The 61,439-nt window shown below is 64.7% G+C and overlaps 1 protein-coding gene across 5 annotated transcripts; it reads left to right on the plus strand.

The window, feature by feature from the left end:
• Positions 1-17,489: 17,489 nt before the first annotated feature.
• Positions 17,490-58,037, plus strand: SLC12A7 (solute carrier family 12 member 7). 5 transcript variants are annotated; one of them, XR_003507147.1, is made up of 26 exons: positions 19,682-19,877; positions 32,834-32,928; positions 33,245-33,367; positions 35,521-35,667; positions 36,815-36,869; positions 38,125-38,255; positions 38,512-38,753; positions 39,262-39,473; positions 40,371-40,538; positions 41,857-41,955; positions 42,513-42,570; positions 42,871-43,045; positions 43,502-43,620; positions 43,930-44,028; positions 44,656-44,775; positions 45,434-45,538; positions 46,249-46,417; positions 49,681-49,876; positions 50,105-50,274; positions 50,537-50,668; positions 51,179-51,286; positions 51,582-51,760; positions 52,309-52,323; positions 56,218-56,351; positions 56,639-56,954; positions 56,997-58,037. XR_003507147.1 is itself a non-coding variant. In XM_027519922.1 (25 exons), the coding sequence occupies exons 1-25, from the start codon at positions 17,505-17,507 to the stop codon at positions 56,728-56,730; spliced, it is 3,228 nt and encodes a 1,075-aa protein (XP_027375723.1). In that variant the 5' UTR covers positions 17,490-17,504; the 3' UTR covers positions 56,731-58,037. The 5 variants fall into 5 exon arrangements, 4 of the variants coding, with proteins under 4 accessions (XP_027375723.1, XP_027375721.1, XP_027375722.1 ...); XM_027519922.1 differs by lacking the exon at positions 19,682-19,877 and adding an exon at positions 17,490-17,589 and having other exon boundaries at positions 56,639-58,037; XM_027519920.1 differs by having other exon boundaries at positions 19,658-19,877; positions 56,639-58,037.
• Positions 58,038-61,439: the final 3,402 nt, after the last annotated feature.

Consider the following 61,439-nt stretch of genomic DNA (forward strand, 5'->3'; position numbering starts at 1 on the left):
AAGCCTCCTGCCCCCTCTTCCCCGCCACCTGACCCCTCCCCAGGGCCGGCTCCTGTCCTCGTTGCCTGGAGACGCAGGCACTCCCGTCCCCCTGGACTCACGAGCAGAGCAGGCGGCACTGCGACGCTGAGCAAGACTGTGCCGGGCGCACGGGGCCCGCGTCCCGTTTACAGAAGGACGCCTCCCAGGGGTGCGGGGCCGTGGAGCCTGCAGGTAATGCCAGCCACCCGCCTCCAGCCTGAACGCCTGTGCCCACCCGCCCAGGGCTGTTAGTGAGCTGAGGGCGACCACCCACAGATGTGGCCACTACCCAGACGGTGGTCAAGAGGACCCCAGTGCTGGGTGGAGCCAGCCAATGCCAGGGCCACCTTCCTCAGGAGGTACCCATCCGAGCCCATGCAGGTCGGGGGCTGCAGGGTCCTAGGGGCCTGGGTCCTGCCCTGCAGCCTGCACGAGAGACCCCGCCCTCCTGTGGACTAGGGCGTTCCGTTGGCCCGCAGGGAGGGGTCCCCAGGCCCCGGATGCTGCTCTACCGCACGCCCTCCTTGGAGTCCTGACCTGTGAACACAGGCTGGGGCTCGTGGCCCTGCAGGGTTTCCCAGTCTGACGGGCGTGGGGGCCCCTTGGGTCTTGGGGGGTTGCTGAGCACTGCAGGGGAGCCGTGAGGCTCTCAGCCTGAACCAGCCTGGCTCGGGAGGGGGGTCTGTGCCCACCGACCTCGATGTGCTGAGGCGAGGACATTCCCAGCCACGGTGCAGTGTCTGGAGGCCTGGAGTGTGTACCCAGGTACCCCTGGAAATGCTGTTTTAGGGCAGGCTGCGAAGGTGTCAGAACGTGGGGGGCTAGGACGGCGGGGTGGGGGGCTCACAGATGTTCGTAAGACACGCAGGCCTGGAGTTGGGTCGCAGATGTGGAGCCTGGCTGCCCACATCTGTCTGGCACGGCCACGCGGCCCATCTGGAAGGCAGACCACCTCACAGAGCAGCCTTGTCTGCTGGACGGGCCAGGCCTCGCTGTGCAATCTCCACGGGCTGTGCGCCCTTGGTGGGGGCTGGGGGCTCTGGGCACCGCGTCCTGCACTGCCCGCCCCACGTGTGTGGCCCACAGCCCCTGTTATAGGCACGTGGTGGGGTGGGGGGCCCAGGTTTGATGCCACTCATGGGCTGAATGGTGATCCCTAAAGACACATCCTTGCCCTGACCCCTGGTATCTTCCTGGAAAAAGGCTCTCTGCAGACGTGATTCAGGGTCTGGAGATGACGAGGTCATCCTGGCTTCGCTGAGGGCCCTGGCTCCAAGATGAGTGTCCTGAAGAGACATGGAGGGGAGGAGATGGGCATGCAGAAGACGGGGACAGAGGCTGACCACCTGCAGCCTCAGACGCTGGTCGAGGCAGGACGCATACTGCCCCCAGCCCAGGCCCCACGCGAGCCTCCAGCCCCAGAGCCGAGCGGATGTTTCTGAGTCAGGCCACCCGCTGTGGTTACAGGTCTCAGCACCCACAAGACCCCGCTCTCGAGGGGCGCCCGTGGGGCTGGGCGGGTTTGTCTGAGGTGCACCCTGGCCCTGGCGGGGAGGGTGCAGAGGAGCCTGGGCGTGCCCGACGCCGCCTCGCTGGACCTGCCAGGGCCTCCCCCTGGGCGGCATCGGCATGGCTGCCCTCCAGGAGGCCTCACGTGCTCCGCTGCTCGGGACGCGTGGCTGGGCGCGGGGGCACGACCGCAAGCACAGGGCTGGAGGAGCCCAGGGGCAGCAGGCCCAGCCCAGACCGCCTCCCTCCCGAGCACCCGCCCTGCCGCCCAGGAGCCCGCGTGGCCCCCCAGACCCACCGTCCTGAGGGCCTCACGGGCGGTCCCGCTGTCACCCCAAAGCCGGGGGTGCCTTGGGGTTCAGCCAGTTCAGTTCAGTCGCTCCCTAGTGTCCGACTCTGCGACCCCATGAACCGCAGCATGCCAGGCCTCCCTGTCCATCACCAACTCCTGGAGCTTGCTCAGACTCACGTCCATCAAGTCAGTGATGCCATCCAGCCATCTCATCCTCTGTCGTCCCCTTCTCCTCCTGCCCTCAATCTTTCCCAGCATCAGAGTCTTTTCCAATGAGTCAACTCTTTGCATGAGGTGGCCCAACTATTGGAGTTTCAGCTTCAGCATCAGTCCTTCCAATGAACATCCAGACCTGATGTCCTTTAGGAGGGACTGGGTGGATCTCCTTGCAGTCCAAGGGACTCTCAAGAGGCTTCTCCAACACCACAGTTCAAAAGCATCAATTCTTCAGTGCTCAGCTTTCTTAATAGTCCTACTCTCACATCCATGCATGACCACTGGAAAAACCATAGCCTTGACTAGACGGACCTTTGTTGGCAAAGTAATGTCTCTGCTTTTCATTATACTGTCTAGGCTGGTCATAGCTTTTCTACCAAGGAGCAAGCATCTTTTAATTTCATGGCTGCAATCACCATCTGCTGTGATTTTCAGTTCAGTCACTCAGTCGTGTCCAACTCTTTGCGACCCCATGGACTGCAGCACACCAGGCCTCCCATCACCAACTCCCAGGGCTTACTCAAACTCACGTCCATCGAGTTGGTGATGCCATCCAGCCATCTCATCCTCTGTCGTCCCCTTCTCCTCCTGCCCCCAATCCCTCCCAGCATCAGAGTCTTTTCCAATGAGTCAACTCTTCGCACGAGGTGGCCAAAGTACTGGAGTTTCAGCTTTAGCATCATTCCTTCCAAAGAAATCCCAGGGCTGATCTCCTTTAGGATGGACTGGTTGGATCTCCTTGCAGTCCAAGGGACTCTCAAGAGTCTTCTCCAACACCACAGTTCAAAAGCGTCAATTCTTCAGCACTCAGCTTTCTTCACAGTCCAACTCACATCCATACATGACCACAGGAAAAACCATAGCCTTGACTAGACGGACCTTTGTTGGCAAAGTAATGTCTCTGCTTTTGAATATGCTATCTGGGTTGGTCATAACTTTCCTTCCAAGGAGTAAGCGTCTTTTAATTTCATGGCTACAGTCACCATCTGCAGTGATTTTGGAGCCTGAAAAAATAAAGTCTGACACTGTTTCCACTGTTTCCCCATCTATTTCCCATGAAGTGATGGGACCAGATGCCACAACCTTCATTTTCTGAATGTTGAGCTTTAAGCCAACTTTTTCACTCTCCACTTTCACCTTCATCAAGAGGCTTTTGAGTTCCTCTTCACTTTCTGCCATAAGGGTGGTGTCATCTGCATATCTGAGGTGATTGATATTTCTCCTGGCAATCTTGATTCCAGCTTATGCTTCTTCCAGCCCAGTGTTTCTCATGATGTACTCTGCATATAAGTTAAATAAGCAGGGTAACAATATGCAGCCTTGACGTACTCCTTTTCCTATTTGGAACCAGTCTGTTGTTCCATGTCCAGTTCTAACTGTTGCTTCCTGACCTGCATATAGGTTTCTCAAGAGGCAGGTCAGGTGGTCTGGTATTCCCATCTCTTTCAGAATTTTCCATAGTTTATTGTGATCCACACAGTCAAAGGCTTTGGCATAGTCAATAAAGCAGAAATAGATGCTTTTCTGGAACTCTCTTGCTTTTTCCATGATCCAGCAGATGTTGGCAATTTGATCTCTGGTTCCTCTGCCTTTCCTAAAACCAGCTTGAACATCAGGAAGTTCATGGTTCACGTATTGCTGAAGCCTGGCTTGGAGAATTTTGAGCATTACTTTGCTAGTGTGTGAGATGAGTGCAATTGTGCGGTAGTTTGAGCATTCTTTGGCATTGCCTTTCTTTGGGATTGAAATGAAAACTGACCTTTTCCAGTGCTGTGGCCACTGCTGAGTTTTCCAAATTTTGGAGCCCCCCAAAATAAAGTCTGTCACTGTTTCCATTGTTTCCCCATCTATTTGCCATGAAGTGATGCTACCGGATGCCATGATCTTAGTTTTCTGAATGTTGAGCTTTAAGCCAACTTTTTCACTCTCCTCTTTCACTTTAATCAAGAGGCTTTTTAGTTCCTCTTCACTTTCTGCCATAAGGGTGGTGTCATCTGCATATCTGAGGTTACTGATACAGCCCGGCATTTCGCATGATGTACTCTGCATATAAGCTAAGCAAGCAGGGTTACAATATACAGCCTGATGTACTCCTTTCCCTATTTAGAACCAGTCTGTTGTTCCATGTCCAGTTCTAACTGTTGCTTCTTGACCTGCATACAGATTTCTCAGGAGACAGGTAAGGTGGTCTGGTATTCCCATCTCTTGAAGAAGTTTCCACAGTTTGGTGTGATCCACACAGTCAAAGGCTTTGGCACAGTCAATAAAACAGAAGTAGATGTTTTTTCTGGAACTCTCTTGCTTTTTCTGTGATCCAGTGGATGTTGGCAATTTGGTCTCCGGTTTCTCTGCCTTTTCTAAATCCAGCTTGAACATCTGGAACCTCTTGGTGGGTGTGAGCAAAAAGTCACAGGGTGGGAGAGGAAGGTTATAGTGTTACAGCAAGTGAGGAGGACCCCAGGGGTCTCCCCCAAACAACGAGACTGGGGGTGCTTTAAACTAAGGGCACAGGCACATTCATGAAGGGGCCTGAGCAAAGAACTCAGCCTAGAACTGGGGCAGAGTCCACAGACACCAGGCCTGAGCTGATGGAAGTCACCCCTGTCAACACCATCCTTCCCTGCCCCAGGGTGGGCCCTCGGGAGGGGCTCAGACTGCTTTATGCTGAACCATTGTTTCTTCCCTTTGTTCCTGTTCTCTCCCTTCCCTGAAGATCACTGATCACTGAGACCCGTCCCAGGGCAAGCCTGCCTTCAGGCTTCAATGACAAAGCAGTTCAGTCGCTCAGTCGTGTCAGACTCTTTGCGACCCCATGAATCGCAGCATGCCAGGCCTCCCTGTCCATCACCAACTCCCGGAGTTCACCCAGACTCATGTCCATCGAGTCAGTGATGCCATCCAGCCATCTCATCCTCTGTCGTCCCTTTCTCCTCCTGCCCCCAATCCCTCCCAGCATCAGAGTCTTTTCCAATGAGTCAACTCTTCGCGTGAGGTGGCCAAAGTACTGGAGTTTCAGCTTTAGCATCATTCCTTCCAAAGAAATCCCAGGGCTGATCTCCTTTAGGATGGACTGGTTGGATCTCCTTGCAGTCCAAGGGACTCTCAAGAGTCTTCTCCAACACCACAGTTCAAAAGCGTCAATTCTTCAGCACTCAGCTTTCTTCACAGTCCAACTCACATCCATACATGACCACAGGAAAAACCATAGCCTTGACTAGACGGAACTTTATTGGCAAAGTAATGTCTCTGCTTTTGAATATGCTATCTGGGTTGGTCATAACTTTCCTTCCAAGGAGTAAGCGTCTTTTAATTTCATGGCTACAGTCACCATCTGCAGTGATTTTGGAGCCCGAAAAAATAAAGTCTGACACTGTTTCCACTGTTTCCCCATCTATTTCCCATGAAGTGATGGGACCAGATGCCACAACCTTCATTTTCTGAATGTTGAGCTTTAAGCCAACTTTTTCACTCTCCTCTTTCACTTTCATCAAGAGGCTCTTGAGTTCCTCTTCACTTTCTGCCATAAGGGTGGTGTCATCTGCATATCTGAGGTGATTGATATTTCTCCTGGCAATCTTGATTCCAGCTTGTGTTTCTTCCAGTCCAGCGTTTCTCATGATGTACTCTGCATAGAAGTTAAATAAACAGGGTGAAAATATACAGCCTTGACGTACACCTTTTCCTATTTGGAACCAGTCTGTTGTTCCATGTCCAGTTCTAACTGTTGCTTCCTGACCTGCATACAAATTTCTCAAGAGGCAGGTCAGGTGTTCTGGTATTCCCATCTCTTTCAGAATTTTCCACAGTTTATTGTGATCCACACAGTCAAAAGCTTTGGCATAGTCAATAAAGCAGAAATGCATGTTTTTCTGGAACTCTCTTGCTTTTTCCATGATCCAGCGGATGTTGGCAATTTGATCTCTGGTTCCTCTGCCTTTCCTAAAACCAGCTTGAACATCAGGAAGTTCACGGTTCACGTATTGCTGAAGCCTGGCTTGGAGAATTTTGAGCATTACTTTACTAGCATGTGAGATGAGTGCAATTGTGCGGAAGTTTGAGCATTCTTTGGCATTGCCTTTCTTTGGGATTGAAATGAAAACTGACCTTTTCCAGTGCTGTGGCCACTGCTGAGTTTTCCAAATTTGCTGGCCTATTGAGTGCGGCACTTTCACAGCATCATCTTTCAGGACAAAGCAGCTCAGGCCCCAAATGGCTTGTCTTCTGTCCCCAGAGCCTTGTTCTCTCTCCGGGGACCCTCCCCTCACCCTGTCTGCTTACCCCAGGAGGAGGAGGAAGTGGCTCTGGACACCTGCGGAGGGGATGGCCGTGTCCTGTAGTGGACTGAGGGGTGACCGAGGAGCCCGCAGAAACGGGGACCTGAGTTGGGGCCCACTGCCCGGAGCAGACTTGACCGCAGTGTGCGGCCCGCCAGCGGCTGGGCTCCCCCCCACCCCTGCTCCCGTGTGGCCGGGGCTGCTGGCAGGAGAGTCCCCCTTGAAGGCCCTCGAATCAAGAGAAGCCCCCCACAAGGGAGTGGCCCCACTGCAGCTTGCAGTCCTTGAGGGGCCCCCACACGTTCAGGAGCTGGTGATGGACAGGGAGGCCCGGCACGCTGCAGCCCGTGGGGTCACAAAAAGGCGGACATGACTCATGGACAGAACTGAACTGAACTGGTTGACCCTGGGGGCAACTTCACTGGCCCCAGAGGCTGGGAGTGGTCACCGAAGGTCCAAACGGGTCAGGCAGGGCCATGGGGACATGAGCAAGGTGGGCGAGGGTGGCAGGAGGGCCTCGGACTGCCCGAGGTAGCAGAGGTGCCCAGCGCCACGGGGCCACCACGTGGAGAATGGTGCCCCGGCTTCTCCCCAGAGCAGTGTCTACCTGGACTTCACAAGCCTCAACCTGGGGATCATCCCAACCTAAAGGCAGGGTGGGTGATGTGCGGGGTGGGAAATGCTGCTGGTCTCAGAAATGCCGCTGGGGGTGGGCTGCCTGCTGTGTGCGGGGTCCTGGTTCAGGCACGGGAGCCACAACTCAGATCTCAGGGCCCGGCCTCCTCTCCCTGCCCCTGACCTGGGGTCCTAAGGATGCTCTCGAACGGAAGAGGGCGGGAGGCGGGGCTTGGCTGCAAGGGCCGCTGGCAGGAAGAGGGCCTCGGCCGCCGCTGTCCACCAAGCACAGCAGCACAGAGGCTTTGCTGTGCACAGGAGTGAGGAGCTCCCTGGGCGAGGGAGTTGGCCCCGCTGTGGCACTCGTTTGGGAGGGAGGGAAGGGGAGAGGGCATCCCAGCTGAGGGGGGCTCAGGTGTCCTGACCCGGCTACAGCCGGGGAAACCGATGGGGCTGGGAGGGGGCGTCCCCCCAGGTTGGTGAGAGGAGCCCTGGGCCCCCTGTGGTTGGTCCTGAGCTGGAAGGCGCGTCAGTGACTACCAGGGCCCGTCGCTGCTGAGGCTGTGGTTTGGCTTCTGGGCTGGCGGTGGCAGAGGCCGTGGGCCAAGCACCGTGGTCGCCTGTGAGCTGGCCGCCCTGCCCTTGGAGTCTCTGCACCAGTGATGGGGCTCCACGCGGAGCGGGACTGAAATGCTTCTGTCGTTGGCTTGTTTTTAGGTTTCCGGAGGGGAGCACGTAGCCCCCACGGCTGTGGGGTAGACAGCCCTGCGGTAGAAGCAGAGTGAGCTCCAGGGGGCCCAGGAGGGTGGAAATGTAGGGACAGTGCTGGCCCTGCTGAGTGGCACTTAGTCCAGAGCAAAGTCCCTGCCGCTGCAGGCACCAGCACACAACCTGCGGGGTGTTGCCTGGGCCTGGGGCGTCACCCCTGTGGGAGACCTGCCTAACAGACAGCAGGGGAGCCAGGGTGACCGCCAGCCTGGAGGACCCGCCTGCCCGTGGGCTTGCTGGATGGCCCACGCCAGCCTCTCTCTCTTTCACTCTGAGCTGATGTCGCCCAGGTCCCGGGCCTCCTCGTGACTGGGGCTGCGGTTCTGTTCCTGGGAAACCCCTGCAGATACAGAGTCAGAAGCCACCGCCGCCATCAGCTCAGCCACCAGACAGGCCCCAGAGGGGCATGAGAGGCTGCCTTCACCAGCCAGTCGGGGTCACAGTCACGGCCACGGCTCCGGCCACGACCCTACGGTCCCAGGGGAGGCCTGTGGGCCTGGGGAGGGATTCTTCTTTTGCCTGGAGGTTCACAAAGTGGAGGAAACACCCCTCAGATGCAAGTGCCCTTTGCTTTCGCCCTCCCGCCGGCCCCTATGCCAGGGTGGGGTGGGGGCTCTGCTGCTGGGCCTCCCATCATCCTGCTCCCCCCAGGCTCCTTCCCGGCTGCCCCAGGCCCCCACCTGCCCCAAGGGCACAGCCCTGCCCTGGCGTCCCCTGATGCTTGGCCTGCCCAGCCCGCCCTGCCCCACCGTCTCCCTGCCCTGGGCAGCAGAGGCCTGGGGAGGACGTCTGCGGTGAGTGCAGACCAGGCTGGCGCTGGGCACCCCCGCAGGGATACAAGAGCGAGGCCCGGGTCACTGTGCGTGCACCTGTGGGTCCATATGGGAGACCAGTGTGTGTCTCTGTGTGTCTCTGTGTGTCTGCATGTCTGTGTGTCCATGTGTATGTCTGTCTGGGTCTGCATGTCTATGTGTGCGTTCATGAGTGTGTCCGTGTGTCTGTCTGTATCTGCATGTCTGTGTGTCCGTGTGTGTGTCTGCACGTCTGTCTCTCTGTCCGTGTGTGTCTGTCTGTGTGTGTCTTTGTCCATGTGTCTGCATGTCTGTGTTCATGCATGTGTCCTTGTGTCTGTATTTGCATGTCTGTGTGTGCATCTGCGTATCTGTCTCTGCATGTCAGTGTCCGTGTGTGTCCATGTGTCTGTATTTATGTGCACGTCTGTGTGTGTGTGTGTGTCTCTGTGTGTCTGTGTTCATGTGTGTGTGTGTCCATATATCTGTAGGGGCTGCGCTGGTCCTGGTCTGACAGGCAGGGCCTCAGGAAGGGTTGAACGGGAATGTCCTGAGCGGAGGAGGCCAGCCTCCCACAGGACCGGCCGCGTCAGCAGTGAGACGACCGTCTGGGGGAGACCGGGCACCCTGGGGGCGGCCAGCTGGGGGTCAGGAGCCTGGGTACAGCTCCTCCCACCACTGTGCAGCCAGCCTGGGGTCAGGGACCCTCTGGGGAGGCCGCCAGGAGCAGACTGAGGGCTGGGATGGCCAGCTGGCCCTGCGCTAAGCCATCTGGGCCTGGGGGCTCACCTGTGGCCTGGCTCCAAGTTGGGGGCTGCAGAGGCCCCCCCCACTGGCAGCGGGAGCTGTGGCCTCTCTTCTCTGCCTGCCTGCCTGCCAGGCACACCTGATGCCCCTTGCAGTGGCTCCCGTGGCCGTTCCAGACGTGGCTCGCACCCTGCCTGGCTTGACCAGGGTCCCCGGGGCCCCACCGGCCCCTTCTCTTGACCACCTGTGCACCCTGTCCTGTCCTCCGGGCAGCAGGGACCTCCCCACGTTGTGAGCTAAGATTCTCGCAGCCCCTCGGCTGAGTTAACGGGCCCTGCTTGGCCTGCCGCCCCGCCCCGGGGCAGGTCCAGGGGTGTGTGTGTGGGGGGGGCAGTTTCTGGCCGCTCAAGCTGGAACCTGGACTCTGGCGACCCCCCTCAGGGGGACTGAGGTTTGCGCTCACAGGGCCTGCTGGTAACACACGTGTGCACACACCTTTGTCTGTGCGCCGGGTTCCCGTGGCCTCTGTGGCCACACGTGGGCTCCTCACCCAGCAGACCCGAGCCCTTCCTGCCGCTGTGTACGAGCCTTGCTTCCTGTTTGTGCTGAGACGCACGCGACCCGGCGTTTACCACCCGAAACTTCTCAGCGCACAGCCCCGTCACACCACCTCCCTGTGACCCCTCGTCCTGTGCGGCTGCAGAGCCGTCCCCGTGAACACTGACTCCCCACCCCCGCCCGCCACCCCCCGCCCCCCAGGAGCCCGACTCCTCCGGGCCCCGGTGTGAGCGAGCCCTGCAGGGTCTGTCCTCCCGGGACGCGTGCACCTCGCTGAGCACCGGGTCCTCAGAGCTCACCCGTGCTGGAGCCTGGTGAGAGGGGAGGGGAGGGGAGATTCCAGAACCTTCCCCGAGTGGAGCCAACACTGGCCTCCTCTTCAGTCCTTCAGTGGGGCCACGGCGCTGGAGGGCAGGGTGCAGGCCCCTGGGCCTCCCGGTGACTGTCGGGCGAGTAACAGAAGGCCAGCAGGGGCGCGGAGGACACCGAGGGGGCCCCGGGCTGTACCTGGGCCTGCTGCCCCAGCTCTGCCTCCGGCCCATGTCCCGTGGGGGAGCTGCCTTGTCCGTGGGCCTCCTGGGCCTCTGCCGCTCATCCTGGCTCCTCTCAGATCCTGCCAGGAGGCCAGGAGGCAGAGGCGTTCCAGCAGCTTCCAAGCCCGCCGCACACCCTCACGCCCAGACCCTCTCCCATCCGGCTGCCCCCACTCAGCTCGGGCTGTCTCCCCACTTCCACCTTAGTCCCTGCCCAGACCACCCTCCCTGGACAGATTCCTGCCAGCTCCGTGGTGCCCATCCTCAGGCCCCCTCGGCTGCCTGGGGGTCCCCCTTTGTTCAGGGTCCTTCTGAGCTCCGCCCCCCCGAGGCTGGGCCGTATGCCCCCTCCTGTCCCCCTCGTCACCCTGGTGGCCCTTGTCCTCCGCCTCCCTGGCCTCCTCCCTGGGAGCCTCTCCTGGCTGAGGTCCACGTGTGTCCGAGGCTGCAGCTTCGGGGCGAGTGGAAGTTCTCCCCGTCCTCTCACCTGACTTGGGGGCACCAGGCAGAAAGCTGGGCAGGTTTGGGCCTGGCGTGTCCGCTCCTGGGCGTGGGAGCCCTGAGCTGAGCCCTCCCGACCTCCCTTGCCCCCTGCCTGCTCTCCTACCCCGTGAAGCTCCCCCGGCGCCCACCTTGGTGCTCGGCGAGGGGGCACCTCCCCGCAGTCAGCCTCACCCGGGACCCTGCCGGACCTGGCTGAAGCCAGCGCTGGGGCCTCTGCAGGGTTCCGGAGCTGCCGAATCAGCCACCTTGGTGGGGCAGCAGAGAGTCATGAGACGAGACTCCTGTAAACCGAACTGGTGCACTTTTGAGTGACTTTCACCCTTTTTTCTCAATCACATCCAGAAAGGAAGTCATCAGGTAACACCAGAGGCTTCTTGGGTTTTCAGGGGAGAGCAGAGTCCCGTGCCCTGGGCTGCCCCAGCGAGCACGTCCCTCCCCTCCCCGCCCTGCCCCCAGTGGGCTGAGCCCCACTCGCAGGCCCACGGCCCAGGGGTCGGATGACAGGGCACAGCCCAGGTCCCCGACCTCTGACGACAGCTGGCGTCTCTGCCTCTGAATCACTTGGTTCCGGGGCAGGGGAATAACGCAGGCCTTGGAAGCAGGCGTCCCTGGCTTCTGTGACGCCAGCCGAGGTCCTTTCTTTTCTTGCGGCTTCATCACGTCAGTTCCACCCCACCCGTCAGGCTGTGACCCTCCCTGAGACAGCGGCTGCGGGCGCCGTGGTGTTTATTCCGCAGAGGGTGTGGGTTCATCCTCAGCCCCCAGTGTGCCCCCGTCTTTCCTCTTTGGGAACCCTCAGTTTTCTTTGTCTGGGATGGGGGGGCGGTGTCTGTTTTGTAAGTAAGTTCATTTGTGGCTTTTTTTAGACTCACATGTAAGCCGTGCGTTTTCTCTGACTCGCTGCGCTGAGTGCGACCGTCTCTAGGTCCGTCCACGTTGCTGCGAACAGCATTGTTCCGTCTGCTTTAACGGCTGAGTGGCATTCCGTTGTCTTACAGGCCACGTCTCTATCCGTTCCTCTGTCCACAGACGCTTGGGCTGTTTCCGTGTCTGGCTGCTGTGAGCAGCGCTGCAGTGAACACTGGGGGTGGGGTGTCTTTCCTTTCGATGCCCGTCCTTGCTGGCGTGGGAACCCGGAGGAGCTGCTCTCCCAGGGAGCCTGAAACTCTCTTCCCCTCCCCTCCGGCCTGGCCCCTCCTGTGACCCCCTCCCCTCCGGCCTGGCCCCTCCTGTGACCCTGGCCCCTCCTGTGACCCCGTCCCCTCTGGCCTGGCCCCTCCTGTGACCCCTCCCAAGCTGCAGTCACGGGGCTTTTCTGGTTCCCCTTCCTGTCCTGCATCCCTTTTCTCCTCAGCAATTAGATGGTCTGGCCCTGGGTTTTGTTTTCCTCCGGGCGTTCCCTCATATCACAGGGTCTGACCCGCCAAGCTTGTCTCTCAAAGGACCTGGATCTTGTGTTGGGGCACAGCCTGAGCTGGTGGATTCTGAGTCTGAGGCCTGTGTGACCTTGGCAAACTTCGGCGGCAATCAGAGCTTATTTTTAAAATGTATTTTTAACTCATTGCTGTGAGAAAATAGAAATTAATGGCTTGCAGCTTTTATACAAAAAGCTGTTCTCTGTAGACAGAGGCGGGATGTACGAGCTAGCACAGCCCTCTCCGCGCTCACGTGACTCGAGCCCAGCGTTTAAGGTTTGAATGAGGTCATTAAGCTGAGAGATAGCTGTCCAACCCAGAGACTGTCCATCAAACGCACTTCCCTTCTCTCTCTCCTCACGGAATCAAAGAAAGCCAAGAAGAGAGGTGGGTTTGGTTCAGTTTGCCAGAGCAGATCTGAAGTTTGAAACTCAGGGTGACGGCTCAGCCCGTGTGGGGAATGGTTAGCAGAATTGGCCACAGCCGGGCCTGTGTGTGTCCCCGCGCCCCCCACCCCCGACACACACAAGCGTCCCTCAGAGGTTGACGTCCGGGAGTCTCGGCTGGAGCCACGTGTGGCCCCCAGCCTGGCTGCAGTCCTCTCCCTGGGCCCACGACGGGTGGCATGACCTTGGGGCAGGTCCCAGTCTCGGTATCTGGGCTGTGGGTAATAATAGGGTAGAAATCACCACCCTGGGCACTCGAGGGTGGCCCGCTTATCTGCGGGCTGCAGCAGCTGTTTCATTTAAAAGATTGTGAGGTATTTTTGTCTCCACTGCATGTCACCAGACACAGCAGGTCCAGAGGAGTGTCCCACGAGAGTCGGTACCCCCGTCTGTGGGTGAGAGTTGGCCACTGAGAGGCCTCCTGTCTCCTTCTGGGGGGCTGTGTGCACGTGTGTGCACCTCTGTGTGACCCCGTACCCGCAGGGAGCATAGTTTAAATGCTCGTGTTTACTCGACACAGACCCTGGAAAGTGTTCCCCACGACCCTGTACAGGGAGCACGGAGTAAAGGGAGTGATCAGGAGGTGGGAGGAACCCAGGTGTCCGTCAACGGCTGACCGATAAACCAGTGAGGCCCATTTAGACGCTGGAATGGGATTCCGCCTCCCAAGGAAAGACATCTGAGACTTCCCTGGTGATCTAGTGACTGAGACTCCGAACTCCCAAAGCAGCGGGCCTGGGTTTGATCCTGGTCAGGGAACCCCGATCCCACATGCTGCGACTGAGACCCAGAGCAGCGAAATAAATAGATAAATATAATTTAAAAAAAACAAAAAACAAAAAAGACCTTCTGATACAGGCCCCAGCGTGGAAGGCCCTCTAGGCTCTGCTGTCAAAGGACAGGCACTGAGCAAGTCCCCGCCTAAGGGCCCGGATAGTCAGACCCCCCAGAGGCAGAGCATAGGGTGGCAGGTCCCTGGGGCGGGGAGGGGGTGGGAGCTGACGTTTAAGGGAGACAAGTTCAGTTTTGCAGTATGAGAAAGTCCCAGATATGGAGACGGTGGTAGTGGCTACTTAACCACGCGTTTATGTGAATGAACACCGCAGAGTATTTGTGGGGCCCTGCCCAGCAGGGGGCTTCCCTGGGGGCTCAGATGGTAAAGGGTCTGATGGTCTTTCTCCTCCGGTGAGGGCTGCTCACCCCAGTCCACGCTGGAGCCCCACCCAGCCCTGTCTAGCTCACTGTCCCGGCAGCGGTCCGTGCCGGCTGCTGGTCCTCCTTCCCGCTGTCACGCGGGCAGGATGGTGCGGCCCCCTCTGCCTCCCCGCCTCACACAGCCCACCACAAGGGCCCGCTCCCTGCTCGCTGGTCGCTGTTGGCAGGGCTCGTCCATTGCTTGCAGTGGACCGACCGGCCTGCTGCTGGGAACACCTGGGGTGTCTGTGGGCCCACACAGTACTGTGGAATCTCTGGGCGGTGACAGAGCGTGGTTTGCACACCTGCCCGTCAGGTAGCCCCGTGCCCCGCCCTCGCCTGCATGGTGCCTGTCCTTCTGCCGGGAGGTCCTTCCAGGGTCCGCCCAGGCCTGGGTTGGCTGCCCAGCCCGCGGCTGCCATGGGCTCCGCACCCACTTTCCCACCCCAGCCGTGTCTGTGGAGCACAGAGGTGGTCACTGTCCCCAGTGACCACTTAGGGTCCTCTCGTGAAAAGTGTCCCAGGTCATGACAGAGTCCCCAGCCTCCACTCCTGTGTGAGCTTCCTAGGAGGCTCAGTGGTAAAGGACCCTCAGGTCAGTGCAGGAGACACAGGAGATGTGGGTTTGAACCCCGAGTCGGGAAGACCCTGGAGGAGGGCATGGCAGCCCACTCCAGTATTCTGGCCTGGGGAATCCCGTGGACAGCCCATGGGGTCACAGAGTCCAATACGACTAAGCATGTCTGTGTTTTCCAGCCTTGAGCTCAGGCTGCAGGCCTGGGGCCTCTCTGATGGTGAGCCCCGGAGCCACCCCACGGGGTGTCCTGGGAGCCTGCTGGGTGGCCAGGCTGCCCGCAGCCCTAAGGGAACCCACGGCGCTCTGAGGGGTGAGACGGGAGCCTGGTCACCGCATCAACAGGAAGGTCCTGAGGGGACCCAGTGCCGCGTGTGGAACCCGACGCCCTTTAGGAGGACTGCTGTTGGGAACCACCTGCAGGCGGGGCTGGGATGGAGGACCGAGCAGCAAAGGGGAGCCGCTGGGCCTGAAGGGAGGTCAGGGGCTCCAGAGTTTGAAGCTGACACTCCTGTCAAGCTCCCCAGCCTCACACCCCATCCTGGCACAGGAGGCTGGTGCCGGCCCACCTGGGAACTCCCCTGAGAGTCCGGCGAGGGTGGCTGTGCCCTGACCTCGCCCCGAGCCCTCCCGGGCCTGGGCTGGGGGTGCGTGGACGTGCAGGGGGCTGGGATCTGCCCGGAGATGGCAGAGGGGGGCAGGGGGCTGAGAGACTGGGCTGAGAGCCCCGAGGCCCTGAGCGTCGCCTCTGCTCCTGGTGGCTGGCCCGAGGGTGAGACGAGACGGGAGCTGCAGACCGGGTTGGATGGGAGGTGGCATCACACATGGGCATGGCCGAGGGCGGGGGCTGCTCCCAGGGTCCCTGCGGGGCTGACGGCCCTCAGGGGGTCGGGGTCCGGGGTGATGAGGGCTCCGGGCTTCCAGGCCCCTCTGGGGCCCCAGGACAGGGTTGGGCGGGGCCTGCAGTGACCACAGGACTGGCCTTTGCAGCCCCGGGTCCCACTGCTTGAAAAGCGCCGTGTTGTCAGAGGTGCGACCCTCAGCGTCGTGGTGAGACTTGGAGCATCCTGTGGATCGGGCAGGACTTCTTCGAGCTTGCCTGGGACCTCTTAGCTCCTGTCTGCAGTCTGAGGTCCAGACGAGCGTCTGTGCTTTCCCAGGGAGGGTCTCACAGGCCAGATATGGTTTCACGAAAGAGTGGCGGGGCCGGCCTGCTGAACCGGGTGTCATGTGCGGCCCCACCCTCCCGGGACCCTCCTGAGGTGGGCAGTGGGCACCCCCTTTGAGAGCACTGTGGCCCCTCTCCTTTTTGGAGAATTACAGCCATGGGGGCTGTGGTCCCTGGGGCTCCGGGCAGCTGAGACCCTCCCTCTCTGCCCCCTGGCAGATCTCAGCCCTGACCCTCTTCCCAATAAACCTGCTGGAACGACCCCCAGAAATGGCCGGCATCTTCGGGGGTTTCAGCTCAGTTCAGCCCCATCCCGGCCTGTTCTGGGCCGTGTCCCACCCAGTCCCATCTCCGCCCAGGCCCACCCTCTCCCGGTGGGGGGATCCCCATCTCAGGGTCCATCACGCCCAGAGTGGCCTTCCGAGGCCCTGGCTGGCAGCTGAGCTTGTCCAGTCGTCCGAATGTCCTGCGGGCGGAGGGCCAAGAATCCCGTGGGGCCCGGCCAGGCCCAGTGTTTCTCTTTGCCGCCCCCATCCCTTCTCTGCAGGGTTTGGAAAGCTCTTTGCAAAGTCCTCAGATTACAGGGCCGAGTTTCTCAGGGTGGGGATGCCGCTCTCTCATCAGGGGCTCTGGGTCCCCTTGGTGGAACGTGGGCAGGAACCGGGAACCCGAGGCTGTGCTCCCCCGACCCCACCTGCGTCCCACCCTGGCCGGAGCCCGTGAGGACTGTTCCCAGAGCTGACGGCGAACGGTTGTTCGAGATTCATTGAAAAGAGGCTACTTGTGGAGTTAGAGGACAGGATGCGTCTCGGGCTTTAAAAGAAGTGGGAAGCCCTCGGTTGTTCTAACTCAGGAGTCCTGGGGGTGAGGTCGCAATAAGGGTGAGGAGGGTACTGCCCGCTGGTGTGAGGGCCCCCCAGCCTTGGGTGTGGGAGGTGAGATGCCCCGCCGGCCCCGTGGGGGTCTCCCGGATGGTCTGCCCTGCGACTGGCTCCCAGCCTCCAGCGCTCAGGCTCTGGGCTTCCTTTCCTCCGCTCCGCCAGGTCTCGGGGGTCTGCTGGTCTTCAGCACCACCCACCAGGGACTTTGCAGGGAGGTGCCGCCCACTGCTGCGTGCGCCCTGTTCCCGGAGGCCGAGGGCAGGGTGGGCGGGCCTGGGACATCCAGGCACCAGGATGAGCTGGCCACTCAGCCAGGAGGCAGCTGACGTCCTCAGCGGGGACAGGGGGGGCGGGCCTCCCCGGGGACACGGAGGGCGTGGAGACAGCGTCCAGGATCCTGCGAGGCCCCTTGGAAACAGGCGCGTCTGTTGTCTGTTCCGTTGTCTCACTGGACATCTAGCTGATTCACAAAGTTGTGTGGTTTCAGGTGCCCAGCAGAGTGGTTCAATTACACACACACATTCTTTCTCAGATTTTTTCCCTTATGGTGTATTACAAGACGCTGAGCAGAGTTCCCTGTGCTATGTAAGTAGGTCCTTGATGTTTGTCTCTTTTACATATACTGAAAAAAGGAAATCTATTTACCGAGAGCTCTAAAGCTATCTTAGTTTGAAAAAATCCCAAACCGACAGGAACGTGCAAGGACCCACATGTGCCCCTGTGCGGTCCTTGCCCGCCACACGCCCCCCCCACCCCCACCGCCACCCCGCTTCAGCCCTTTCACCTGGAAAGAGGGCTGGGTTTTGTTTGCTTCTCAGGTGGCAACAACGTGATTCAGGAGCCAGGCATTGTTCCATGGGACCCAGAGCCAGCTGGGGCCAGGGCGCTGGCCCAGGCTTCGAAATGCAGGGCTCCTGAGTGGGCCGGACTTGGGTCCCCGAGGAGGAGCCCCCAGGTGGGGGGCCTGGACTTGGGGTCACAGTGTGTGGGCGGGCTGGATGCAGGGTCACCGACAAAGGCTTCTGCAGACTCAGCACCGACTGCCACCCCAAGTTACTGCTGCCTGTGGGCACGGGTTGGGGGGTAAGTTTTATTGGCAGGGCCCCGAGGGCAGGAGGCCTGCCAGCCTCCTCACAGCCTGGGCGGGTCTCAGCTCATGGTGGCCTCGGGAGCTTGCCAGGAGGTCCACCCCTCGGTTTTGCAGATGAGGAAACTGAGGCCAGAGGTTGCTGGCAGGGGCTGGGGTCGGCCCTTGGGTTTGCCGCTCTCTCCAGGCGGGGAACTTGCTGTCTGGAGGAGGCCCCGGGCTGGTTTGGTGTGTGTGTTGTTGGGGGGGTGTCCCAGGCATCGGGCAGGGGCGACCCCTCTCTGAACCACGGTTGTGCAGGGTCCTCGTGGGTGGCAGGAGAGGGTCTGTTGCCCCCACCCCTCAGCCCCGCATCCGTGGTGTCATCTTCCCCAGGGAGCTGGCCCTTCCCAGAGAACGTCTGGGGACCCTCCCTGACCTGCAGGGGGGTGGACAGCCGCCTAGCACCATCCGCAGCCCGGAGCTTGAGCCTCGGCTTGGCTTTTTCGTGTTGAGTCCTCTCCTTCTCCTCAATCACTAAATACTTCGAAGGTCACCTCGAGGAGTTACTGCCTTTGTGTTTGGGAGCCTCATTGTAACTGAGCGTTTGCCCAGTTTCAGGGGCACACCGGCTGACAGTATTGTCCCAGTAGGGACTCTGCTCCTAGGGAGCAGAGAGGAACGAGGAAGTGCATTTGGAAGCCTGCTGACACTGAAAAAGGCCGGCCTCTGCCATCTGACACACCGGCCCCTTCCACAGGCCTGCAGAGCCCCTCTGCACAGGCTGGGCTGCGGGGGTGGCTGGGTCAGCTGCACCCCCCCCTCGGAGGGCTGGTGCCGGGTAGGGGTGGGAGACAGGGGAGCCTTCCCAGTGGGCCCAGCGATCCGGGGCCGGGGTGGGACTCTAGACCGCCTCACTGCTTCTCTCGTCTTCCATGGGGATCAGCTTTTCTGGGCCTGGCTCTCTGCGGTTTGGATGTTGACAAGAACCCAAGGCAGGGGAATGCACAGCCAGATGCCTGAACAGAGATCAAGATAAAGCCTCCTGGCTAAGGCCCGTAGCAACCCCAGGCCTCAGTAAACAACCCGCCTGCTGTGCAGGAGACCTGGGTTCAACCCCTGGGTCAGAAGGTCCCCTGGACGAGGGCATGGCAACCCACTCTGGTATTCCTGCCTGGAAAATCCCATAAGGTCCCTAGCAAAGAGTCAGACAAGACTGATCAAGTAACACTTTCACTTTCCTGCTGGAGGCCAGGAGCAACCCCAGGCCTTTTCAAACAGGATCTGGGCCTGCTTGACCCACTACAGTGCCCCGACCTCGCTGCCCACACCACCTACATTTCACCTCATTTTTGTAAAAACGTTTCTGGGGTGACCCGCTGCACCCCGCCGCTGCAACTCTGAACTCCTTTCTCTTCGATGGACTTTCAGCCGTTGCCAGATTTTCTGTGTCTTTAAGAGACTACAGGGTGCTTGGAGGCCACCTGGCAGGTGGCACCCTGGGTCTGGCAGCCCACCTGTGCCCTTCATGCCCTAGCTTCCCTTTCCCAGGGGCCTCCCCAGACCACACCGCCAGGGTCGGGCAGGGCGGGCTCCCTGAGCCGGCAGGGATGGGCCTGGGGCCCCGGTGGGCGGGTGCCCGCGGCGGAGCGCCTGGCGACCTGTGTCCTGCCCGTGTCCCTTGTGGACTGAGCCCTCTGCTCGCGGGAAGTGCTTCCCTAACCCGAGCTCTGGGTGAGTCAGGCAGCGGGGAGGGGAGACGCCCTCTCGGGTGAGGGGGCCGTGAGGCCGGAAGGGGTCCAGCTTCGGGCAGCGGGCTGGCAGCGAGGGCGCTGAGCGGGCAGAGGCCTGCGCCGGACATTGGCAAAGCGGGCAGCTCCGGAACCGAAAGTCAGCCGCTGGGGCGGGGCGGGCCGGGGGTCCGGAGGCGGCGGCGGCCCCCGCGCGCGGGCCGGGGGAGGGTTCTCGGTGGAGGGCGCCCGGCGTGGCTCCGGGCACACAACTTCGCCGGGGCCGGCGGGCCGGCAGGTGCGGTCACGTGGGGCGGGCGGGCCGGGGGCGGGCCGCGCGGACCCCGCCCCTGCGCCCTGGTCCGGCCGCGTCGGCGGGAGCGGGCGGAGCCGCGCCCGGGCGCGCGGAGCCGAGCGGGGAGCGTAGAGTGGCCGGAGCTCCGGGCTCGCCATGCCCACCAACTTCACCGTGGTGCCCGTGGAGGCGCGGGCGGACGGCGCCCAGGAGGAGGCGGCGGAGCCGAACGAGGCGCCAGGCCCGCCCGAGGGCGGCGAGCCCGACTGCCCGAGCCTGGGTGAGCGCGGCCGCACCTGCCCGCGGGACAAAGGCGGAGGCCCGGCTGCGCGGGTCGGCGGGCGCGCGGGGGAGGCCGGGGCCGGAGGAGAGGGCGTCTCGGGAGGAGGGGCGGCCGCGGGGCGGGGAGGCGGACGGCGCGCCTAGAAGGGCCGTGGGGCTGCTCTCCGCCCCGTTCCCGGGCCCCGCCGGTTCCTCTCACTCCTCGCTAGTTCCACCACTTTGCCTGCCCCTGCAGTTCCCCTCTCGCCGCCCCGTCTCCTGCCTGCCGCGGCCCGCTGCCCGAGCTTCGTGGTGGGGGCGCAGGGCGAAGGCTTCAGGGACCGTGGGCTCGCATATGCCGCGCCCCCATGTCCCTCCCCTACGCGGCCCCGGCCCGGGACGCAGAAAGCACCTTTTCCCCCACTTGGGGAGGGGTCGTGAGGAGGTGCGAGACGCCCTAGGTAGCTGTGGAGACGGAGGAGGGTCTCTTCCAGAGCGTCCCCAGGCCCCCCAGGTGACCTGGTGTGACCTCCACCCCCGGAGAGGCCGAGGGGGGCGGAGTGCCTGCCTGCTTCCTTCCCGGCCGCCTCTGCTCCACTGCGCTCCGCTCGCTCTGGGGCAAAGGGCCGCCAGGCAGATAAGCTGCCAGGAGGACCGGCCCACTGCCCTGTGGGGTCCTGCGCTGGAAGGACAGCAGGTCCCTGCCGGGCGGAGAAAGGCCGCCATCGCCCCCCACAGAGCTGCTCAGACCCGGGTCCTCCTGCCCCTGTGTTTCTGGAGCCCGGAGGTCTCTGGCACTTTCACTTTCTCTGTGGGGTGGGGATCCCCAGCCTGCTTCTCCATCACGGGGGCTCCAGGCCCCGACTTCCCTACAGCTGGTGGGTGGATCACCCGAGGGCGCCGCCTCATCTCTGGGCTCAGCCCCTGTCGAAGTTGGGGTTACTGCAGCATCAGGGAGCAGGTGACCAGGCAGGAAAGACGGTGACGCCAGGGCAGGCGAAAGGTCCTTCGAGCCGCCTCCAGGACAAGAGGCCGGGTACCTCCTGGGGCTGTGCGCCATCCCGGCCGGTGAGGGCGGCTCCGCAGGGTCCTGCCCCCTCCCTCAGGGTCTGCCTGCTTTCCTCTGCACACAGGTATGGGACTGGGCAGGGCTCCAGCGGCCTGTCCGGTGGAAAGCAGGCGGGACTTGCAGGTAGAGTCCCTGAGCCCAGCCTCCCCAGCCGCGGCTCCGGCTAGGGGGCCAGCAGCCTTCCCAGGTGAGCCGCACCTCCCTGGCCCCCAGGAGCCATCGGGTCCTCAGGGGACCCTTGCCGCCCCCCAGGAGGGCACCCCCCCACCCGCTGGCCCCTTCTCAGGCAGGCCTCAGTGGCTGTCTGCAGACCTGGGCATGGCTGCAGGGGCCCGCGAGCCCCCTGCCCACCCTGGGTCTGAGGCTCCTGCTTTCTCTGCCAAGCCCACTTCAGCCCCTGCCTTGGGCTTGTCCAGCATCGCGTTTGCTTGCGTGTTCAGAGGCAGGGGCCCTGGCAAACACCACGTGTGGGCATCTCGCGTGCCTGTCGACAAGCCCTCCGGGGTCTGAGCTGACCCTGGCCTTGAACGAGCTGGCACAGGACTGAGCCCGGGGCTTCTCTGTCTTCACTCGCGTTACCTTGGAGGAACGGCAGCAGGGGCCTTGGTTCTCTGGGCAGAGCCCCTGTGGCTCTGCAGGCAGGCGTGCTGTTGCCTTTCAGAGTCTGCTCGAAGCCGCCAGCCCACAGTGGTGCCCAGAGAGGCCTTGTGATGGTGGCCAAGGCATGGCCAGTGTGATGGGGCGGCTGGGAAACAGCTCACGTTCTGCTGTTGAGGGGCCCACCCTGCAGCAGGGAACTGCTGGTGGAGCCCCTCGCAGGCCCATGTGTGGGGTCCTTGCCCCCTTGGCCCAGCCTAGGGCCTCGCCTACTCATCACAGGGTCACTGAAGATCCTTCCCGACTCTGTGACTGGCCCTTGAACCCCTGAGGAGGCGCCTGGCTTTCCGGCTGGGCCTCCTGATGGTGCTGGTGAGACAAGCTCAGGGAGGCCTTCCCGAGCTGGAGCATGCTGGAAATTGAGGGCTGGGGGAGGGCTGCCCCTGGAGGGGCCGGGCTCACTTCTGCGCCTACTTGGCTGACGCGGCCGTGGGACCAGCCCAAGTCTGCCCACCCGAGCCCACGGGCCTGGCGCGTGAGCCCGTGACACGTGGAGGCCGGCCCAGGCTGCCTTTGCTTCCTGCGCTCCCCTGCGCTCCTGGCCAGGCCTGCGTGGGGCCCTGTGGTCAGTGTGTGAAGCCATGGCCCGCTTCTGGCCGTCCGAGGCCCGGGCCTCCACTGGGGCGCGGTGGCCGACACCCAAGTCTTGACCTTGCGCTGCTGCTGCTGTTGTGACCTTGGCTGAGTCGGGTTGGCAGGCCTGGGGTTTAGAGCTGGGGGGGAGGCCTGCGGGCAGTGGTGGGGGGGGCGTCCAATGTTTGGGAGGTGTTGTGTGCGCTCCCGGATATTCGCCGGACCCCGCCAGCCCCCACAGAGGGGGTCCCGCCCGTCTCCCCCCGGACTCTCCCCTCCCCCAGCTCCGCTCTCACTTCCCTTTCCTTCCTGGCTCTTCCTCTTTGGATGCCTTTCCTGTAATTTCTTGCTCTGTGGCTCAAGCCCTGAGGGTCACCTGGGGGCTTCCTTGACCTCTGCGAAGGCAGCCCGAGCTGCCGACCCTGGAAGCCCTGGGGGCGTCATCTGGGGTCCTGCTGGGACTGAGGGGTCCGGGGAGCAGGCTCTGTGCTGCCCGTTTCCCCGTGTGGCCGTAGCCCTCCAGGGGCTGCTCCCACGGGCTGGCTAGGCGAAGGACGTGAGCTCAGCCGCAGGGGCCTGAGATGAGCCTGTGGGTTCTGTCCCGCGGGTCAGGCGTGCAGCCTTGCCCCGTCGCCGGGCTCCAGGAAGGAAGGGCTGCGGACTCTGAGCAGGAAGGGCTGACCCTGGCCCGTGTCCGGCACCCCCGCCGTGGGAATCTCTGTGGGCGGTCTGGGCTCTGGACCTCACTCAGGGAGTCTGTGATGCTGGATGGAGGGGGTGGGAGGGCCAAATTCCATCTTTAAAGGCGCAGGACAGCCCAGGCCTGGATGCTCATGGGGCGGGCGGCCTGCATCCTGGCCTCCCCGTGCCTGTTGAGGCTCTGGGGCCACCTCCAGGCCACGGGTCCTTTTCTTGGAAACCGGGAGAAGCGTTCTGAGTTTCTCTGCCGAGCCCTGCAGACCTGCGTGTGTGCGTGCCTGTGTCTGTGCGTGTCTGTGTGGGTCTTGTGCGTGTCTGTGTGTGTGTGTGTCTGTGTGTGTCTGTCTGTGTGTGTCTGTGTGTGTCTGTGCGTGTCTCTGCGTGCCTGTTTGTGTCTGTGCGTGTCTGTGTGTGTGTCTTGTGCGTGTCTCTGTCTGTGTATGTCTGTGTGTGTTTGTCTGTGTGTGTCTGTGTGTGTCTGTGCGTGTCTGTGCGTGTCTGGGGTGCTGGTTGGAGCACTGCCCTGTGTGTAGGTCCCTGGCAGCCCTGGGCAGAGGGGTGCCTGTGTGCTCCATGGGCTCCATCAGGGAAGAAGGGGCCCCGGAGGCCAGCGGGGTGTGTGCATGGAGGGGCCTCTGTGGCCAGGCTCGCCGCCCCTCTGCCCATCACCTGGGTGGGGCAGTGGGCTGGGCTGAAGGGACCCACTGCTGCTCCAACCCCGGGGGCCTGCTGCTTGGTGGCGCCCCAAGGCCTGTTGGAGAGCGGGGTCCCCTTCTCACCCTGGGACTGGAGGGGACTCAAGTAATTGACTCTAAACGTCTGCTGTTTTGGGCTTCCCAGGCAGAGCTAGCGGGAAGGGAAAGACAGGAAAGAAAGTGAAGTGCTATGTTGTGTCCGACTCTGTGATCCCAGGGACTGCAACCCGCCCAGCTCCTTTGTCCACAGAATTCTCCAGGCAAGAATCCTGGAGTTGGGTGCCATGCCCTCCTCCAGGGGATCTTCCTGACGCAGGGACTGAACCCAGGTCTCCTGCATTGGAGGCGGATTCTTTACCGTCTGAGCCACCAGGGAAGTTCAGTGGTAAAGGACCAGCCTGCGACGCAGGAGACACAAGAGGCTCAGGTTCGATTCCTGAGTCGGGAAGATCCCCTGAAGGAGGAAATGGCAACCCACGCCAGTATTCCTGGCTGGAGAATCCCATGGACAGAGGAGCCTGGCAGGCTACGGTCCACAGGGTCGCAAAGAGTCGGGCACGACTGAGCGACTGAGCACACCACATCCCCTGCGTGGAGGCAGGTGGTGGGCTGGTAAGCTCTGCCTGGAGGAGAGGGAATGGGGGAGACTCACTGCAGCGCTGGAGGCCGGGCGGGGACGGTGATGAGCTTGTGGACCCATCAGGGTCGTGGCACCCCAGGGTCTTGATCTGCTGCAGCTCAGGGTGTCACAGGCTATGCAGCAGCACCTGGGGTGGCCAGAGGTGTCTGCCAGGCCGGACACGGTGGGCGAGGGAGCTGCCCTCCACATCTTGCCTCCCGGAGAACCTGTTTATGGGGATGGGGCTCTGCCCAGCGGCCATAGTCGCGAGCCGACCCTGGCAGGTCCTGGTGCCTGGGCGGGTGACCCCTGGGTCGGCCTGCACTGCTGCGCAGGGGGATTGCGGCCTCATGCGGGGCTATCTTTCCCGGGCCCATGGTCGGGCTCAGGGTGGGAATCGGAGGCACAGGCTGGGGGTGGACGTGTGCCACCGGCCGCCCCCAGGGTCTCCATCCCCAGCCGCACATGCGGGAGGCTTCAGGGCACAGGCTGCTGTCCAGCGGTGAGCATGGGCTGTGGTCTCTGCAGCCACTGCCTTCTGCTCGAGGGGGAAGACCCCCCACCCCGGGGCCCATGAGACGGAGGCCAGGCCAGGTCTGGGGCCTGGCAGGAGTAGACGGCGCCCGGGCATGGCAGCTGGGCCTGGGGCCTTGCGGGCTGCGGCGAGCGGCCGCCGTGGGCTGCCTGCTCGGGGGCCTGGGGCAGCGCTGTCTGCAGAGAGAGCAGAGAATGAAGGGTTAACAGGTCTCTTTCATGAGAAAGCGGGCACCCCCCCGAGAGCCAGGCCTGGTCTGTGCAGATAAGCTGTGCTGCAGTGGGACCAGCCCAGGAATGAGACGCCCTGGCTCCCCCATCCATGGCCGCTCCCCCATCCACGGCGGCCCGCGCTGTGCTGGGCCCGGAGCCCGCTGCAAGGAGCCCCGGTGAGTGCCCTGTCCAGGTGCCCTTGTGGCTGGCGGGGGGTGGGGGTCTGCAGCCGTGCCCCTGGAGGGTGGTTGGGAGCCGTCGGTGCTGGGTCTTGCCTGGGGCCTCAGGCGTCTGTGCGGGCCAGCTGCCCACGTCCCTGCTTGGGCCCAGAGGCGGGGCCCCACTGCGTGTCCGTTTCCTCTTTTTGGGGTGCTTTCTACTGAGGACAGAGTTGGGGGAGGTGTAAGCTCCGTTTCTGAGCTTCACGTGGCCGGGGTGGGACCCGTGACCCTGCGCGAGTTTCCTGGGCTTGGGTTGTCCTCGGGCCGTGTGCTGGGCGGGGAGCCGGACGGGCCTGCGGGCCTGTGGTTGCCCCTCGCAGCCAGGCCGCCCCCTTCTGCCCTGCCTGAGGCTGCTCTGCAGCCAAGCCTGTCTGGGATCTGCATGCGGTTAGCGTACGGCTGTCCCCCAGGGTACCGTCTCTCAGGTGTTCCCCGGAGTGAGCTGTCCCCTGGGGGGTCAGGAGGCCCCTCAGAGACCCCGCATCTTGCTGAGGCTTCTCACCCTGCCTACTCTTCTGCTCTGGAGCTGGCCTGTCCCAGAGGTGGCCCTTGGGTTAGGCCCCGTTCTCAGGAGGCTCGCGGGATGGTACGGTCTCTGGGGAGGGATTGTGTGGAGCCAGCATCAGAGGACAGGAGCCCCAGGTGGTTCTTGGGTTTCCTCCTCTCTCTGAGTGGGGTCTTGACCGCAGCCAGATGGAGCCTGAGCCGGTAACGGGAGCCGCCTCGGGAGGCCGCTGGGGTGCCCAACTCCCGCCTTCGGCTCTGGCTGCGCTGGCCCTGTGCCCCACCTAGGCTGGGATCACAGCCGCGGGTCCCCGAGAAAGGAGTGGCCGGAGAAGGCGTGGCACCCACGTGATGGAGGGGTGGCGGGGAGCCATGCTCCCTGAGTCCACCGGTGGCCCTCACCACCTGGCGCGGGGTCGTGTCCAGATGAGAGGAAAGTCCCTGGAACACACTCTGTTCTGGAGGGCCCAGCTGTGCCCCGTCCCACACGCGTGTGCTGACCATGCGTCTGTGCACACCCCGGGTATCTGGCTGCTCCTCTGTGTTGGCGCCTCTCCGTAGCTGAGACGCCCAGAGCCGCCCCATCTCAGCAGGGGGTGTCTGCAGCCCGACTGTCGGGGTGGCCGTGGCCTCGGTCCTCCCGCCCCGGAGCCTTCCTGAGTCTTTCTCTGAGTCCATCCCGCCCTTCGTGTTTTGAGGAGCACCTTTGTCCCTGGGCTCTGTGGGACAGCGTGGGAGGTGGCGGTGGCGGTGGCGGGGAGGTGGCGGTGGCAGGTTAGAGGGCGGTGAGCAGGACACAGCTGGGCCAGTGGGCCTTGCCCCGTGGCCCTGCTGCCTGCTGTGGGTTTTGGCTCATTCCTGGTCATGCCAGGGTGCTGGTGGCAGGATGCCCCCGGGAATGAGTGTCCTTTCACGAGGGCTCTTTGGAGGTGCATGAGCTGGCCCTGCCCACCTCTCCACGCCGAGCTCCCCCGCCCGCCAGGCGCTGGCTCCAGGCGGCCAGCCAGATGCCAGGCGCACGCCTGTGGAGGGCACTCCCAGGTGGGGGCAGGGTGCCAGGCCCGCTTCCCGCCCTGTACCGTGGTCCGGGGTGGGACGACGCTGCCTGTAGCTCTGGCAGGGGGGCTGTGTCGGTGGTGGGGTCAGCTCGGGGTGGGGCAGAAGGGCTGGGTGCACAGGACAGAGACTGAATCTGCCAACCTGGGGTCACCCGGCCAGGCCCCTGGCAAATGGCGTCTCAGCATCTGGTCCTCCCTGAGATGGCACGGGGGCCTCGCAGGCCAAGAGTGAGGGTCAGGGAGACCCGCGGAGGCTCTGGTGCTCAGGGCCCATCCACCCTGCGGAGGCTCTGGGGGCTCGGGGCTTGTCCCCCCCGCAGAGGCTCTGGGGGGCTTGGAGCCCATCCACCTGCTGCCCCCCTCACGGCTCCCAGCTGTGGGCTGGAGTGTCCATCTCCCACTGGAGCCCCAGGTGGGAAGGCTGGCCGGCCCTCCAGGAGCAGACGCTGGGGGAGATTCCCGTGCCGGAGGCGGTGTCGGCGGGAGGGCTGTGGGTGGCTCTTAGCCTCTGCTTTCCTCTCGGCGTTTCCTCTGTCTTTGCTGCAGAACGAGTTACTGTTTCAGCCCCAGACTTGCTGTGAGAGCAGCGGAGCCCCTGGGCTCGAGCGGTTCTGTTTCTCCGGCCTGATGGCAGGGTGCTCCTTCTCAGCCCGTGCCCCTCGGGCATGCACTGGTGGCCAGGCCCTGGATTTCAGATCCAGCGTCAATCCTGGCCACAGAGCATGGAGGGCAGGGGGCGCTCATTAACTCGGTGTCGGGAGACCTAAAACCCCTGGTTCCAGCCCCGGGTGACGTGGAGGAGAGCCCGCCGTGGGGGCCGTGGCCGTACGGGGAGCCCAGGGAGTGGCCGGTCGGGCTCCACACGAGGTCGGCAGGTGGGGCCACAGTCCTGGAGGTGCCCTGCGCCCCCGGGAGGGCTGAGTGCCCCCTGTGCAGGCCGCCCATGCTTGGTGGCAGGAGGGGGCTGTCGTGGGCCAGCTGACCCTCAGGAGTGCCTCTGGCCCTGAGCCTTGGGGCCTTTCCCGAGACTCATGCTGAACCCCAAACATGGAGATGGAGGAGCTGCTGCCCTCGGGGCCTCGGCGGGCAGGGCTCTGACAGAGGCTCTGCCCCCACCTGGTCCCAGCCACCCCCCACGCCCTGTGGAAGGCCCTGCTGTGTTCATGACAGGGACGCCCAGTCTCCTCCGGGAGCAGGAGCCAGAGTGCCGTGCAGACTTCCCGCCCCGAGTCTGGAGCCCTGCGTTCCACATGTCCCTAGTCCCCACTCACGTTTACTGATTCGCGGTTCAGTTTGCATCTCGTGGAGCCATCAGTGGGGCATCAAAACTGGTGAGGGGAAACCAGATGCAGGGCAAGTGGAAAGGGTGGAGGCCGTGGGGTGGGTCAGCATGCAGGGTGAGCCCCAGCAGTGGCACGCGGGGGGCTTCTGAGGGGGCCCCGCCTGTGAACTGAGGCGGGCTGTTCAGGCGAGGGGGAACGGACAGACGGAGGGGCCAGCTCTGCTGGGGGCGGTGGGGGGTCCGCCCCACAGTCTCCAGGCCATTCTGTGATTAGACGTCTGATGCGAGCCTGGCCTGCCCGTTAGAGCAGGTTAACCCGTGGGGCTGCCTGTCCTGAGCGCCCCGGCCTGGGGATGGCAGGGTGGGGGCTGCCCTCCCAGCCGGCCTGGCCCCAGACACCTGATCTGCATCGGGGGCGCCCTTGTCACATGGCCTGAAGGCCGCTGGACCCTCGGGGGCACCGGGGGACCCGCCCCAGGAGGATGGATGCTTCAGGGCCCCTGGGATTCCCTCTGCTTGGGCTGGTCCTGGGTCCCCGTCATCATGAACAAGCAGAGTGAGCATGGGGCTGCAAGCCTGGAGCGGGGTCCAGGCCCCAGGAGGACCCCCGCCCTTCAGAGTCCCCATGTGAACGGAGGGCTCAGGCTCTAGAGGTCTTCGTGCAGGGACTGCTTTGTGCACACAGGAGTTGTAACCTGCTGCTCCCTTGAGAGATGAAAGTGGACGCTGTCCAGAAGTGAGAGTGATTAACACAGGTGACCCCTCAGGTGGAAACATTGGATTTTTCCTTTAATTACGACCCTGATCTCTGTGCGGGGGTGTTCCGTGTTTTATTTGGGCCGTGCTGGGTCTTTGTTGCTGCCTGGGTCTTCTCTGTCGCAGCGAACAGTGGTTTCTCATTGTGGTGGCTCCTCTTGCTGCGGACCTCAGGCTCCAGGGCCACGCGCTTGGCTGCTCCAGGGCACGTGGGGTCCCCCAGCCCAGGGCTGGACCCCGTGTTTCCTGCTTGGCACGTGGGGCCCCCCAGCCCAGGGCTGGACCCCGTGTCTCCTGCTTGGCAGGTGGCTCCTCACCCCTGGGCCACCAGGGGAGCCAGGAAGCACTCTTTGATCTTTAGTCAGGGGTCTCGGCTGGAGCGGGTTGAGGAGGAGAAGGCTGCCCTCGGCCCGGTCCAGGCCTCCCACCTGTGGCCGCCCCTTGCTTGGGAAGGCGCTCGTCCCCACGTGTGCGTCTCCGTGGTGCTGGGCCTGAGCCCTGGGGAAGCCTCGAGGGCTGACTCCCCGCCCATGTCTCCAGGAGGGGAGGCAGGCAAGTCTTGGTTGAAGGATGAGCTGTGAAGACGGTGGTCCCCCGTGGGAACCGAGGCTTGCGGTGTGCTGGGGGCAGCCTCCAGGCCCGGGGTTTATGGAGACGCTTGAGGGGTGTGCTGCTGTGTCTGTGGTGTGTTTTGTGTGTGTCCCATGTCCTCTGTGCTCGTTGCACGTGACGTCTACAGCGTGCCCAGAAGCCGCAGGTGGGAAGGCAGAGGCCCCCGGGCGCCGGGCTTCCGGTGCGCTCGCCCTGCCTGCAGCGTGCAGCCCATCCTGGCCTGGGGGGTGTCCGCGGCGCTGTCTCCCAGTCTCCACATCGTCCTGTGTAGCTACCGCACCGCCTGACCCGGGTCCGTACACCTAGCGGTGGCCTGTCCCACACCCCAGCCCCTTCTGTTCCCTTCCGGCCTCTGGTCGCAGAGCCCCCTCCGTCTGGGGGACGGGCGGGCTGTCCCAGCTCCCGATCGAGGTCGCTGCTTGCTTTCCCAGCCGTGCCTGGGGCTAACCCCACTGCAGGTGCCCAGCCACCCTGTGCCCAAGGGCGTTCAGGCCGACCCGCCAGAGGCCCCCCGACCACAGGCTGTGCTTCCAAGGTGGGGGCTGGGGTGGGCGCCCCAGGGCTTTTGTGCTGAGCAGAGCGGAGGCCCTGCCCGCGCCAGCCACTTCTCCCGGATGAGAAATACAAGTCCCAGGCAGGGTCCGTGACTTTGTGCAAGGTCGGGCAGACGGGGAACCCGACACCCCTCTGGGGGCGGCCGGCGCGGCTGGAGCCGGCGCCCGGGGCTGGGCCAGCCTGCGTGTCCTCCAGCGTCCCGTCCGCAGACAACTCTCTGCAGCTTCCGTTTACGCCAGAGCCCCAGTCGGAAATGCTGGCCTCTCGTTACCAGAAAAAGGATTGTTATTACCAGAAAAGCACGGTCGTGGGGACGGGAAAGGACGCTGAGTGACCAGCGGGAAGGAGACAGGGAGGGGCTGGTGCTGCCCAGACGCCCGCCGAGCAGGGAGGGGCGCTCTGGCGCGGATTCTCGCCCAGGTGAGGGCAGTTGAAGGCAGCTGTGTTTCTTAAAGGGCTTCCCAGGTGGCGCGAGTGGCAGAGAGCCTGCCAGTGCGGGAGACGTAAGAGACGCAGGTCCGACCCTTAAGTCGGGAAGACACCCTGGGGGAGGAAATGGGGTCCACAGAGGTGTGTTGTGGGCTTTGTTTTGACCTGACGCCAGAACCTCAGCTTCAGAGAACACACTTGAGCGCAGGATAGCGTGTTCCCTGGCACTGGCCCTCCTGCCTCGTGCTCCCCAGTGCCCCTCCTCATGCTCTGTCCCGTCTGCCGAGAGCAGGCGGCCGGTGTTGTGCCATCTGCGTTTCCTCTCGCGAGCCCTGCAGTCCAGTCACCAGCCTCGGGACCTGCAGTGAGTGCAGGTCTTGGGCTTCGCCATCAGCCCAACAACATCTTTCGTGGAAAGTGCCGGCTGTACTCTGCACCCTGACGCCCCGTCTCCGTCTTCTTTCTCCCCCCTTCCGGAACCTTCCGGAGCCTTCTGGAGCTGGCCTGTGTCCCCTGTGGCTTCTCTCCTGAGGAGGGTGGTCCCCACTTGGCTTTCAGCTCATGTTGGGGCTCAGGAGCCCCAGCAGGCGCGCCCTCTCCTGGGTGTCGTCAGCCTGTGACCCACACATTCACCTGACCTTGGTTTGCTGGGTGGTCGGCTTGTCTGGACACCACCCCTGCCATGTGGGCAGCTGGAGGAGCCATGGACAGCCCTGTCCCTGCCTCCAGCTCTCACTTGTGCTCCTAGCGTCTGCTGGCAATTCCCCCCCGCAAGCACTGACCCCCATCTCTGGGCCCCGTAGGCCTGTGCCCCCACGGTGGTCCCCGGGGCTGGGCAGCGGGCAGTGTGGGTCCATCCAGCAGGGGCCAGGGCTCTGCCCGCTGAGTGCTTTCACGGGCTGAGCCCTGGGAAGCTTCTGGGAAGGGGCTGAGAGGCCTGGGAGGGGGGGCATGGAGCTGAGTGGGGCCTCTGGATTTTGGGGGGCTCGGCAGGGGACAACCCCTGGGCCCCAGCAGCTACTGTTTGTCTCGTGGCGAGGCGTGGGCACATGGATGGATGGAACACGCTCGCCCTGTGCGTCTGGGCTGGGCTTTTTCTCGGGACTTGGGGGTCACCCATGAGTCACCCCCCAACCCCCAACAGGGCCTGGTGAGTGGGTGATTCTCTGCCATGGCCATGCTTGGGGCTGGCCTGGGGCCTGAGAGAAGCCTGCTTTGGGCGCCTTTTCCCCATGTCCTCGCTCAGTTCTTTCAGTAGGGCCAGGTCTGTCGCAGAAGGCCCATGGGTGGCGCTGACGTGCAGGAGGCCCCAGCCGCTCCCCTAGCTCACCTGTGTCCTGGGCGGCTCCCAGAGCGGCGCTGACCTTGAGCCAGGGCTGTGCTTAGAGCGGTGCCCACCTGGTTTTCCTGCTCACGTTGCAGTGGAGCACACGGTCACGCCCGTGTCTGAGGGTCTGGGCTGACCCATTATTGCTCTGTGGACGGCTGGTGCCAGAGGTCTCCATACACTCGCGCTGGGGTTGGTGGCCCAGGCCTTCCCGACAGGAACTACGGAGGCGGCAGGGCCGCGGTGGCCCACCTGCCTGCGGGTGCTCCGTGTGGGCTCCGGGCCCCTCACGGGGCGGGGCTCCCAGCGGGCAGGGTCCCCAGGCCCGGGGGTCGGAGGCGCTGTCAGGGCAGAGCCTCCTTACAAAGGCCGGTCCCCGCTGACGCTCAAGGCCAGGCTGGCGGGAGCCGCTGGTCATGAGCTATTTGTCCTGAGGGACCTGTGATGCTGGAGCCGGACCCCAAGCTCTTGGACCCAGCGCTGCCCTCAGCCTCGTCTCTGCCTGGCGCCTTCGCCTGGACGGATCACCGAGGGCGTGAGGGCCAGGTCGAGAGGGGCCGGTTCGCTAGTCACCGCCCCCACCCCCACCCCTCCCTGGGACTCCCGCCTCGTTTGACCGGGCCCCGCCCCATCTGACTGTGCCCCGCCCCGTCTGACCTCACCCTCGCCATGTCTGACCGAGCCCCTCCTCGTCTGACGTAGCCCCGCCCCGTCTCACTGAGCCCCACCCCGTCTAACCCAGCCCCTCCCTGTCTGACCGAGCCCCGCCCCGTCTCGCTGAGCCCCTCCCCGTCTGGCCGAGCCCCGCCCCATCTGACCACGCCCCCGCCATGTCTCACTGAGCCCCTCCCCGTCTGACCAAGCCCCGCCCCATCTGGCCCCGCCCCATCTGACCACGCCCCCGCCTTGTCACTGAGCCCCTCCCTGTCTGACCAAGCCCCGCCCCATCTGACCACGCCCCCGCCATGTCTCACTGAGCCCCTCCCCGTCTGACCAAGCCCCGCCCCATCTGGCCACGCCCTTGCCATATCTCACTGAGCCCCACCCCGTCTAACCCAGCCCCTCACTGTCTGACTGAGCCCCGCCCCGTCTGGCCCGGCCACTCCCTGTCTGCCCGAGCCCCGCCCCATGTCCCTGAGCCTCGCCCCATCTGACCGCGCCCCGCCCCGCAGGAGACGGACACCCCAGGGAGAGCAGCCCATTCATCAGCCATGGGGAGGCGGACACAGAGAGCGTCTACGAAGGGAAGAACATGGCGCTGTTTGAGGTGAACCTCACTTCCTCCTCTAAGCAGGTGGCAGGAGGAGCCGTACGAGAGGCCCACCCCCGGCCTCGCGGTGAACGGAGGGTCCCGGCTGAGGCCTCAGGGAGCCCCTCGGAGGGGCTGGACCCGGGCCACTTCGGAGCTCTGACCTCGAATCCCTGACCCCTGGGCTGTGTCCACAGCCCCCTGCCCACTTTGGATATGTTGGCCTCAGGGCAGACGGAGCGGGGACACCCCCCCGGGTGGTTGATCTGGTCAGTTGGGCGATATCTCTGGGGTGGGGATGGGTAACTGACTCCATGTCTTGGCCCCCAAACAGGAGGAGATGGACAGTAACCCCATGGTGTCCTCACTGCTCAACAAGCTGGCCAACTACACCAACCTCAGCCAGGGCGTGGTGGAGCATGAGGAAGCAGAGGACAGCCGGCGGCGCCAGGCCAAGGTGAGCCCCACCCCGGGCCCCAGGCCCCAGGCCAAGGTGAGCCCCACCCCGGGCCCCAGGCCCCAGGCCAAGGTGAGCCCCACCCCGGGCCCCAGGCCCCAGGCCAAGGTGAGCCCCACCCTGGGCCCCAGGCCCCAGGCCAAGGTGAGCCCCACCCCCGGCTCCAGGCCCCCAGGCCGAGGTGAGCCCCACCCCGGGCCCTCACCCCCCGGGTCCCCCAGCCTTGGACTGCCCCCTGCCCTGGCCCCTAGCCCAAGGTGCTCCCAAACCCCGGGCCCCCGCCCCCCGGGTCCCCCACCTGGCTCCCAGGCCAAGGTGACCCCCTACCTGTGACCACCCCCCAGGACCCCAGGCCAAGGTGCCCCCACCTTGCAACCACCACCCCCAGCCCTCAGGCCCCCAGGCCAAAGTGCCCCCCACCCTGGGCCCCCCACTCCCCGGGTCGTCGTGGGCCCTATCTTGCTCCCACCTTCCCAGGGGCCTTATTTCTGAGCATTGTCTCTGGGACTCTCTCCCAAGATGAGCCGAGCTGCCTGCGGGTCCCCGCGGAGGCCCTGTGTGCACAGGGGAGATCGTGGACTTGTGTCCCGGGCAGGTGGCCCCGGCCTCCGTCCCCCGGGGGCTGGGAGCAGGTGCCGCAGGTTGCCCGGGATCTTCTGCATGATGTGTGGCCGGGTGGGTGGGTTTGCCAGATGCCCCAGCCACCCCACCGAAGACTGAGCGTGGGTCCCTCCAACTGAGGGGCACTGAGCTGGGGCATCCATCCCCCGAAGACGCCTTCTCCAGGGTCCAGGGACCTCTCATGTCCCGGGCCTGGGGACCACTCGGGTTGACCCTTCAAAGCGGCCTCTTTTGCAGTGCTGGGGGCCCTGAGTGGCCTTTCAGGACGGGGCTCTCCTCAGCTGCTGGCCCTGTCTGGGCTGGGGGCTGGCCTTGCATCACCCTCTCGTTTGCTGCCAGGCCGTGAGCCCCCCAGTCCCCCCATATTCCCCCCATAACCACTTTGATTGTCACACGCCGACACTCGGGGTCTAGGCTGTGGGGCCGTCCCAGCTGAGCCCGCCAGGCATCTGACCCACCTCCCTGGCCATCGGTGCCCCCCAGAGTCAACTCCTGGGTCATCTGCTCTGCAGGCGTTCCTGTGTTGCCCACCCAGTCTTCCCCAGAAGCACCCCCCGGCTTCCTTTGAGGGGGTGTCTTGGGGCTGGACTGTGTCTCCCCAGCCTCCACGGGATGCCCCGTTTCAAGCAGCCTGACCCCTTTCATGGGAAGTGTTTTTGCAAGCCGGTCCTCCAGATTTTTCCCCCTTGCTCACCTGAGTTTAAGCTGCTCCCCCCGTTAAACATTCTCTTGTCTTCTCGGCCAGGTGACCCCAGATCCCGAGTGGGCCACCCGACGCTGAGGTCTCGCCGGCCGTCGGCAGGACGGGCTGGCCCCCGGCCCTGACGCTGGGGTCCCGCCGGCCGTCGGCAGGACGGGCTGGCCCCCGGCCCTGACGCTGGGGTCTCGCTGGCCGTCGGCAGGACGGGCTGGCTCCCGGCTCTGTTTTCTGGGTGGCTTCCTGGGCTGTGGTCCGTGCGGGGTCCCAGGCGTTTGCATCACGCGCCCTCCTGCGGTTACCCCTTGGTGGGGCTACCCCTCTACCAAGCCGTGTCTGGGCCCCGTGCGGGCGGGACCCTTGGGAAGGGGTGGCCTGCAGGCAGCACGTGCCCCCCGCCCCCTCGCAGGTCCCCCCCTCGCTGGACCTCCACCTCGTGGTCAGGACCCGGCAGGTGCCTGTCGTGGTTTAGGCCCTGGTGGCTAGTGCCTGGTCCTTCCCCCAACCTCTCTTCCTCCAAGTCGGGGTCTCCTGAGGACCGGGGTGCAGGCATGCTGGGCTATCTCCCCACCTTCTCATAGCGCCCCTAGGAGAGGAGGGTGGAGCCTGCCCCCGCCCCTGCTCCGGGTTCTGTCTGAGCCCTAGGCGTCTTCTACCTCCCTGGGGCTTGCGGTCCTGGGGCCCGGGACGTGCACGCGGCTCCTGGGCTGAGGGGAGCCAGCCCGGCCCTGGCAGCCTCTCCGTGTCTTCCCGTCCTCTGGCCTCCCTGCAGTCCTGGGGCCCGGGGTGTGCATGTGGCTCCCGCCCGGCCCTGACGGCACCCGCTCTCTTGCAGAGCCCTGGCATGGGCACCTTCATCGGCGTCTACCTGCCCTGCTTGCAGAACATCCTGGGCGTGATCCTCTTCCTGCGCCTCACGTGGATCGTGGGGGCGGCCGGCGTGCTGGAGTCCTTCCTGATTGTGTCCATGTGCTGCACCTGTGTGAGTGGGGGGGGGCGTTGGGGCCCTGTTAGCGTGCCCCCACTTTCACCTGTGCGTGGGGCAGGGGGCTGGCCGTCAGGGTCCACCCGTCGAGACCCCAGCCTCGCCTGTGGGCAGGTCGGCCCTTGGCTGCTGACGGGTGGGCAGGGCTGGGGGCTGGCGGGGTCTCCATAGAAGCAGGGTGAGTGAGTGTCCCTGGACGGTCACCACTGCCGGCCGGCCTGCACTTGCAGCATCTCCCCTGCCTGCTGGGAGCTTCTGGGCATTCCCCGGGGCTCCCATTGGAAGGAGGGGATGCCTGCTGGTGACGTATTCAGACCCGGGTGCACCAGGCCCTCTCAAGTGGCCCCTGGCCCCTGCCCTGCCCCTCCCTTCCTTCCTGTGGTGAGGAGGGCCATTCAGCCGCCCTGACCGCAAGCGCCACCAGCCCAAGAGGACCCAGCGGGCAGACGAGCAGGGCCCCCGGCCGCCCCGCGGCAGTGGGGTCGCGCCGTGGTGTTCTGCACTTAGTGTCCCCGGGAGCATCTTTGGAAGAATCTCCCCCAAAACCGACGAAAGCAGGAGACGGAGCAGGGCCTTGTGAACCGGAGTTGCGCCCGGCAGGACCCATCCAGTGGGTCGCCGAGGCCTCACGCCTCCCTGGGCTCTTCTGTCTGGTTTTCAGGTTGTGAAGTGTTGCCTGCCGGCCGCAGGCATGGCCACGTCCCTGTGCAGGTGGTGGGGCTGGAGGCGGCCCGCCCTGGACAGGCTCCCGTGGTCCTCCGCCCCACGGTCGGGGGTGTGCAGACAGGGTCCCGGGCACGTCACAGGAAGTGTGCCTCCATGGGGTTCCCCTGCGTCCCCCCAGGAGATAAGCATCTCGATGGGGCCTCTTGCCTCCCACGGGGAGTGGGCACCCACTAGAAACCAGCCCTTCAGTGCAGGAGGGCCTTGAGCCTGGGCACCCCTGGGTGATCCCAGGAGCTTGACGTTGGAGGTCAAGTAGCCAAGGTCCCGAGTGCTCCAGCCACGTGGCCGCCCAGCCCCTCTGTGGTCAGAAGCTGGGAGCTGGCCTGTAGGCGGCCCTGCCCGGGCCTGGCGCCGTCTGCATGCTGAGGTGGCTGTTGGAAACCCTCCGTCTTCTGAGAGGCCTCCTGTTTATCCTCAGACGATGCTGACCGCCATCTCCATGAGTGCGATTGCGACCAATGGCGTGGTCCCAGGTAGGGGAGCTGCGGGCAGCTGGGCGTGGCGGGGCGGGGCTGCGTGGCTCCGTGGTGGACAGGGCTGCGTGGCCACTTCCTGTGACCTTTGCCTACACCCCGGGTGGCCTCGGGCTTCAGTGGCTCAGTGGTGAAGAATCCGTCTGCAGTGCAGGAGACCCGGGTTGGATCCCTGGGTGGGAAGATCCCTGGAGGAGGGAATGGCAGCCCGCTCCAGTCTTCTTGCCTGGAGAATCCCGTGGACAGAGGAGCCTGGTGGCCTGCCGTCTATGGGGTTGCAAAGCGTCGGACGTGACCGAGTGCCTGAAGCACCCTCACCACCGGGTGGCCTTGGGGCAGCAGAGAGTGGTCCCGGGGTGGGAGGGAGCCTGTGTCCTGAGGGGTAGACGGCAGGGAGCTCGCCCTCCAGGGGCCCTGTGGGCAGAGACCCTGCGGTTGAACAGGGAGCCCCCCACCCACCGCGTCCCCACCCCCGGGCGCGTCGGGGCTTCTGTGAGGCCAGGTGGGGTGTGTACCTGTGGTTCATCCCCTGGAGCCCGCACACCCAGGGTCCCTGTGAGACTGGGTTTCTCCTCCGAGACACCTCTGTGGCGTTTCCCATCGTGTTCCCGCTGCCACCCGTGGGTGGGGCTGGTGCCTCACAGGCTGTGGCGTCTCTTTGGCCCTGGATTCTGGCTTCCCACAGATTGTGGTTCTCTTCCCAAGGCGAGTCGTTGCCAGGACTAAACTACACCAGAGTGCCGTGGGGCTGGGGGAGGTGGCCGGGGGTCCCAGGAAGGCCTTATGGGCAGCCCCCCGAGGGGCCTGCCGCTCTTCAGGAGGGGGTGCGCCTTCAGGTGTCCTCCAGGTGCCCCTTGCCACGCACGGTCCCTGGTCGGTGTCCGAGTGGGGTCTCAGCCCGCCAGCAGGAGGACCAGGGACGGGCCGGTAAGCTGGGCGCCCCCACGCCCTGAGGTGAGACATGGAGCCGATGACTCAGTTTCCTAAACGTTCTCGGGCGAAGTTAAGAGAACGCAGGTGTCGGCCGTCGTGGTCTCGGCCCTGGGCCCTGACCCCCTGCTTGGAGCTGCACCTCCTCAGCGCAGCGTCCGAAGTCGGCCGCCCGCTAGGAGGAGGTGCCGGTGGATACCAGGCGGGTCCCTGGCCCGCCTCCGCGCGCCCCGTTCCGGGATGAGCCCGCCTGCCCTGGGAGGCCGGTATTCTCGGCCGGTGGTGCGTGTGTAACCTGCCGTGTCCCGTTCGGCCTGTCTTGCAGCGGGCGGCTCTTACTACATGATATCACGGTCTCTGGGGCCGGAGTTCGGGGGCGCCGTGGGCCTCTGCTTCTACCTGGGCACCACGTTTGCAGGGGCCATGTACATTTTGGGGACCATTGAGATTTTTTTGGTAAGTGCTTTGTTTCGGGCCGGGTTCCTTTGTCCAGCACATCGGTGGCCATCTGATGCCCGTTTGGTGACCCGAGGGTCTGTCCCAGCGGCATCTGCGGGTGTGGGGGCTCATGGGGTGGGGGCGACACCCAGTGCAGAGCCCCTGAGAAGGCCCTCTGGGAGGCACTGGCGCCCCAGCCCCTCCCTGCTCCCGGGGGTCCCCTTGGCAGGGCGGGCGGCCTTCCTGACCTGGTCCTGTGCCCTGTGCCCTGCAGACCTACATCTCGCCCGGCGCAGCCATCGTGCACCCCGAGGGCGCGGGGGGCGAGGCGGCGGCCCTGCTGCACAACATGCGCGTGTACGGGACCTGCACGCTGGCCCTCATGGCCACGGTGGTCTTCGTGGGTGTCAAGTACGTGAACAAGCTGGCCCTGGTGTTCCTGGCCTGCGTGGTGCTCTCCATCCTCGCCATCTACGCCGGCGTCATCAAGACCGCCTTCGACCCGCCCGACATCCCGTGAGTCCTCCGCCAGGTCCTGGGGCTGTACCCACTGAGCGTGTCGGCCGGGCTGGGGACCGGGCCGTATCCACAGCCGTCGGCGCTCTGGCCGGGTGGAGGACGGGCTGGCAGGCCTGGGACCCGTCTGGCGGCACCGCGCTGCTCCCGGCCGAGGCCTGTCCTCACCGAAGCCCCTGAGCAGGCTCCTTCCTTGTCCCCTTCGGGATTGAAGGCAGCGGCCCTGGTCACGCAGCGAGTGAGCCCCAGTGCCGCCCACACGGGGCTGGTCCAGGGGGCGCCTGGTCCGGGAGGCGCTGGCCCTGAGTGCCCACCCCCGGCTCCTGTGTGCCGCTGTGCACCCGCGGGCGAGCTGTTTGCGCCACGTCAGACGCCCCAGAGCAGAGGGTCACGAGACAGACCGGGGTGTCCCGCTCGTGGACGCAGCTCCTCCCCAGAGACCCCTGAGCCACACTTGGTTACAGAGGGGGACAGTGGGCAGAGGCTTTTCACTGCCCGCCCCTACCAGGGTCTGTCTGCTGGGGAACCGCACGCTGTCCCGACGTGGCTTCGACGTCTGTGCCAAAGTCCACACCGCCAACAACAGCTCAGTGACCACCGCGCTCTGGAGCATCTTCTGCAACGGCTCTGCGGACAGCACTTCCTGTGACCAGTACTTTCTCCACAACAACGTCACCGAGATCCAAGGCATCCCGGGCGTGGCCAGCGGTGTCCTCCTGGGTGAGTGTCCCCCCCCATGGGTGAGTGTCCCTCCCTGGTAAGTGTCCCCACTCGGGTGAGTGTCACCCGCTGGTGAGTGTCCCCCACTGGTGAGTGTCCCTCCCTGGTGAGTGTCCCCACCCGGGTGAGTGTCCCCCACTGGCGAGTGTCCCCCCGGTGAGTGTCCCCACCTGGGTGAGTGTCCCCCGCTGGCGAGTGTGCCCCCCTGGTGAGTGTCCCCACCCGGGTGAGTGTCCCCCCCTGGCGAGTGTCCCCTCCTGGTGAGTGTCCCCTCCTGTGGGTGAGTGTCCCTCTCTGGTGAGTGTCCCCCTCTGGCAAGTGTCCCCTCCTGGTGAGTATCCCCTCCTGGCGAGTGTCCCTTTCTGGGTGAAAGTCCCCCCGAGGTGAGTGTCCGTCCCCTGGGTGAGCATCCCTTCCCTGGGTGAGTGTCCAGTAGGTCTCTGCTGGCTGGGCCTCCACTCCCGCTCCTTGGGACCCTGTCCTTCTGTCCTGCTGGTGGCCTTGTGACTACGTCCCCGGTTGCTGACCCCCTGGGCCCCCCGGGTTAGTGTTCCCCAAGCTTAGATGCCTGGTACGCCGTGGAGGGGGCAGGTCAGGCCTGGCATCGCACTCCCAGCTTTGGGCTTGCGGAGCAGCAGTCTGGGGTTGATGAGGAGGTGCCGGGCGGCCGTCAGGGCGGCGTCAGCAGTCGGGTTAATGTCGGTGCACAGCTGTCGTCCACAATGTCTGGTGTCTTCAGACTCCAGCACTGAAGCCTTTGCTTCGGCCGTCAGGAGACATAATTTTCCCTGGGCTCAGTTGCTCCGAGTCCACATTCCCTGTCCAGGCGGGGTCAGCGCTGGGGAGCTGAGCCCTGGGCGGGTACTGGGGTCTCGTGAGCCGCCCTTGCCCCCGCAGACAACCTGTGGAGCATGTATGCAGACAAGGGGGCGTTCGTGGAGAAGAAGGGGGTGCCCTCAGTGGCCGTGCCAGAGGAGGCCCGAGCCCGCGGGCTGCCCTACGTGCTAACCGACATCATGACCTACTTCACCATGCTGGTCGGCATCTACTTCCCGTCCGTGACCGGTGAGGCCCGGGTCCCAGGGGTCCAGTACACACCCCCCTACTGAGTGGGGGGCCTGGGAAGCTGTGTGGCGTCAGGCAGGTTCGTCCACGCTCTCCTGAGAGGCCAGGCTATTCAGAGAAGCCCTGTGACCGTGGCGTCAGCAGTGGACGCAACGGCTGTCGGAGGCTGCTGTCCTTGTGCATATGAGAGAGTCTGCTGACCTTTCTGGAGGGACTGGGTTGCAGGCTAGCCCCCACGCCCATGTGCCTGCGTACACACACACACACACACACACACGTCCACAGGCTCACGTGTGCATACATGCATGCATACCTACTCTTAGGAAGCCCTCAGCCTGGCCGTGGTCCCCTGGCCCCCCAGCCGACCGAGCAGCCCGTGGTTGCATTTCGGTCCCTGCTGCTCCAGGCTCCCTAGAGCCTGTCCACACACACTGGGGAGGCCGGCCTGCCGGGGGCCGCTCCCCTCCTGCCCGTGGCTCAGAGCCGGGGGAGGACAGACATGTCTCTAGCCTCCCCGTGGAAGTGGGTCATGTCTCACTTAGGCGGTAGTTGGGGTGGGGTCCAGCTCCTTGGGGTCTTTCTCCTGTATTCCTGTCTCCCCGCCTGTCGGTGATGAGGGCATAGGAGCCTCCCCTGTGGGTGTGGGTGTTTCCACGCCCCGTGGCACCACACCCACGGGCTCTGCTCAGGCCACACCTGGGACAGATCACAGGCACTCAGATCACATGTATCTCCATGAGGACGTGCTCTGAGCTCAGATGGACTTACTCAGAGTGTATGTGCTGGACAGAGCGATGGGGGTGGAGGTGGAGGCTGCTCCCCGCGGGGGGTGAGGGGCTGAGGCTGGGCCACGTGCTGACCCAGGCGTGGCCCGGGGGTGAGTCAGCGTTTGGCAGCGGCCTCCCAGGACTTTCTCACTCCTGGCTGCGGGGATTAACGGCGTTCAGGGGACGAGGTCTGAGCTGGATGCTCACAGAGGCTGGCTCTGGCGTTGGCGCCCGGGGCTGAGCCTGGGCTGAGCCATGCTCTGCTCTCTGCTGTGACTTGGTTCATGGCTGGGCGGCTGATCCTGCGGACACTGTGGGGGACCTCAGGGTGCCCACCCACGTGCCCTGCAGTCCCATGGCATGTGGTGAGGTCCAGCCCGGTCTGTGAGGCCCAGCGTGATGACAGCGGCCCTGTGCAGCCTGGGGTCTCTCCTGTGTGTTGTGAGGGAGCCCCCCTGCCTCCCACTGTGCTCAGACTCTGCCCGAAGGGGCTGGGCGGGCACCGTCTCCCAGGTTTCCCCGAGGACCATCACCACCCTCTGCTTCCACAGGCATCATGGCGGGCTCAAACCGGTCCGGGGACCTCAGGGATGCACAGAAGTCCATCCCCACCGGGACCATCCTGGCCATCGTGACCACGTCTTTCATTTGTATCCTTTGAGCCCAGTGTGGGGGCCCAGTGTGGGAGGGTGGGCGGCTGTACCGTCCTCTGCTTGTGGCTGGGCCCTTGGGGCCTCCTCCAGGTGCCCCCCACCCCCTCCTCTAGGTGGCCTCAGGTGGCCCTGACCACACGCCTGCTGTCAGAGGGGCCGGGCTAGCCTCGCCCTGACTCCTGGACTCCAGCCTGGGTTGGTTGAAGAGTGTGGCTTTGCCTGAGAACCAACCGCATGTAGTGAGCACTTAGCTCCATGACGCGTGATCACATGCAGCTACGTGTGTGCTCACACCACGCTTTTGTCCAGCGGGGGTCCCTGGCGTCGCCGTGCTGGTGGGGCCGTTTCTCCCCGAGTTCACCCCTTCCCAGCCGGCGACGGTTCCCACTTGGTCCCAGCAGTGGTCACGCCAAGGGCCAGGCCCGTCCCGACTGACCCAAGGTATCCCGTCCAGGGGGGCCGCGACCCGAGCAGGGGTGGGCAGGCGGGGGGCTGGTGTGAGCCGCCCTGTGGCCAATGTGTTCTGCCCGCTGCGTCCTTGACCCCGGCTGCAGACCTGTCCTGCATCGTGCTTTTTGGGGCCTGCATCGAAGGTGTAATCTTGCGAGATAAGTACGTTTCGTTCACGGCTTCCAGGAGCTCCTGGGCCAGCGCTGGTTTCTTTGATGACTAGTATTGAGACTGGGGAGGGCAGGGTATCCACCCTCGCGTGTCAGGGTGTCCCAGCGGTCGGTGTGCTGGGGTCGGGCCCGTGCATCCCTCCTGTACTGGAGCCTGGAGCCCGCACCACGACCCTGGGCCCCAGGAGAGCTGGGTGCAGGGGCTCCGGGGGGGCTGTCGCTCCCTCTCGGTGGGTGGGAGTCAGTCTCTGTTCTCAGCCGCCCTCTGGAAGCTTGCGCCCCCCGCCCCCAGGTTTGGGGAGGCCCTGCAGGGGAACCTCGTCATTGGTATGCTGGCCTGGCCATCTCCCTGGGTCATCGTCATCGGCTCCTTCTTCTCCACCTGCGGGGCCGGCCTGCAGAGCCTGACCGGGGCCCCGCGGCTGCTGCAGGCCATCGCCCGGGACTCCATCGTCCCCTTCCTGCAGGTGAGTGCCCCCCCATCACGTGTGTGAGACCCCCGGGAAGCCTGCCTCTGAGAGCCCGGGGTCTGCCTCCGAGCGTGAGCGTCGTGATCAAAGGCTGGGGGGGTGCAGGTCCCCGCCTCCAGCCTGGCCGCCCCGCCCTGAGCCTGTGCTCTTGTCTCGCTCTGCGTCTGCCTCGGACTTTGGGTTTCCCGTCCCAGACCATGTGCGGGAAGGAGGCAGGGGGCAAAGCTTCCTCCCGGGAGCCACGGTCCCCACGGGGCCCTCCCAGGCTGTGTGCCCAGCCGGCACTCGACGGGAGCCCCGGGCTCCGCGCTCTGGCCTCTCCTCCTGGCTGTGGCTGGGTGGGGTCCATTCTAGTGTTGCAGCCCCGAGGCCTCCTTTGAGCTGAACACAAGCGTCTCGACCTCTTGCCCACATGTGAGTGTTCTTCCGGCGCCCATCCCCTTCTCCGGGCAGGTGTTCGGCCACGGGAAGGCCAATGGGGAGCCCACGTGGGCCCTGCTGCTCACGGCACTCATCTGCGAGACCGGCATTCTCATCGCCTCCCTGGACAGCGTTGCCCCCATCCTGTCCATGTGAGTGGCTGCGGGGGGCTCCTGTTCACGGAGCAGGGGGTGCAGACGAGGCTGGGAGGACCCCCCGGGACCCAGCCCGGCCCTCACGGGAGTGGTGGCTGCAACTGGGAGGACCCCCGGGATCCAGCCCGGCCCTCACGGGAGTGGTGGCTGCAACTGGGAGGACCCCCGGGATCCAGCCCGGCCCTCACGGGGGTGGTGGCCACAGCTGGGAGGACCCCCGGGATCCGGCCCGGCCCTCACGGGGGTGGTGGCCACAGCTGGGAGGACCTCCGGGACTCGGCCCTCATGCTGCCGCTCGTGCCCCAGGTTTTTCCTCATGTGCTACATGTTCGTGAACCTGGCCTGCGCCCTGCAGACCCTGCTCCGCACGCCCAGCTGGCGCCCGCGCTTCAAGTACTACCACTGGTGAGCATGCGGAGCTGCTCCTGCCATCCCAGGGGCGTGTTGGGGGCAGCCCTGCCAGGGCCCCAGCCATCCTTCCTGGACCGGGGGTCTCCCAGCCCTGGGCACCCCCGCCCTTCCTGGACCAGCCGTTCCCCAGCCCCGGGGCCCCCCCGCCCTTCCTGGACCGGGGGTCTCCCAGCCCTGGGCACCCCCGCCCTTCCTGGACCAGCCGTTCCCCAGCCCCGGGGCCCCCCCGCCCTTCCTGGACCAGGGGTCTCCCAGCCCTGGGCACCCCCGCCCTTCCTGGACCGGCCGTTCCCCAGCCCCGGGGCCCCCCCGCACTTCCTGGACCGGGGGTCTCCCAGCCCTGGGGCCCCCCGCCCTTCCTGGACCGGCCGTTCCCCAGCCCCGGGGCCCCCCCGCCCTTCCTGGACCGGGGGTCTCCCAGCCCCGGGGCCCCCCACCATTCCTGGACCGGCCGTTCCCCAGCCCCGAGGCCGCTTCAGCCCTCGGGACGGCCCGGGTGGACGTGCCTCGGCCGGCACCAAGGCTCGGGTCCTTCTGCTGGGGTGGGGCAGGCCTGCAGGGCGGCTGCTCCGGCGCTGGCTGGGGTCTGGGTGGCGAGTGTAGCCCCACTGCTGCCCCTAGGACGCTGTCCTTCCTGGGCATGAGCCTGTGCTTCGCGCTGATGTTCGTCTGCTCCTGGTACTACGCACTGTGCGCCATGCTCATCGCCGGCTGCATCTACAAATACATCGAGTACCGCGGGTGAGCGGGGCCATGCGTCCTTCAAGTCAGCTCTGGGTCTGTTAGGATCTGTCGTTGGGTTTGTCTGTGTCCCAGTGTAGAAACCAGGCTGTTTTAGCAGTGTGTCTGTGAGCTGTGAGATCCATCTAATAACGACCCTGACGTGTGGTGGATTATAATGTTTCTAAAGGGTTCCCCGTGAGATCCTGAGCGATGGGCGGGTCACTTGCATCTCAGAGCCCCAGGTCCATCACGGGGGCATTTTCCCTGGACACCCTGGCCCCGTCCGGGAGCAGAGGCCTTGGGGAGGTGGGACCTGGGGGCGTCTCGGGCTTGAGGCAATGAGAGGGCTCTGGGGGTGCAGCCTGAAGGCCCCGTCCAGCTCTTCCAAGCTTGGAGAGAGGGTCTGGGGGCCTCAACCGCTCCCGTAGCCCCCTGCCCCGCCCGCCCTGTTGGCAGCCCCGTGCCGTCCAACGCTGGCACCAGTGCTGCCGCCCCCCCCAACCCCATTCTGCACAGGTCGTCCCCCTCGTCCTGCTGCCCCATTCCTGCCCAGCCCAGGAAGCCGCCCTGTTTGTCACAGAAGCACCGAGAGACCCCCACGGCCCCGGGCTGGCTGACTGCGGTCCACCCGGGTGTGCTGGGGGCCGGGCCTCATCCCTGTGCGCCTCCCCCGCAGGGCCGAGAAGGAGTGGGGTGACGGCATCCGCGGGCTGTCGCTGAACGCCGCCCGCTACGCCCTGCTGCACGTGGAGCACGGCCCGCTGCACACCAAGAACTGGAGGTGAGCGGGCCCCGCCCCGTCCTGACGTCAGGCCCCGCCCCGTCCTGACGTCAGGCCCCGCCCCGTCCTGACGTCAGGCCCCGCCCCGTCCTGACGTCAGGCCCCGCCCCGTCCTGACGTCAGGCCCCGCCCCGTCCTGACGTCAGGCCCCGCCCCGTCCTGACGTCAGGCCTCACGGAGGGAAGGGTGCCCCCCCATTAGGGGCGGTGAGACCGGGAGCCGGGACCACTCACCTGACCATGTTCCCCATCCGGAGGTCTGGCCTCACGGAGGGAAGGGGTGTCCCCCGTTAGGGGCGGTGAGACCGGGAGCTGGGACCACTCACCTGACCGTGTTCCCCATCCTGAGGTCAGGCCTCACGGAGGGAAGGGGTGCCCCCCCCCCCCGTTAGGGGCTGTGGTCCCTGAGCGCCAGGACCACTCACCTGACCATGTTCCCCATCCTGAGGTCTGGTCTCACGGAGGGAAGGGGTACCCCCTCCCTTTAGGGGCGGTGAGACCGGGAGCCAGGACCACTCAGCCGGCCGCCCAGCTCGGGTCTGATCTCTGGTCAGGGCGTTGGGTGCAGGGGGTGAGCAGAGCTAGATGGGGCCCCACTGTGGATAGAGGGGGCCTGCCCGCCTCCCCACTCCTGGGAGGGGCAGCCCCCTGGAACCTGGGCTCTCCCTGGTTGGTGCTGCGATGCCGCGGTAACGCCCCCCCACCCCCCAGGCCCCAGGTGCTGGTCCTGCTGAACCTGGACGCCGAGCAGCGCGTGAAGCACCCCCGCCTGCTCTCCTTCACCTCACAGCTCAAGGCTGGCAAGGGCCTGACCATCGTGGGCTCCGTGCTGGAGGGTACCTTCCTGGACAAGCATGTGGAGGCTCAGCAGGCCGAGGAGGTGGGCTGCCTGGCATGGGGGGAGTGGGCGGCCCCACCAGTGTTTCCACGCGCGCCTGCCACCATCCCTTGGGTTGTTCTGTTCTTGTTTCCAAGCAGGTGTGGTTTCTGAGTTTGAACCGGCAGGGAGGGAAGACTTAGAGTACACACCCTGAGGCCTTGGGCGGGGCCAGGCCAGGGCTCTGATGGGCTGGGCAGGGCAGAGGGCAGGGCTGAACGCTGCCCCCAGGGCAGGACTCTGAGTGGGCAGGACCGGCTCGAGTTCCCTCTGTTCCGCTTCAGGGCCTGTTCAGAGAGGGCCACTGGGGCCGTCCAGCATTCCGTCCTCCGACTTTGACTCAGATGGGCACAGCCCGGCTGCAGGGTGTGGGCCGCCATGGGTGCCCTCGTCTGCTGTCCCCACATGTGGGCTGTCTTGGGTCTGGCTTAGCCCTGCCGTCCCTGTGTTTATAAACCAGGCTGCTCTTGGAGGTCCTCCAGAGTGCCTGGGGGCGGCCCAGCCTCTTGGAGGGTCGCAGCCCATGTATCTTGAGGCGTCCACCCCCTTCCTCAGCAGTGGGACAAGCAGCCCCAGGGACCCGTCCAGGGGCCAGTGCCTCTGACGCAGGCTGTTGGGGACATGTCGAGGCCTCTTCCTTGTCTGCAGGGGCTCCAGCTGTCCTCTCTGGGGTCATCGTGACCCAGGGGTTTGACACGGCAGCTGTTGATGTGAGCTGTGGATGTAGACGCCACGGTCATGGCCGTGACCTTGGGCATGACACCGAGGTCATGGCCGTGAGCCTGGGTCATGGCCGTGGGCCGTGGGCGCAGACACCAGGGTCGTGGCCGTGGGCCGTGGGTTTGCACCTGTCGTCTGTGACTTTGGGTTAGACACTGGGTTTGTGGCTGTGACCCTGGGTCATGGCTGTGGGCTGTGAGTGTGCACCCCGGGGTTGTCTGTGACTGTGGGTGTGGACACTGGGTTTGTGGACGTGATCCTGGGTGTGCACCCTGGGGTCGTCTAACTGTGGATGCGGACACTGGATTTGTGGCTGTGATCCTGGGTCGTGGCCATGGGCGTGGACACCGGGGTCGTGGCCGTGGGCCGTGGGTGTGGACACCGGGGTCGTGGCCGTGGGCCATGGGTGTGCACCCTGGGGTCGTCTGTGACCGTGGGTGCGGACACCGGAGCGTGGTGTGGGTTTGACCCCAGGTCACGGTCACGATCCTGGTGCGGATGCCGTGTGTCATCCTCTCCGGCAGATCAGCTCCAAGTGTTGGCGCTGTCTTCTGGAGCCCCTGCGTCTGGTGTGAAGACGCTCCAGACCCGATCCCCACGCCAGGGTGGGGGCCGGCTTTGTGCTCAGAGTGCCGGGTGGCCTCCAGCTGCACTCGTGCGGGGCCGCGTGCCGGAGAGCGTCTTCTCTGTGACCGTGGCCCCTTTGGCCCCCCAGTGTCTCTGGGGACGGGTGGGGAGGTGGGCGTCTGGCCCAGCACTGAAGGGGTGGGGGTCAGAGCTCAGCGCCGCCTGAAACGACACCAGCACGGCTAGATTCACGGCCCCCCTTCCAGACCTGGGGGCATCACCCACGTGTTTCTCCGGCCCTTCCTTGGCTGCTGTTTTTAAACAAACGACTTGGGGGAAGTACTGTTCCGCGTACTCATTTTGCTTTTAACCATTGTTCTCCCAGTTGGCCAGATGCTTGTGGTGTTTTAACAAAGGCCGCACAGGGCTCCTTTTCTGGATGAGCTCTGAGTTCTGTTCTGTGGAATCTGCTGTCCTTGGCGTGGGGGTGGTTCCCGACGCCCCTGAGGCCGGGCAGAGTTGCAGTTCTCGTCTCTGTGATGGTTTATGAAGAGGCGGGCCACCCCACTCGGGTGCTCAGCCATCTCTACCTGGAGGGCCCTGTCCCATCCCAAGCCGGTGGCTGGATCCTGGCGCTGCTGGGGGTCATCCCAGGCGTCTGGCAGGGGTGGAGCTCAGACCCGTGTGGATTCCCCAGGGGAGGGGCTGGTGGAAGCGCTCACGGGGGACTCAGAGGGTGAGGACCGCGGGCAGGCCATGGTCGAGTGCTCCAGGTTTGCTGTGCTGGATGCGCCTGCTGGATGCACCCACGCGGCTTTGCAGGCGGAAGCCTGGGCAGTGCTCGTGGGCCTGCCTGGACACGTTATGTGTCAGCCCGTTCGTGGAAGCAGCGGCCTTGCTGGGTGGGGGGCCCTGCTGGTTCTGGGGAGATGGAGCGACCTACATCAGATGATACAGTGAGTGGAGGGCCGTCCGGGTGTGGGGGAGCATGGGTGAGGCTGGTCTCCTGGGGCAGAAGAGCTCACCGTGGACCCTCAGGCTCAGCGTGGGGCTGCTGTCTGAAGCCCTGGAGCGCTGCTGCTCGGAACCCCACGGGGGCTCCTCGAAGCCCCAGCACAGGTCCGCATTCCTGCCCGTGATTGGGAAAGCCATTGGTCTCAGAACTGGAATGTGTGGCCTTTGAGCCCCTCGAGCAGGGAGGCCAAGCCCCCAGACTGGTCTCCGGGAGCGTATGTCCAGGGGTTCTGAGCGGCGGTGCAGCTGCACTGAGGCGGCCCTGGGCCACGTCCCAGCTGCTGGGACCCTTGCAGGTGGTCGCTTACGTCTGGGCTGTCGAGGGGGCCGTGCTGCCGAGGGGAGACGTGTTGGTGAGAGTTCCCTGGGTGTCCGTCACAGGTGCCCACAGCAGGGGCTCAGGATAAGTGAGGTTGGCTGTCTCGGTTCTGAGGCCAGAGGCCCAGCGTCCAGGCCTTCTTCGCGGGGCTGTGCTCCTACTCGGGCGGGGCCCACGCCAGGCCCCTGAGTTTGGACAGAAGGCCTCCCGTGGTCCGTGAGTGTATGGCCTCCTTGGGCATCGAGCTGCCGTCGGGGGCTGGCGTGCGATCCAGGAGGCCGGCCGGTCCCTCCTGAACCGCCGGCTTCGCAGGCTTCCAGGAGGAGCCATTGGGCCCCACGCGTCCTGGCCTGGCCCCCAGGAAGCAGGAGCGGGGGCAGGGTGTCCGCGCGCGGGGGTGGGTGGGCCCACGGTCCCAGTGATGACCTTTGCCCCCGCGCTCCCGTGGGCACGTGCACGCACATGTGCTCACGGCACACAGGCAGCGCCGAGCACACCGAGCCCTGGCCTGGGCTCCATCCGCTCAGCCTCCAGCCTCTGTGTGTGAGGCTGTGACGTCTGTGTGGAAGCTGCCCGGCGCCCGGGCTGGGGGTGACGGGGTGCCTCCAGCCCCCCGCTGACCGCCGCTCGCCTGCCCGTGTCGCAGAATATCCGGGCCCTGATGAGCGCCGAGAAGACCAAGGGCTTCTGCCAGCTGGTGGTGTCGTCCAGCCTGCGGGATGGCACGTCGCACCTCATCCAGTCGGCCGGCCTGGGGGCCATGAAGCACAACACGGTGCTGGTGGGCTGGCCTGGGGCCTGGAAGCGGGAGGACAACCCCTGCTCCTGGAGGAACTTCGTTGGTGGGTTCGCGGCCCCCGCCCCGCTCGGAGAGGGGCTCATGGTTCCCGGGGAGTGGGGGGCCGGGGGCGGTTCCAGGCCGGCCGCCCCAGCTGCAGGGTGGTGGGCTTGAGGGCCCTGCCCCCGAGGGGCTGCACTTGGACCCCAGCCCACCCCCACCCGGCTGCTCCCAGTGGCCCCAGGCGGCTGGGTCCTGTGGCCCCGTGACCCATGACCGCCCCTCCCTGCAGATACCGTGCGTGACACCACGGCTGCACAGCAGGCCCTGCTGGTGGCCAAGAACGTGGACCTGTTCCCTCACAACCAGCAGCGCTTAAGCGGCGGGCACATCGACGTCTGGTGGATCGTCCACGACGGGGGCCTGCTCATGCTGCTGCCCTTCCTGCTGCGGCAGCACAAGGTAGGGGGCAGGGGGTGGCATGCGGGCGGAGGGGCGCAGGGGGAGGCCACACAGGGAGGCCCGCAGGGTCGGGAGGAGCAGGGTTTACGTGGGGGCAGGGCTCATGGAGGGTGGGGTCACCGGAGGCTGGGCTTGTGGGGGTGGGGTTGCCCGAGGGTGGCGTCATGGGGATGGCGTCATGGGGGTGGGGTCACTGGGGGGTGGGGTCGCCCAGGCTGGGATCCGGGTGGCAGCACGCAGGAGTGACGGCCCCGCCCCCCAGGTGTGGAGGAGGTGTCAGATGCGCATCTTCACGGTGGCCCAGGTGGACGACAACAGCATCCAGATGAAGAAGGACCTGCAGACCTTCCTGTACCACCTGCGGATCAGCGCCGAGGTGGAGGTGGTGGAGATGGTGAGGGCCGGTGGGCGCTGGGCAGGGCCTCCGATCCCCACAGCCCCCGTCGAGTCGTCCCCGGCGTCCGTCCTGAGCTCCCGGACGGCTGCGTCTCAGGCTCTCTCTGTCCCTGTGGGCTTGGCTTCAAGGAGGGCTGGGTGGCTTGCAGCGAGGCCCTCAGTGTAGCTTTGGCTGAAGCCTTCCCTGTGGGTGGCTGGGCTGTGAGTTCGCCGCGGGAAGACTCAGCTGCACTGAATGTGACCGTGGGACCGGCCGCTAGTCAGGATCCGAGCGCCGTGGCCAGCGAGAGGCTCCCGTCGGTCCTGTGCGGGCGGGTGGCCTGTGTCCAGAGCCGGGTGGTCCTCACTCCTCAAGGGCCTCTCACGTGTCCGAGACCGTGGCCCCGGGAAGGGCAAGGTGTTCAGTCGTGACGTCCCGGGGTGGGCCCGCCGGAGCCAGGCTCTGCGCCCACAGGGGCCACGGCCTGTGGTCGGGGGCGGGGGTCAGCCTCATGCTCCGGGCTCGCAGGTGGAGAGCGACATCTCGGCCTTCACTTACGAGCGGACACTGATGATGGAGCAGCGGTCGCAGATGCTGAAGCAGATGCAGCTGTCCAAGACGGAGCGGGAGCGGGAGGTGAGCGGGCTCTGAGGTCTCCGGTGCGTTTCGCCTCCATGCCTGGCCCTTCCCCTTCCCATCCCCCTCCCGCCTCTGCCGTGGTCAAGGTCGTGCCCTCATGGGCCTGGGCTCAGGGGCCATGTCGCTGTGTCCGTCTTGGGTCCTTGGGGCCGGCTGGCTTCTCTCTCCACAGGGGTTGGCTCCCGTCCTGGAGGGCGTCGCAGCCCCGGGCCAGCACCGCGCTCTCGGGAGCTGCGTGTGCCCGCGATTGCGCGGGCTGGTGAGTGAGGCTGCGCTTCCCTGCCCCCGCTAGGCTCAGCTGATCCATGACAGGAACACGGCCTCGCACTCAGCCATGGCCGCCAGGGCCCAAGCCCCATCCACACCCGACAGGGTGCAGATGACCTGGACGAAGGAGAAGCTGGTTGCTGAGAAGCATCGGAACAAGGACGCCACTGTGTCCGGGATCAAGGACCTCTTCAACCTGAAGCCGTGAGTGTCACGCTGCCCCGACCGCAGCTGAGGGGCCCCCCGCTGTCTGTTAGCCGCAGCCCACACAGCCCGTGAGTGGGAGGGGGCTGGGCCAGCCTAGGGCGCAGTTAGCGGGGATGCTGGGGAGAAGGCCGGTGAGGCTGCCGTTGATGTTCCTGGTGGGGGTCCCAGCATCCAGAGGTCAGGGCCAAGCCCCAGTGGGGACCCTTCGAGCTGCCCTTCCGCCTGGGGCCCACGCCCTGTGTGGCTCACGGCTGCGGCGTTGAGCTGAGAGCCCTGGGGCTGGCCCCATCACAGTGCGCGGTGTGGCTGGACCTGGGAGACGGGGGGGTCCTGGGTGGGAGGCCAGGACAGCGTCTGCAGAGTCTTGGGCGATGGAGCTGAGCCACGGAGCCCTACTGGTCACAGGATCCGGGGGTCCGAGGGGCCCGTCCCTTCGAGAAGGACCCTGTCAGCTGAGAAGGGTGGCCTGGCGGAGCTAGTAGCTGTGCGACATGTGCTGTGTGTTCTCCTGAAGTAACACACTCTCTGTTTTCTCTCCCGTGTAGTGAATGGGGAAACCTGTAAGTCGCCCCCTTACCCTGGACCTCGTAGACGTGGTTGCCTGGCATGCGCTGCACGCACAACCCCCGTGAACCGCGTGTGCATGTCCGAGTGTGTACACAGCCCCGTGTGTGTGCAGGGCCCAGTGTGTGGGTGCTTCCGTGAGTATGTGTGTGTGCCTGGCCTTGTGCATGCGTGTGTCCCTGTATATTTACTTGGCCCCACGTGTGGGTCAGTGTGCACATGTGCAGCCCCATGTGTGGGTATGCTCGGTCCTGTGTGTGTGCATGTCTGTGTACATGTGCCTGGCCTGTGTGTGTGTCTGTGTGTATGCGTGTCTGTGTGTGCATACATGTGTCTGTGGCTATGTGCCTGGCCCGTGTGTATGTCTCTGTGTGTGTGTACTTGTATGTCCATGATGTATATATACATCTGGTCTGTGTGCGTGCATGTCCATGTGTGCCTGCGTGTCCGTGTACATGTGCCTGGCCTCTGTGTGTGCATGTCCATTATGTACTTGTGCCTGGCCTGTGTGCGTGCTCGTGTGTGTGTGTGTGTGTGTGTGTGTGCATGTCCGTGTACGTGTGCCTGGCCTGTGTACATATCTGTGTATATCTGCGTCTCTGTGTACATGCGCCTAATCTGTGTGTGCGTGTCCGTGTACTTGTGCCTGGCCTGTGTGCGTGCTCGTGTGTGTGTGTATGTCCGTGTACGTGTGCCTGGCCTGTGTGCATATCTGTGTATATCTGCGTGTCCGTGTACATGCTCCTGATCTGTGTGTGCGTGTCTGTGTACTTGTGCCTGGCCTGTGTGCGTGCTCATGTGTGTGTGTGTATGTCCGTGTACGTGTGCCTGGCCTGTGTACGTATCTGTGTATATCTGCGTGTCCGTGTACATGCTCCTGATCTGTGTGTGCGTGTCCGTGTACTTGTGCCTGGCCTGTGTGTGTGCATGTCCATTATGTACTTGTGCCTGGCCTGTGTGCATATCTGTGTATTTCTGCGTGTCCGTGTACATGCGCCTGATCTGTGTGTGCGTGTCCGTGTACATGTGCCTGGCCTGTGTGTGTGCGTGTATGTGTCCATTATGTACTTGTGCCTGGCCTGTGTGCGTGCTTGTGTGTGTGTATGCATGTCCGTGTACGTGTGCCTGGCCTGTGTACATACCTGTGTATATCTGCGTGTCCGTGTACTTGTACCTGGCCTGTGTGCGTGCTCGTGTGTGTGTGTGTGCATGTCCTTGTACATGTGCCTGGCCTGTGTACATATCTGTGTATATCTGCGTGTCCGTGTACATGCGCCTGATCTGTGTGTGCGTGTCCGTGTACATGTGCCTGGCCTGTGTGTGTGCGTGTCCATTATGTACTTGTGCCTGGCCTGTGTGCGTGCTCATGTGTGTGTGTGTGTGTGTGTATGTCTGTGTACGTGTGCCTGGCCTGTGTGCATATCTGTGTATATCTGTGTGTCCGTGTACATGCGCGTGATCTGTGTGTGCGTGTCCGTGTACTTGTGCCTGGCCTGTGTGTGTGCGTGTCCATTATGTACTTGTGCCTGGCCTGTGTGTGTGCACGTATGTGTCCATTATGTACTTGTGCCTGGCCTGTGTGCATGCTTGTGTGTGTGTGTGTGTATGTCCGTGTACGTGTGCCTGGCCTGTGTGCATGTCTGTGTATATCTGCGTGTCTGTGTGCATGCGCCTGATCTGTGTGTGCGTGTCCGTGTACATGTGGCGCTCCCCCACCCTGGCTTTCCGTAATTTCCTGTTTAGTTTGCTCCCTCTGGCCAGAGCCGCTCGGGGCGCATACCCAAAATTTCTTCTCCGGGTAGCACGTGAGCACTGGGCCAGGGTGGCCTGAGCGGCTCTGCGGAGGAGCGGAGGCTGGCTGTGCCCAAAGCTGCAGTGATTGTTCACCCATGTCCCTCGGGGCCAGGGGTTCGGGCTCTGTGTTCCGGCTCAGCTGGATAGCATGTCCTCCCGTCTGCCTGGCGCCGTGCACACCTTGCCCCCAGGAAGCGGCACCTTCAGTCTCAGGGGCAGGGGTGTGGGTGAACCTCTGGAGCTGGGGCTCCAGGCTGGGGGTGCTGTCTCTGCCTCTGTCTGCCCTGGCCCCCTGTGACTTCCGGGCTGTCTTCCCTCCCTCGGGAGCCCTGGCCACTTGCCCTGCAGAGCCATGGATTTCGGGGCTGCACTTCCAGCCCCTAAATCCGAGTGGACTGCACAGAGGGGACAGGACCCACAGACGAGCTGGGAGCACAGGGCCGAACACTTGCCTGCTGTTCTCTTGTGAATTTAAAGTGCCCTCCATGCAAAGCCTCCTGACTGAAAAACAAAAACAAGTCTGCGGACACAGAGGCGGGCGTCCCCGCAAAAGGCGCTGTGAGCCTTGGGCCCGCACCCTGTGTGTGCCCGGTGGGTGAGCAGGATGCCTGGGAGGCGGGCTCAGGGACAGGGCCTCCCCCCGGGCGCCTCCTTGGAGTCGGCTGGAGGGACTCCTGGAAGGTGGGCGGTAAGCCTGTTGATGACACGTGCCTGCCCCAAGGGGGGCTCCCTGGGCCCCGTGAACTGGGTGTGTGGTCACCGGTGTCCTCCGGGCCACCATCCGGAGCGAGGATCTGGTCTCCAGCTCTGTGCCCAGGCTGGCCATGAGTCCTCCACCGTGCGTCCAGCTGCCCGCCCCCCACCTGAGCCACAGCACTGGCCTGAGTGCCCTCCCTGCCAGGCTCAGCTCCCGTCTGTCCATCCCCGTCTGTGGCCTCACAGCTGGTCTCTGTTCGCGTCCTGGACACTCAAGGGCTGCCTGTACTCCGCCCTCCACGGGGCCTGTCATCTGGGAGGCGTGGGCCTGTCTGGCCCCAGACTCCTGAGTTTTAGATTATATGTTTTCAGACCCTTAACCCAGAGAGACCCTTTGATATCACGTGCACATTCCTGGAGTCATTGCCCCCAAACACACTAGTAATTGTGGTCCATCCTGGCAACTAATTCATGGTTCTTGTAACAAAAGACCCCCGACTGCCGTGGACAGGCCCAGCCTGTAATTTTATCAGACAAAATTGGAGAGAGGAAGCCAAGAGCTCCATTTCCCTGCTTCCCTCCTGGTAATTGGCGGCTGTAATTGGCTTCATTTGGCCGAAGGGCTGTGTTGATCAAAGGCTGTGGTCCACGATTCCTCCGTGGGCCTTTCCCTGACCCCTCGTGGGGCGGCCTCTGTCTGCCCACTTCTCTCAGTTCGGGCCGTGGGTGACCTTCAAGCTTTGTCTCCCATGCGTGGCCCCGGAGTTGGCAGAGGTGCCCGAGCGCCCAGCACACGGAGCTGCTGGCGCCATGAGGCAGCTGGGGTGCGCTCCCATGCATCCTGGAAGGCGGCTTGCTGGGGGGTGCCCAGGAGGGCGGGGGGCATCCCCAGGCCCACTCCCCTGGGGACCCTCCCTCAGGTCCCCCGTGGCTGCTCCATCCGCTCCTGGGGAATGGAGACGGGGCGGGCCAGGAGGACATGGGCACAGGGTCCGGTCTCCGCGGGCGGGGGGCCCTGTTCCAAGACCTCCGGCCTCGGGAGCAGGTGGAGGGCCAGGCCCCCCCTTACTCGCCCTCTGCCTGGCCCTCTGGACCCCAGCCCATGTCAGAAAGAGCGAGGGGCAGCCTTTAAGGCTGACCCAGCCCCGGGCAGGGGTCTCCATGGGAGACGCCCCGCGAGCTGGCGGGCTGCCCCATACCATCCCGCAGCTGTGCTCGGAGCACAGAATCCAGCTCCCCCCGGGCTTCGTCACAGCCCCCCGTGGACTCAATTCCCCTGGGGTGCTCTGTGCGGCGGGTCAGACCTGTGCCCACCCGCCCTTTCTGATGGGAGCCAAGCAGGCCTGAGCCCGGGGCCCGGGATGCGGCTGGAGGTGCCGAGTGAGTGCCTTCCTCCCCAGGAACCAGTCCAACGTGAGGAGGATGCACACAGCTGTGAGGCTCAACGGCGTCGTCCTCGACAAGTCACAGGATGCCCAGCTGGTCCTCCTGAACATGCCGGGGCCCCCCAAGAACCGGCAGGGGGACGAGAACTGTATCCTTCGCTGGCACTGTCCCCGTGGGGTGGGTCACGCTGCGCTGCCCCCTGCTCAGCGGAGGAGCCCTTGCCGTGGGCTGAGGGGTGGCCTGGGCAGCCCAGGATGTGGGGTCCTGGTGGACAGACAGGGCCCCTTCCCCTCCCCCAGTCTCCCACCCCGAAGTACCTGGGTCCCAGCTTTCTCCACCTCCGGCCAAGTCCCGACGATGCAGCTCGTGGGGAGTCGGGGGCGCCCTTCGCGTTTGTGTGGGGCCGGCTGCGTCCTTAACTCGGCCCCACTGCAGATATGGAGTTCCTCGAGGTCCTGACCGAGGGGCTGAACAGGGTGCTGTTGGTCAGGGGCAGCGGCCGGGAGGTGGTCACCATCTATTCCTAGTGCCCTGACCCCGCGGGCCGGCCGGGCAGGTGCGCCGATGGAGCTGCAGAGAGCCCTGACCGGCGCTGACATCCCATGGAAGTCGCTAGAATGCCCCCAGGCGCGCCTGTCCAGGCCGAGCGCCGGCACGCGCTCAAGTTTCGCTTGCGTCCACCCCCCAGGCTCCTCCCCCCAGGAGGCTGGCAGAGACTGAATGCAGCGGCCACCTCGTGTGGCCCAACGAGGTGGGAAGCCCCCGGACGGACTCTCAGAGCTGACTCCCCGAGGTGGGAAGCCCCCGAACGGACTCTCAGAGCTGACTCCCCGAGGTGGGAAGCCCCCAAACGGACTCACAACTGACACCCCGAGGCAGGAAGCCCCCGGACAGACTCAGAGCTGACTCCCCAGCTGGGCCTTTGGGCTGATGTGCACTTAGGGTTACTCTGAGCCCTGGCCCCAGGTGCCCACGAGGAGCCGCACAGACCCTGGGTGGCCCTGGGCGCGGGGTCTCCCCAGCTGCAGCCCTGCCTGGGTTTAGGCTCCAGGAAACGGCAGGCGACGGCGGGGACGCCTTTGGGATCTGGAGCCCCGCACACGCGAGTGTCTGACGCACGCTTGCTCCGGCGACCCCGGTTCCCACTGCTCATGCTGGAGGGGGTCGGACCGCGGCCAAGGCACCCAGCTGCACTTGGAGCACTGACAGGTGGCCCCGGGCCGCATGCGCGACGCCCTCCGATGGCTGGCCTGCGTCTGCACTTTGCACACGCCGTCACACCCACTGTGTGTTGTTGGAGTACCTTGTGTGCCTCACTTTTCCTTACGGCTTATTTATTTATTTAAACACTGAGGGGCGGGGGGTTCACTGGTAAAAGCTGTCCGTACAGAGATCGCTTCAATGGAAGGGGCCCGAAATGGCCCAGCCTTGCTGTCACTGGCTTCTGTGGGCTCCCAAGGAATCGGCCTGGTCCGCGGACATCAGGTCAGGCGGGGGCTAAGCTTCCGGACATGCCCGAGGGGTTGTTGGGCAGCGTGCAGCGGCCACAGCTAGTGCCAAATGCCGCGGGTGGGCGGGGGTCTGGTTCAGGGCTAAGTTGGGCAGTGAAACCCAGCCCAGTGGCTTCCGGCCACCTCCTACATCTGGGGAGGGCCCGCGGGTCCCGCTCCTGAGTCCTGTGGCCCCGGCCGGCGTGGGCCTGTCTGTGTCTTCACCAGCGGCCTTTCCACTGTCAACTATGGAACCGCAAGCCGTTTAGAGTTGATTTCTTGTTTCCCTTTTTGAGGTTCTTTGTATCATTTTGTTAGCAGAATAAAGTTGTATAGAACCCGAATGTGTTGAAGGATGTCGTGTGACTCTTTCAGCCGAGAAGTGAAACACTCAGCTGCCTGCTGCTTCTCTTGGAGTTGACCTCAGGTCTGATCAGCAGGGCACACCCAGGTGCTGGAAGAGCGATTGCGTGAACTGGCTGAAGTAAAGACAGAGACCAGAGCGACCACAGCGGGCACGGGGGCTGAGCTGTCCCAGACCCGGGTGGGCAGCCCGGCCATGAGGTCCTGCTGTGTGCTGGGGTGACTCCACCTGTAATCCCCCCACAGCAGAATCAGGAGAGAACCGTGACGAGGGGCCCTGTGTTCGGACACGTGGGCTGGGGCTGCAACGGCCCTCCCGCCCAAGACAGGGACCCAAGGGAGGGAGACCAGAGGGTGCTGCCCAAACGCAGAGAGACCGCTGCGGCCGCTGTTGACGCTTCTCGGGGTTAAGCCGGGTGACCCCGCAGTTCTGCTGTTGGACACGATAGCTGGTGGACACGGACTCCACAAAGGCGTGGCCGAGCGTGTCCCTCCCCACTCAGCCGTCCCCACGTGGGAGCACGGGCAGGCAGGATGCACATGTTCTCAATGGCGCTGGTCAGTCCTGAGATGGTGCAGGGCTAAGCTGCCTGCAGGGAGCCCAGAGCATCCCACGGTGAGAGACGTGGGCGCCATGGTCAGCTGCCCCTCGGGCCACAGAGCTGGGGAAGCCAGAGACAGCCATGGGCGACAGGCAGACATGGGGTAATGGAGCGAGAGGCCGGGCAGGCACGCAGTCTGTTCAGGTCACAAAAAATGCTCCGAGTAGGACGTGGCCCCTTGGCCTCCAGGCCAATTCCCCACCTCTGCACTGGTGTCTGTGCCTCCCTGGTTTCCCCAGCAATGTCTGACTCCCACGTGCCAGACCCTCTCATCCCTGCCAGACTGTACACTCCTCCCCAGACCCCCTCTCGTCCCCCCTCCCCAGGCTCTCACACTCCCATCAGTACACTCCCCCCCAGACCCCCTTGCATCCCCCCAGGCTCTCACGCTCTCATCAGTACACTGCCCCAGACCCCCTCTCGTCCCCGCCCCCTGGGCTCTCAGGCTCTCGTCGGTACAGCCCCCCACCCTCACCCCCAGGGATGCAGCACTGCCTGTAACCTCGCAGCCCGTCCATCCCCTCCGTGTCCCTGCCCGGCTGTTTTCTGAGTCTCTGGGGAGGCGCCGTGTTCCCACCCCCTCCCATGGTGTGTGTGTTCCCACGGTCCTCCCGTCGCCTGTCCCGTGGGGGACGTGGCCCACCTGTGCGGCATCAGGCTCTTCAGGGGGCGGAGAGGCAGCTGGGGCCCCGGCCTGTCTGTGTTTCTCCTCCCAGGGCACTGACCCCCCAGCCCCACCACCAACCCTACCTGAGGTGCCGGGGATGTTGGGTGGGAGCGGAAGCTCTGGAGCCGGAGGGAGGGCTTGGCTGATGCCGGAGGTGGGGCCGCCCTTCCCGCCCTTCAGGCCCAGACCAGGCGACTGTCTGGGTGTGGAGGCTGCGGGGGGCCGTGTCCTCTGCTCTCCACAGGCTCGCCCGCTCGCTCCCCACACTGGCTCTAGTGAGGGGCCTGGTCCAGGACAAGCTGGGGGCCAGGCAGCAGGCAAGGCTGGCACGGAGTGGGGGCACGTGGGCTGCGGCTCGGGGTCATCTCAGGTGCAGAGGCCTGGGGGGTGAGGGTGGTGAGGGAGTCAGGATGGGGTGGGCCGGGGTCATGTGGGGTCATGTGGGGGTCATGCAGGGTCTGGGGTGGGGTAGGACAGGGTTATGCGGGGTTGTATGGGGTCGTGTGGGGCCTGGGATAGGGGTCGTGTTGGGGTCATGTGGGGCCATGTGGGGCCTGGGGTGGGGTGGGCTGGGGTCATGTGGGGCCTGGGGTGGGGTGAGACAGGGTCGTGTGGGGCCTGGGGTAGGGGTCGTGTTGGGGTCGTGTGGCGCCTGGGGTGGGGGTCATCTGGGGGTCGTGTGGGGTCTGAGGGTCATGTGGGGCTGTGTTGGTTCTGGGGATCATGTGGGCGTTGTGTGGGGGTCCTGTGGGGCTGTGAGGTCTGGGGGTTATGTGGGTTCTGGGGGTCATGTGGGGCCTGGGGTGAGGTGGGCCGGGGTCGTGTGGGGTCTGGGGGTCGTGTGGGGCCTGGGGTTGGGTGGGCCAGGATCGTGCGGGGTCTGGGGGTCATGTGGGGTCGTGTGGGGTCTCGGGGTCATGTGGGGCCTGGGATGGGGTGGGCCAGGGTCGTGTGGGGTCTGGGGGTCGTGTGGGATCGTGTGGGGTCTGGGGGTCATGTGGGGCCTGGGGTGGGGTGGGCTGGGGTCGTGTGGGGCCTGGGGGTCGTGTGGGGTCGTGTGGGGTCTGGGGGTCGTGTGGGGCCTGGGGTGGGGTGGGCCGGGGTTGTGTGGGATCTGGGGATCGTGTGGGTCATGTGGGGTCTCGGGGTCATGTGGGGCCTGGGGTGGGGTGGGCCAGGGTCATGTGGGGTCTGGGGGTCGTGTGGGATCGTGTGGGGTCTGGGGGTCGTGTGGGGCCTGGGGTGGGGTGGGCCAGGGTCGTGTGGGGTCTGGGGGTCGTGTGGGATCGTGTGGGGTCTGGGGGTCATGTGGGGCCTGGAGTGGGGTGGGCCAGGGTCGTGTGAGGTCTGGGGGTCGTGTGGGATCGTGTGGGGTCTGGGGGTCGTGTGGGATCGTGTGGGGTCTGGGGGTCGTGTGGGGCCTGGGGTGGGGTGGGCCAGGGTCGTGTGGGGTCTGGGGGTCGTGTGGGATCGTGTGGGGTCTGGGGGTCGTGTGGGGTTGTGTGGGGTCTGGGGGTCGTGTGGGGCCTGGGGTGGGGTGGGCCGGGGTTGTGTGGGGTCTGGGGATCGTGTGGGTCATGTGGGGGTCTCGGGGTCGTGTGGGGCCTGGGGTGGGGTGGGCCAGGGTCATGTGGGGTCTGGGGGTCGTGTGGGATCGTGTGGGGTCTGGGGGTCGTGTGGGGCCTGAGGTGGGGTGGGCCAGGGTCGTGTGGGGTCTGGGGGTCGTGTGGGGTCGTGTGGGGTCTGGGGGTCGTGTGGGGCCTGGGGTGGGGTGGGCCAGGGTCGTGTGGGGCCTGGGGGTCGTGTGGGATCGTGTGGGGTCTGGGGGTCGTGTGGGGTCATGTGGGGTCTCGGGGTCGTGTAGGGCCTGGGGTGGGGTGGGCCAGGGTCGTGTCGGGTCTGGGGGTCGTGTGGGGTCGTGTGGGGTCTGGGGGTCGTGTGGGGCCTGGGGTGGAGTGGGCCAGGGTCGTGTGGGGTCTGGGGGTCGTGTGGGGTCATGTGGGGTCTGGGGGTCGTGTGGGGCCTGGGGTGGGGTGGGCCAGGGTTGTGTTGGGTCTGGGGGTCATGTGGGGTCATTTGGGGTCTCGGGGTTGTGTAGGGCCTGGGGTGGGGTG

The sequence above is a fragment of the Bos indicus x Bos taurus genome, chromosome 20, assembly GCF_003369695.1.
Source record: "Bos indicus x Bos taurus breed Angus x Brahman F1 hybrid chromosome 20, Bos_hybrid_MaternalHap_v2.0, whole genome shotgun sequence".
NCBI lineage: Eukaryota > Metazoa > Chordata > Mammalia > Artiodactyla > Bovidae > Bos > Bos indicus x Bos taurus.

Excerpts from the sequence above, each read along its gene's own strand:
- SLC12A7 (XM_027519920.1), top strand. The coding sequence starts at position 19,754 with ATGCCCACCAACTTCACCGTGGTGCCCGTGGAGGCGCGGGCGGACGGC. Across the intron at positions 43,046-43,501 it reads CCATCGTCCCCTTCCTGCAG|GTGTTCGGCCACGGGAAGGC; the intron begins GTGAGTGCCCCC and ends TTCTCCGGGCAG. Across the intron at positions 49,877-50,104 it reads CTCCTGGAGGAACTTCGTTG|ATACCGTGCGTGACACCACG; the intron begins GTGGGTTCGCGG and ends CCCTCCCTGCAG.